Below are 72,089 nucleotides of genomic sequence, written 5' to 3' on the forward strand. Positions count from 1 at the left end.
GCGTGTTTGGTGGATCCAGCGGCGACCCCAGGAGCGGCTCTGATAACGGCGGCGTCTCTAGCGGTGTGTCCGGCTGTGCTTGGAGCAGCGTTTGCAGTGGCGGGTGCAGCCAGGGTGTCCTGTGCCATCTTGGGACACTCATGTGCTTCCTGCCGGGCACGGCCGCGGTGCCTTATGGGATTCGTTCACTTCGCAAACTGCCAATTATGTAAGTACATAGCCTCCCATTGCTTAGTGTTCTTGATTGTCTTTGTGGGCACACTCTCCTCCGTAGTGTAAAAACAAGGCAGCAGCGCAAGTGCGAATGCTCGCTGGGTTATGTCATCATCTTTGCCAGTGATGGTGCATCGGAGACCAGTGCTGTGGAGTCAAAGTCGGAGTCGTGGAGCCTAAGTCGGTGCCAATTTTGGTGGAGTCGGTATAAAAAGGACTGACTCAGACTCCAAAAATATATAATAAATTGGGTACGGTAGTGCAATGCAATATTTGCAAATTATTATGTTCTACATATCTTGATTATTATAGCAATGATTAAAAGGCTTATGTTCACATGATGCTACAATAAATGTATCACCTAAACATCAGCAATGTACGAAGGAGTCAGAGTCATGGAGTCGGAGTCAGGGAAATTGAGGAGTCAGTGGTTTGGCTTACCGACTCCACAGCCCTGGAGACAGCCAGGCAAGTGTCGCTGCTGCAGTTGTGTGTGCCTTTCCCAGAATTTCGCACAGTATCCTAGATGCCAAATTGCAGCATCTGTATCCAGGATCGTGCATCTACCTAATAATGCATGTTGCAGCAGCCTCCAAGATGCATTATCAGTAGGAATAGATATATTCAGATGCTGAATATGGACAAATATTTTCAATTAACACTACCCCACCACTATACTGGAGAAGCAAACAAAACCATCTCAAACTTTTATTTAAAACATTTTATTTACTGGAAAAAGTAATGAGGCAGAGGGCAAAAACATTTAATACAAAAAAAAATAAATTCATATATGTACTCTTAAAAACAAAGGAAAGAAATTCTGCATTAATGAGCCTTGTCATTTATTCATAACTCTGTCAATCTTGCACCAATGCCATCCAGACATGACATCCACATTTGGAAATCTCAATCCCCTTTTTTTGCCAAGAAACATCTAAAGGAGTTATTCAAGTCTCCAACGCTTGGTTACCTAAATAGAAAAAAAAAAATAATATAATATATATATATATTAGATGGTGGCCCGCTTCTAACGCATCGGGTATTCTAGAATATATATGTAGGCTGCTGGGGTGTATATAGAGGCTGCTGGAGTATATATAGAGGCGGCTGCTGCTAGGCTGTATATAGAGGCTGCTGGGGTGTACAGTCATGGCCAAAAGTTTTGAGAATGACACCAAAATTATATTTTCACATGATCTGCTGGCCTCTGGTTTTTATTAGTGTTTGTCTGATGTTTATATCACATACAGAAATATAATTGCAATCATATTATGAGTATCAATAGGTTATATTGACAGTTAGAATGAGTTAATGCAGCAAGTCAATATTTGCAGTGCTGCCCCTTCTTCTTCAAGACGTCTGTAATTCTCCCTGGCATGCTCTCAATCAACTTTTGGACCAAATCCTGACTGATAGCAGTCCATTCTTGCATAATCAATGCTTGCATTTTGCCAGAATTTGTTGGTTTTTGTTTGTCCACCCGTCTCTTGATGATTGACCACAAGTTCTCAATGGGATTAAGATCTGGGGAGTTTCCAGGCCATGGACCCAAAATCTCTATGTTTTGTTCCATGAGCCATTTAGTTATCACCTTTGCTTTATGGCAAGGTGCTCCGTCATGCTGCAAAAGGCATTGTTGGGCGCCAAACTGCTCTTGGACGGTTGGGAGAAGTTGCTCTTGGAGGACATTCTGGTACCATTCTTTAGTCATGGCTGTGTTTTTAGGCAAGACTGTGAGTGAGCCGATTCCCTTGGCTGAGAAGCAACCCCACACATGAATGGTTTCAGGATGCTTTACAGTTGGCATGAGACAAGACTGGTGGTAGCGCTCACCTCTTCTTCTCCGAATAAGCTGTTTTCTAGATGTCCCAAACAATCGAAAAGGGGATTCATCAGAGAAAATGACTTTGCCCCAGTCCTCAACAGTCCACTCCCTGTACCTTTTGCAGAATATCAGTCGGTCCCTGATGTTTTTTCTGGAGAGAAGTGGCTTCTTTGCTGCCCTCCTTGAAACCAGCCCTTGCTCAAAGAGTCTCCGCCTCACAGTGCGTGCAGAAGCACTCACACCAGCCTGCTGCCATTCCTGAGCAAGCTCGGCACTGCTGGTAGTCCGATCCCGCAGCTGAAACAGTTTTAAGATACGGTCCTGGCGCTTGCTGGTCTTTCTTGGGCGCCCTGGAGCCTTTTTGACAACAATGGAAGCTCTCTCCTTGAAGTTCTTGATGATGCGATAGATTGTTGACTGAGGTGCAATCTTTGTAGCTGCGATACTCTTCCCTGTTAGGCCATTTTTGTGCAGTGCAATGATGGCTGCACGTGTTTCTTTAGAGATAACCATGGTTAACTGAAGAGAAACAATGATACCAAGAACCAGCCTCCTTTTAAAGTGTCCAGTGATGTCATTCTTACTTAATCATGACTGATTGATCGCCAGCCCTGTCCTCATCAATACCCACACCTGTGTTAATGGATCAATCACTAAAACGTAGTTAGCTGCTCCTTTTAAGGCAGGACTGCAATGATGTTGAAATGTGTTTTGGGGGTTAAAGTTCATTTTCTGGGCAAATATTGACTTTGCAAGTACAGTAATTGCTGTTAAGCTGATCACTCTTTGACATTCAGGAGTATATGCAAATTGCCATTACAAAAAATGAAGCAGTAAACTTTGGAAAAATTACTATTTGTCTCATTCTCAATACTTTTGGCCATGACTGTATATAGCGGCTGCTGGGCTGTATATAGAGGCTGCTGCTGGGGTGTACTGACCAGAAAATGTGACTGCCTCAGCCAATCACAGGCCATAGTTAACCGGATTTACCCAAAGTCCATTTTCCCTAATATGGGTAAATCCAGTTAATTTGTAGCATATAGCACAGTGGGTAACCGAAGTCCATTTTTCCCTAATCTGGTGAACAACTGCAGTATATGATACTACTTAACCGTTTTTACTCAAAATGAATGGACTTTGTCGTTTTTTAGACCCTGGGTCACTGCCCCCCGTGCTGGATCTGCCCCCGTAGTGTTCGCTTTCTACCCTCCATCCCACGTGCTGGCTCTTATGCAGCGGGTGAGAGCGGGCAGAGTAGGCGTGAGTGGGTAGAGCAGAGTGAGGGTAGTAGCAGAGAGCGGGACAGCGGGGGGACAGTGGGAGACAGGAGAACAGAAAGGGGGACAGTAGAGCACAATGGGGTCAGTGGAACACAGCGGCGGAGAGCAAAGAAGGGGTCAGTGGAGCATAGCAAGCAAAGCAGGGTACAGCGGAGTACAGCAGGGGACATTAGAGCAGAGAAGGGGTCAGCGGAGCAGAGTGGGGGACAGCAAAACAGAGAAGGGTTCAGCAGAGCTCAGCGGGGGTTAGCAGAGAAGGGTCAGTGGAGCACAGCGGGGGACTGCAGAGCAGAGAAGGGGTAAGCAGAGCATAATGGGAGACAGCAGAGCACAGTGGGGGACAGCAGAGTAGAGAAGGGGTCAGTGGAGCACAGCGGGGAAAAAGCGGAGCAGAGAAGGGTCAGTGGAGCACAGCGGGGGACAGCGGAGCAGAAAAGGGGTCAGCGGAGCATAGCTGGGGACAGCGCAGCACAGTGGGGGATAGCGAAGCAGAGAAGGGTCAGTGGAGCACAGTAGGAACAGAGAAGGTCAGTAGAGCAGAGAAGGGGTGTGTGTGTGTGTGTGTATATACACATGCGGTGTGTGTATATGTGTTCCCTCGCCCGACATCGCCGCAGCGCTGCCTGCACCCACCTCCGTGTAGCCACAGCCTCTAGGAAAGACCGCGGCTTGCGGCCTGTGCACGGAGGTGGCTGCAGGCAGCGCAGTGGCGATGTCGGGCGAAGGGGAATGGGGGAAGGGTCCCAGCGACGGCGGGTCCAGGCGGCGGGTGGGTTCCACTTCCGGTGAGCGTGGTTCAATTCTCGCGGCAACTCGCGGCTGGACTGCGCCTGTCCCTGATTGGTTCTGGCCAGCCGGGATTGGTTCAGCAACGCGGGATTTCGGTTACGGAAGTGGAACCACAAGGCAATTATATAGTGAACACACATTTCACATACAGTGACAGAACTACCCAACTCTGAGACCTTATTGTTCCCACACAGCCTGTCCTTGGGTGGCTCCGTCTGAGATAAGGTGTTATATTCAGCTAGGATGCATTTTAAAAAGATTTCTCTCTCCAGTCAGGGTGATGAAGGACTGTATCCCTTATCTGCATTATACACCACAGGGAACCCTGGTTTTACAGATTTCTGCTGCCTTCACCATAGCCCATAGGAGACATAATATATTACCTTATTGTATGATTAGACACTAACATGTCCCTGTGGACATTACAGCTGTGTTAAAAAAACAAACAAAAAAATGAGATAAGGCGACACTCTCACCCTTCCTGGGGATGGATGGCACAGTGAGCACCATTTATGGCCTCCCTCCAGGCAGGAGCAGAACCTGCAGGGGGTGCGAGTATAGGAGCAGTGAAAAAAGAAAAAAAACATCACATGGACTGTGAATGCCAGTTTGAAAAAAGAAATATGAAGCATTTCCCACCTTTGGTCCCTAGAGGGAGGGCTTACAATGTTTCTAGTTTGAAAGAAAAAAAAATGTGATGCTTCTCCCCTTTTGGTCTTTAGAGGGGGGCTTGCAATGTTAAAAATTTATAGCACACCCCCTGTAACTGATGAACTATAAATTCAGTGGCCTGAACACAGAGCATTGTCAGAAGGTTCCGGTAAATCCAGGTAACTGCTAGCATAGTGCACAGCAAGGCAATCTGATAAACCACTATCCACTAGAGAATGAAATCCACCCAATGTACAGAGTCACTGCTGCCCCAAGAAAGATTGAAGAAAACAACCAGCGTCTATTTGTTGTTTTAGGAAATAGGCTGTGAGACTTTTTTTTTTTTTTTTTTTACAGGCTAGGTTTTATTTTTACATGGTGTTTTTTAATACAGATCCCATGGTGTTGTGGATCCGCCGGCTGCTGGGCGTAAGTATGTACCTTACCTACCAGTGTCTTACATCTGCCAATATGTATAACATTTTTTATTCACTTCTGGGTGTCTATGGGTAAATTACCTTACTTGATGCAATACGCAGTCACACTGTGACAGTGATACCACATGGAACGGTGTGAAGTCTACCATTTTGTCATGTCTGCAGCTTTTTGAGCGCTTTATGAATGTGTAAGGCCGTATTCCCTTTGACAGTAGTTGCACGGTGCCTCACCAGTCTTATACTGCTTTTTTTAGAACATATACCACGAGGACATACCTGACCTGCCCAGTTTGCTCTAAAGTATCAGAGCGACTGGACAAACATCTACACGGAGTGTGCATGACCCAGAATTCTGCCGAGGAGAGGAAAGCCGCTACTGCTGATGCAAGGGCCAGAGTTAGAAAATCACATCCAAAGGGACAAGCATAGACGAGGAGGACATTATGTCTCTTCAAACATTGGCCAACGTAATCCCTTTCCTTGAGGATAGAGGGTTCCTCATAGTCCGGAAGCCAACTGCGGCCAGGTAGGCTCCACTTTTTCCTATCAATCTTTTGGCTATATCACATGACTTTGTATGTTTAATATTATTAGTGTTGAATGATCTGATCGGCCCAACTTCAGGATGGATCAGGCGCTTTTTTGGCTGACTGGGTTTAAGGTTAGGGCCGATCACCGATTGTCGGTCAGATTGGGTCGATGCTTTTGACCCCATCTAACCCAGGATGGCTCATCACCATTTGATATGCATGTCCGTTAATCAGGTGGCTTTTTATAAATTTACAGTACTGTCCAATGTGAGGAGCAGACTGCAGGTGCACAGCAGCACTGCCCCTGCGGTGGAATATGAAGTGGTCCAGGAGAGCGAGATGTCCGAGAGTGTGTAAGTGTCTGCCAGTCAGCCAGTCTGTGTCAGTCAGTCTGCGTCAGTCAGTCTGTCTGTCTGTCTAACTCACACATAATGCTTTCTTTCCTCGCAGTGCCAGTGCCGTGCATCCCTCTGCTCAGTCAACTCAAGAATCTCCTTCAAGAGAAGAAGACTACCAGAGATCGCCTGTACAGTGAGTTTATTGCTTAGTCTTTTCATTAGGATACACCCAGCATTCAGTTATCCAGTGAACCACTGCACCATATGCTACTACTTAACCGGAATTACTCAAAATGAAGGGACTTTGTCGTTTTTTAGACCCAGGGTCACTCCCACTGTCAGAGGTGCGGGCATTCAGGTGTCTGATGCCCGTCCCAGCTGGCCAGGGGAGATACCACCACCAGCAGCCGCGTCCCAGCTGGCCAGGGGGGGGGACACCACCACCAGCAGCCGCGTCCCAGCTGGCCAGGGGAGATACCACCACCAGCAGCCGCGTCCCAGCTGGCCAGGGGGGACACCACCACCAGCAGCCGCGTCCCAGCTGGCCGGGGGGGAAACCACCACCAGCAGCCGCGTCCCAGTTGGCCATGGGGTGACACCACCACCAGCAGCCGCGTCCCAGCTGGCCAGGGGGGGGGGACACCACCACCAGCAGCCGAGTCCCAGCTGGCCAGTGGGGGACACCACCACCAGCAGCCACGTCCCAGCTGGCCAGGGGGGGACACCACCACCAGCAGCCGCGTCCCAGCTGGCCAGGGGGGGACACCACCACCAGCAGCCGCGTCCCAGCTGGCCAGGGGGGGGGACACCACCACCAGCAGCCGAGTCCCAGCTGGCCAGTGGGGGACACCACCACCAGCAGCCACGTCCCAGCTGGCCAGGGGGGACACCACCACCAGCAGCCGCGTCCCAGCTGGCCAGGGGGGGGGGAACCACCACCAGCAGCCGCATCCCAGCTGGCCAGGGGGGGAAACCACCACCAGCAGCCGCGTCCCAGCTGGCCAGGGGGGGGAAACCACCACCAGCAGCCGCATCCCAGCTTGCCAGGGGGGGACACCACCACCAGCAGCCGCATCCCAGCTGGCCAGGGGGGGGACACCACCACCAGCAGCCGCATCCCAGCTGGCCAGGGGGGGGGAAACCACCACCAGCAGCCGCGTCCCAGCTGGCCAGGGGGGGACACCACCACAAGCAGCCGCGTCCCAGCTGGCCAGGGGGGAGACGGCCTTTGCTGGCTCACGCCATACACACATATACATATATACTCAAACCAAGGAAGAAGAGGATAGCCGGGTTGCGTTATCATGGAGGCTGGAGAGCCGCGTCTCCACAATGCTTCATTATCTAACTGAAGAAAAAAAAAAAAGGGAAATTAATTTGCAATAATATAAATAAATATATAATATATTATGATACAATATATAATATATATATATAAGACCACCAGCAGCCGCGTCCCAGCTGGCCAGGGGGGACACCACCACCAGCAGCCGCGTCCCAGCTGGCCAGGGGGGGGGGGGGGGGGGACACCACCACCAGCAGCCGCGTCCCAGCTGGCCAGTTGGGACATACACATAAAGAAACACACATACACAGGGAGCAAGGCACACAGGAGGAAGACAGCACACAAGGGGGAAGAGCTCCTATCGGAACGTCACCCCCCTCCCGATGCGATAGCATCGGGCTTCCAACTAGTATAATATATATATATATATATAGAGGTTTTTAAATTTGGCGCCAATATAGCTGATTGGTCGCTGCCGACGGCCGCGGCGCTGCTTGTGCGGGTACTTCCGCTGCGAGCAGCTGGGAGATGACCGGCTGCTCGCAGCAGAAGCATCCCGAATGGTGGCGCCGCTGCCCGGTCCTCCCTTCACTCTTACAGTCGGGAGATCAGCAGTCCTAGCCGCTGATCTCCCAACGGCAGCCGCATGAAGGTCAGCGGCGCCGCCGGTCGGGGTAGTTCTGCTGCGATCAGCCGGTCATCTCCCGGCTGCATAGCCGCTGACCTCCGTGCGGCAGATGAGCCGCTAACGGCCGCCATCTTTTTTCTGAAATCCCGCGTCGCTTATTGGCTGCGGCCGGACCAATCAGCGACGCGGGATTTCCTGGACAGACAATTATATATATTAGATTTTATTTATGAAGATTTAGGAATAATGCAATACATGCGGGCGGGCGTGCGGCGGTGTAGGTGTGCAGTGGTGTGTATGAGCGGCGGCTGTGTGCCCCGATGGCTGTGTCACCCTGTGGCTGTGTCACCTTGTGGCTTTGTACTCCTGTAGCTATGTCCTTCTGTCTCTGGCTGTCTCCCCCGTGTGCGCTCTCTGTCTGTGCCTGTCTCTGGCTGTCCCCCATGTCCCCCTCTGTCTCTGGCTGTCCTCCATGTCCCCCTGTCTCTGGCTGTCCCCCATGTCCCCCTGTGTCTCTGGCTGTCCCCCATGTCCCCCTGTCTCTGGCTGTCCTCCATGTCCCCCTGTGTGTCCCCCTGTGGCTCTGCTGCAGGCACCACCCCCTGTCCTCTGCTCCTGTCCTGTGTGGCCCTGTGTCCCCCTGTTCTGGTCCTTTGCCCCAGTCCTGTTGGGACATAGGATCGTTGAGTGTACCTCAGTTAAGGATGACAGCAGCCGGCGGGCATCCTCTGCTCTTTGAAGAAAATGGCAGACACGGCACTAGAGACAGCCTCCGCCTCTCCGGGAAGAGAGAGTTCTGTTCTCCCGCGGAGGCTCTTGGGAGTTGTAGTTCTCCAGGCGCTCTCACTGCCTCTTCTGGCCTGGGCGTGGACTACATCTCCCAGCATGCTGTGCGGCTTCGGCCTCAGACAGACAGCTGGCTTCCCAGCAGCGTCACGTCCCCCCGCCCCCAGCCATTCACACAGGGACGGGGAAAGGAGGAAACAGAGCAGGCTGGAACATTGAGCCCGCGCCTCCCTCTCCCCCTCCCCCCACGGCCATTCTACATTGTGCTCCGGACGGGGCCACAAGCAGATCACCCTGTCCCTGCCTCTGATGCCACACTGTACACTGCCCCCCACATTGAGCCCGCAGCCCGTGCGCGTCCCCTACCGGCCGTTAACATTGTACATTGCACAATGAGTGACAAGCCAGCCGGCTCCGAGTCAAACACCCTGACTCCGCCCCCGCCGTGCAACATCCCCGTTTTACGCGATTTGAGGGTCTTTTGAAGTATTTTTTTTGCGGCGGCCATCATCCGGGGGAGGGGCTGATGATACCACACGCACTTAAAATTCAATCTGCAGCAAAAAAGTCACTGACCCCGTTTTTCACATGAAATTCCCAAAATAAAAATAAGCGTACGTGCGGACGCGCCTCCGTTCAGCGCAGCGTCCGTTATCACGCTCATCGCATGAATTACGGAAAAAAAATGTAAACTTTCTCTTTTTTTGGGCGCACTTTTTTTTCCACCCTATTGGGCTAGCTAAAGGCGAAACTGTCCATAGACAGCCCGCCACCTGCTGCTCGTTCACCGCATTGCATCTCCTAACCCAGATAATGGTGTTTGAGGGTTCCGTGGTCTGCTGCACCACCTGCCTGGGGTCGGCAGATCGCATGGCCCTAATCCGGTTAATTTGTGCACTTTGTGATTTTGGGGTGATCTTTTTCGTGCAAATAGGGCGTAGTCGCAGAGGCGCGGGAGAGGCGGCATATCGTTCGGCCGGTCTCGGCGGTGGGGCACGCACCAGTCTCGCGACCGCCGGGGCAACGGAACGGCCGCAGCGGCCCAAAGAAGCGCCACGGCGAGGGGGAAAAAAATTCCGCAAAAGCGGAGATGCTGCCCTCCGGGGCGTCGCCCCAGGGCCCGGCGTACCGATTTTCGAGGCGATCCGCCAAAATTTCCGTTTTTCCAGAGTCAGGCTGTAACCCTTCAGGTGGGAATGCTGCACTCGGAGAGGATCTCCTTTCATGTGCTATCCGGACTCTTTCACTCCCTTTTGCTAGGTCTTGCCTGGCTACAGAGACATGAACCCATCCTGAATTGGTGATCTGGTGAGGTGCTCCGTTGGGGGCAGGATTGTCATGAGACTTGCCTGGTTCCGGTTCGTCTGGCTCGACCTCCGTCTACTCCGGCTAATCTACTTGGTCTGCCGGCACACTACTGGTCCTATGCGGACGTCTTCGACAAGAAGGAAGCTGAGACACTACCACCTCATAGGCTGTATGATTGCCCTATCGACCTGGTACCCGTTGCTTCTCCTCCCCGCGGGCGTATCTACCCCTTGTCGCTGGCTGAGACCCGGGCCATGACTGAGTACATCGAGGAGAATCTTGCTAGGGGATTCATCCAGAAATCTACTTCCCCGGCTGGAGCAGGATTCTTCTTCATTAAAAAGAAAGACGGCTCGCTTCGGCCGTATATTGAATACAGGGGTCTTAACCAGATTAACATCAAGAATATGTACCCCCTGCCTCTAATCTCGGAGCTGTTCGAGTGCCTTAAAGGCGCAAGGGTCATCACCAGGCTCGATCTTCGTGGGGCATACAATTTGGTCCGGATCCGTCAGGAAGACGAGTGGAAGACGGCATTCAACACCCGGGACGGTCACTATGAATACCGCGTGATGCCCTTTGGTCTCTGTAATGCCCCAGCCGTCTTCCAGGAGCTGGTTAACGACATCTTCCGTGATCTCTTGTATTCTTGCGTAGTGGTGTACCTGGATGATATCTTGGTCTTCTCTCCGGATCTGCCCACACACCGGAGGAATGTTCGTCAGGTTCTGCTAAGGCTCCGGCAGAATCGTCTCTACGCAAGACTTGAGAAATGTCTCTTCGAACAGACTTCCCTTCCGTTCCTGGGATATATTATCTCCGAGACTGGTCTTCGGATGGACCCCGAGAAGTTTTCTGCCGTCTTAAAATGGCCCCGACCGGAGGCGTTGAAGGCGATTCAGCGATTCCTGGGCTTCGCAAATTATTACCGCCTCTTCATCCCTCATTTCTCCTTTCGGACTGCTCCCATCTCCACGCTCACCCGTAAGGGAGCAAATCCCAAGGAATGGACTTCCGAAGCGGAGGAGGCCTTCGTCTCCCTAAAACAAGCTTTCTCCTCCGCCCCTGTGCTGCACCGTCCGGATTGCAACAAGCAGTTCTTCCTGGAGGTTGATGGTTCCTCCTCCGGAGCCGGAGCGGTGCTCACCCAGAAATCGCCATCCGGGAGAATGGTAACCTGTGGCTTCTTCTCCAAGCTCTTCTCCTCATCGAGCGCAACTACTCCATAGGAGATCGTGAGCTGCTTGCCATCAAATTGGCGCTGGAGGAGTGGCGCTACCTGCTGGAAGGGGCTCTGCACCCGGTGATCATCTACACAGATCACAAAAACCTGGCCTCTTTACAAAACGCCCAGAGACTCAATCCGCGTCAGGCCCGGTGGTCTCTGTTCTTTGCCAGTAAGTGTAGGGATAGTCCAGGCGGAAAGGAAAATAAAGTGGCAAATCTACTGTATTACTGAAGCTAGAAACGGAGGGTGCTGTGCCTGATACTGCGTGTGCCAATCGGATGTCCTTGAACTGTCCAGTAAACTTTTGTTGGTTAAAATGAATTGGATGTGCACTGAGTTGTGTACGGCTGTTCCTAAATATGTATTTAGTGCCCCAAAGTCGTAGTCTATATGCCTTTAAGATGTAGCAGAGCCAGCAGCTGCCTGATTATGTTTGCACAATGTTAATATTTTAGTTTGCAGATAATGTACACGAGAATTCAGCACATACACACGTGGTCAAAATTGTTGATACTCCTCATTTAATGAAAGAAAAACCCACAATGGTCACAGAAATAACTTGAATCTGACAAAAATAATAATAAATTAAAAATCTATGAAAATGAACAAAATGAAAGTCAGTCATTGCTTTTTAACCCTGCTTCCACAGAATTTTAAAAAAAATGAAACTCATGAAATAGACCTGGACAGAAATGATGGTACCCCTGAAAATAATGTGACAAAAGGGACATGATAAATCAAGTTGTGTCCACTAATTAGCATCACATGTGTCTACAATCTTGTAATCAGTTAGTGGGCCTGTATATAGGGCTACAGATACTCACTGTGCTGTTTGGTGACATGGTGTGTACTACACTCAACATGGACCAGAGGAAACAAAGGAAAGAGTTGTCTCAGGAGATTAGAAACAAAATTAGAGACAAGCATGTTAAGGGTAAAGGTTATAAGACCATCTCCAAGCAGCTTGATGTTCCTGTGACTACAGTTGCACATATTATTCAGAAATGTAAGATCCATGGGAGTGTAGCCAACCTCCCTGGACATAGCCGCAGGAGGAAAATTGATGACAAATCAAAGAGACGGATAATACGAATGGTAACAAAAGAGCCCAGGATAACTTCTAAAGAGATTAAAGGTGAACTTCAAGCTCAAGGAACATCAGTGTCAGATCGCACCATCCGTCGTTGTTTGATCCAAAGTGGACTTCATGGGAGACGACCAAGGAGAACACCATTGTTGAAAAAAAGTCATAAAAAAGCCAGACTGGAATTTCCCAAACTACATGTTGTCAAGCCACAAAGCCTCTGGGAGAATGTCCTATGGAATGATGAGACAAAAATGGAAGTTTTTGGCAAGGCACATCAGCCATGTTCACAGACGGAAAAATGAAGCATATCAAGAAAAGAACACTGTCCCTACTGTGAAACATGGAGGAGGCTCTGTTATGTTCTGGGGATGGTTTGCTGCATTTGGCACAGGGTGTCTTGAATCTGTGCAGGGTACAATGAAATCTCAAGACTATCAAGAGATTCTAGAGAGAAATTTGCTGCTCAGTGTCAGAAAGCTTGGTCTCAGTCGCAGGTCATGGGTCTTACAACAGGATTATGACCCAAAACACACAGCTAAACACACCCAAGAATGGCTAAGAGGAAAACATTGGACTATTCTGAAGTGGCCTTCTATGAGCCCTGACCTAAATCCTATTGAGCATCTTTGGAAAGAGCTGAAACACGCCGTCTGGAAAAGGCAACCTTCAAACACGAGACAACTGGAGCAGTTTGCTCATGAGGAGTGGGCCAAAATACCTGTCGAGAGGTACAGAAGTCTCATTGACAGTTACAGGAATCGTTTGATTGCAGTGATTGCCTCAAAAGGTTGTTCAACAAAATATTAAGTTAAGAAGAACCATCATTTCTGTCCAGGCCGATTTCATGAGTTTATTTTTTTTTAAATTCTGTGGAAGCAGAGTTGGAAAGCAATGTCTGACTTTCATTTGTTCATTTCAAAGATTTTAGTTTATTATTACTAATAACTGACTAATTTCAATCTGTCTTGGAGTTTCCTATAGCTTGTAACATGTCATAGATATAATTACATATATCTTTTCCCCCATGCACTTGCACTTTAGTCTATTTACATGTACGCACGTTCCATATACTTGTTGTGTATTACAGTATTTGGCATTATATGGATATACTATGTATACTGTATATCCATTTGATGTATCGTCACTCATTTTATTATTCCTGCACTTTCTTTACTTTTCTATCATTAATAAATAGGTTTTCCTATAATTCAGTCTCACTCCTGTGCACTTATTTTTTATTATACTTTATTTTTTATTAATTATTTTTTCACTTTCAATATGGGACTTCTAGCACTTATATATCAATATGGTGATCTAATATTTTTATTTGTGTATTCTTCTGAGTGTACATCCTCCTTTTTCCCCTCATTAATAGTATAATTGCCAGACCTGAAATACCAAGCACTTTCCACCTATTGTGTCCCCCATTTCCTTGTAGATTGTAAGCTTGCGAGCAGGGACCTCACTCCTGATGTAACTGTTTAAACTGTCTTACCTTGTATTGAATTTATTGTTTGTATATGTCCCCGCTTAATTGTAAAGTGCTGCGGAATATGTTGGCGCTATATAAATAAAAATTATTATTATTATTATTATTATTATTATGTCCACTTTATCACTGGGGTTCTGTTTATATAATATAACTTCTATTTTTTTATCCCCAGTTGGTTATTAATTATCTAATGATTTGCACTGTTTTCATTCTCATACACCTTTCTATGATTATATCAAGGGACGACCATCATGACACTTCCTTGCTTCCTTTATGACTGAAGTATTGATTAATGGCTCTATGCTGGGGAGATCTTATGATGTGCTTATCCTTACTTGGATTTGGTGCATCTCTTTCCATACTGCGATAAGCTTTCCCGTGGTGTGCGCTTTCGGTTGCAGGCCGAATTAGGTTGCCGTGATGACGTGTCCTCCAACGTCACTTCTCCCCTCCTCCCGGGCTGACGCGTCGGCCGGTGGGCGGGGCCTGGTGACATGGTACGCTGCTGCTGCGGCTTCTGGAAGCGCCGATGCAGCCACACATGAGTACACTGAGCACGGCCCAATATAAGGGAGCTTCCCTGCCCCCTATGTATCCTTCCCCCCGAGGAAGCGGCACGTAAAACGCTCGTTGGGGTTGTCCTTTTTCTCACAGTCACCAGGTTGTATTGCTTCTTCCCTCCACTCCCTATATACCTGCCGTGTTATGATGTCTTATGTTTGCTTTATGCTGAATGGATCTCTCTTGACACTACAGTCTATATTGCATTTTAATCAGAACTCAGCTATATGTCTTCTCGTCATAACTCCTGGTCTTCCTAGGGTTTTTGTGGAAGTGTTACCATATTGAGTTTTAATTTTTTTTGCTTCAAGGTTATATACAGCACTATCTGTGGACTCTGTTTCCTCATATATATTGCATGCAACACTTTATAGCCTCTACTGATAGTTTATTCTCTTGACAGGTTTTCATACCGTTGAGTTTATTTGTGTGACTCTATACCTTGGGTCCTCACTATCACTAATTGCTATATTATTATTATTTTTTCTATTTCATGTGACACTTTACAGATTTTTTCTGATTGATTGGATAGGCCTTCTATGCCTTTATATTATCCTTGTATGTGCTGATACCTATTACCTCACTCATACTCTCGGTCATACTCCCAACCTACAGACTGTGGGATCCTTCTATTTACTTCTCCTTTTTTAGTACTGTGTTTTTTACTGACTGTTTTAATGAATTGAAATAAATATTGATTTTATTGGCATCTATTCTTCATTTATTTTGATTGGATTGCTTTAAGACTGAAGTATTGCATTTAATAGGCCCCTTTACGCCTTTGGATTAAAATGTGATATGTTGCAGTTGTGCAAAGTACTTATGCAAAAGACATGTAAATTATACTTGTGACGAATGCAAACAGTAAATTTAGCACCGTGAACCTTATTTACCATTTTATATAGAAAAACTGAACTTTTTATTTATTTATTTATTTATTTTTTTAAATATATTTACATACAGTTTGATGTGACTAGTAATAGTTTACAGTTATATAAAGATTATTTTTTATGTGCAAAGGTGCAATATGCATGAATATTGCAATAAGGTCATGTAACATTTTTTGATACAATAAAAATTAAGTTTTGATTTCATTTTTCATTTGTTTATGAACAACCATGTTCACATACAGTATAATAATGCAACAGGTATTCAAATAAAACACTTAAATTAGCTAAAAATCAAGACTTTAATATGTCCGGTCAAAAATGACCGGAACATTATAAGTGTATAGTAGACCCGAACAGAACAGCAGGGTTAAGTCAAAACAATTTGAGCAACTCGGAATTTGTTTTACATTTTTTAGACTTTTTAAGTTTGTGGAAGCAGTGGCACAGAGAACGCGGACTCAGTGGTACAATAAAACAAGTGGTTTATTAACTATTTACAAAATTATTAAATTATATATCAATGACAATACAGACAGTGTAGAGCGATCTCTGCGCTCTCTCTCTGTCTCTTGCTTGTGGTCACCGTCTGGCCCTGTTTCTGGGCCTGTTTATCTGAACGATGCCCTATAAAATATCAAACGTAGCGCTACAGCACTAACAAGTATGACACCAATAGCTTAGCTGTCGACTAGATATCCTTGATTTTCCCTGACACAGGTAACCACTGTCTGTTACGCTCACTAAACCTTGCGTGGCTCAGTTATACTCCTACTGAGCTTCACACCAAGAACATGTGCTGAGTACAATTACCACTGTAACATCAATATTCACATAAAGTATATGCAACATACATCGTTGTACAGGGTCGGACTGGGGTGTCTGGGGCCCACAGGGAGAACTGACTCTAGGGGCCCACCTACAGCCATATGCAAATATCTGTTATCCGCTATCCCTGTTATAGTGGAGCATTGACTGGCGGCTCCTGCACATCTACTGTGCGACACTAACTGGGATGTAGAATTACGGTAGTTTGCATTAAAGGGGTTCTTTGGTTAAAACAAGTTATCACCGATCCATGGGATCCACAGGATCGGTGATCACTTATTGATCGTTTGGGTCCGAACATTGAAAAACGCGCCTATCAGAAGAATGGGGAAGTTTCATCCCTGACAGGACACATCCCCATTTTAAAATGCAGCTTCCAAAAAAGAGCAGCGCTCACAGTCACTGAGGGAATGAATGGATCAGTGGTCACATCTCACCAGTGACATTATACACAGGAGCTCTGTATATAGTGCACAGGTAATACAGTGGTCACCAGTGACATTATACACAGGAGCTCTGTATATAGTGTACAGATAATACAGTGGTCACCAGTGACATTATACACAGGAGCTCTGTATATAGTGTACAGGTAATACAGTGGTCACCAGTGACAATATACACAGGAGCTCTGTATATAGTGTATAGTGTACAGGTAATACAGGGATCACCAGTGACATTATACACAGGAGCTCTGTATATAGTGTACAGTGTACAGGTAATACAGTGACCACCAGTGACATTATACACTGGAGCTCAGTATATAGTGTCAGTGTACAGGTAATACAGGGTTCACCAGTGACATTATACACAGGAGTTCCGTATATAGTGTCAGTGTACAGGTAATACAGTGATCACCAGTGACATTATACACTGGAGCTCTGTATTTAGTGTACAGGTATTACAGTGGTCACCAGTGACATTATACACAGGAGCTCTGTATATAGTGTACAAGTAATACAGTGGTCACCGGTGACATTATACACAGGAGCTCTGTATATAGTGTACAGGTAATACAGTGATCACCAGTGATATTATACACAGGAGCTCAGTATATAGTGTACAAGTAATACAGTGGTCACCAGTGACATTATACACATTAGCTCTGTATATAGTGTACAGGTAATACAGTGGTCACCAGTGACATTATACACAGGAGCTCTGTATATAGTGTACAGATAATACAGTGGTCACCAGTGACATTATACACAGGAGCTCTGTATATAGTGTACAGGTAATACAGTGGTCACCAGTGACATTATGCACAGGAGCTCTGTACATAGTGTATAGTGTACAGGTAATACAGTTGTCACCAGTGACATTATACACAGGAGCTCTGTATATAGTGTACAGGTAATACAGTGGTCACCAGTGACATTATACACAGGAGCTCTGTACATAGTGTATAGTGTAAGGTAATACAGTGATCACCAGTGACATTATACACAGGAGCTCTGTATATAGTGCACAGGTAATACAGTGGTCACCAGTGACATTATACACATAAGCTCTGTATATAGTGTACAGATAATACAGTGGTCACCAGTGACATTATACTGTCACGCTGTCTCTGTATACTGGAGGTAGGGGGCCTAAGCTGACCCTAAGCTGGGGCCCTGACTAATCCCTCAACCTGGAGGTACTGTTAAAGGTACAGAGGTCCAGGCCGCCAGCGTAACCCCTACCTCCTGAGGATCCCTGCACCTAAGTAATCTAGTCCTGAGAAGGACCCCGATCACAACAAAAGAGGACAAGTAATAATATGCCCACACACAGTACTTAGACGAACGAGACAGTACAAGGGAAAAACCAAAACCACCTTGCATACAAAAACTACACAACTACAACAGAGGGAACACCAACGGGAAAGGAGATAAATGATAAAGCGAGGAAGGGAAAAAACACTCCAAATACACTTATCTCAGAAACTCCAAATACCACGATCCGCTCTGTTAGTCTGTATGAAATGCTTTCACCGACACTTCCCAAACAGACCAGCAGGCATTTGAAGGAGTCTCACTACAGCAGCATTGATTGCAGCTGGGCGAGGCTGGACCTCGTCTAGCACAGAGAGAGAGAGAATTAACTCCCTCACTGCCGAAAACACAAAGCACCAAAAAGTCAGCTGCGAGAAGTCAGGCTGTGTAATCGTGACGATCTTCGTGGCGACACACCCGTGACAGTACCCCCCCTTCTACGAGGGGCCTCCAGACCCTCAGGGCCAGGTTTATCCGGGTGAGTCGTGTGGAAGGCCCGAACTAATCGGTCTGCGTTAATATCCGACGCAGGAACCCACATCCTCTCCTCAGGACCATACCCTTTCCAATGAACCAGGTACTGAAGGGACCGGCGATTAAAACGTGAATCGATGACCCTTGATACCTGGAACTCCAAGTTACCATTGACCACCACTGGAGGGGGAGGTAAAGGTGACGGTACCACCGGCGCCACATACCTCTTAAGCAACGATCTGTGGAACACGTTGTGAATTTTAAACGTAGGGGGGAGGTCAAGACGGAATGCCACCGGATTAATTATAGAACTGATCCTGTATGGCCCGATGAACCTGGGACCCAGTTTCCAGGAGGGAACCTTAAGTTTAATATTCCTGGTAGACAACCATACCCGATCGTTCACACTTAGGTCCGGACCAGACACTCTCCTCCTATCAGCCATATGTTTGTATCGGTTCCCCATAGTATTCAGATTCTTCAGCACCCCTCTCCATACTGAAGCGAGTGATGAGGAAAATCGTTCCTCCTCAGGAACCCCCGAAGAGCCCCCCCTACTGAAAGTACAAAACTGGGGGTGAAAACCATATGCCCCAAAAAACGGGGACTTACCAGTGGACTCGCTCCGCCTATTATTAAGAGCAAACTCTGCCAGAGGTAAGAAAGAAGCCCAGTCCTCCTGGTTCTCTGACACAAAACACCGGAGATATGTCTCCAAGCTCTGGTTCATACGTTCCGTCTGACCATTGGTCTGAGGGTGAAAAGCCGATGAGAATGACAAATGCATCCCCCGCCGTGCACAAAACGCCTTCCAGAACTTGGACACAAACTGAGACCCCCGATCAGACACCACATCGGAGGGTACCCCGTGAAGCCTCACAATCTCCCCAATGAACACCTGCGCAAGAGTTTTAGCATTAGGGAGAGCCGGAAGAGCGATAAAATGTGCCATCTTGCTGAACCTGTCCACTACAACGAGTATGACCGTTTTACCCGAAGACGGAGGGAGGTCCGTAATAAAGTCCATAGACAGATGAGTCCGAGGACGCTCCGGGATCTTCAAAGGTAAGAGGGCCCCAGACGGACGGGTATGTGAGGTCTTAGAGCGCGCACAAACCCCACAGGACGCGACAAAAGTTACCACCTCCTTATGTAAGTTAGGCCACCAAAACCGACGCGAGAGGAGATCCACAGTTGCTTTACTCCCCGGGTGTCCTGCCAAAACTGAGTTATGGTGTGCCTCGATCACCTTTTGTCGCAACTGATCTGGAACAAACAGTCTCCCCGGAGGTCCAACAGGGGCGTCCCCCTGAGCCTCCAATACCTCCTCCTCCAGCTCAGAGCATACTGCCGAAACCACCACCCCCTCCTGAAGGATAGGAATCGGGTCGTCCGTATTCCCGGCCCCAGGGAAACTACGAGATAAGGCATCCGCCTTTAAATTTTTTGACCCAGGACGATATGTAACGACAAAATTAAACCTGGTAAAAAACAATGACCACCTAGCTTGTCTGGGATTCAGACGTTTCGCGGACTCCAGATATAGCAGGTTCTTGTGATCGGTGATGACGGTGACCGGATGGACTGCCCCCTCCAAAAAATGGCGCCACTCCTCAAAAGCTAACTTAATGGCCAAGAGTTCCCTATTGCCGACATCGTAATTCCTCTCAGCGGACGACAATTTTTTAGAGAAAAAGGCGCACGGATGCCACTTACCAGGGGACGAACCCTGTGACAATACTGCTCCCACCCCTACCTCGGAAGCGTCTACCTCTACAATGAATGGCTGTGACGCATCAGGTTGAATGAGTATGGGTGCCGAGGCAAAACATTTTTTCAAGGAGGAGAATGCTTGACAAGCCTTGTCAGACCACCTAGAAAAATCCGTCCCCTTTTTAGTCATGTCTGTGAGAGGCTTAACCATGGACGAGAAATTACGAATGAACTTCCGGTAATAATTAGCAAACCCCAGGAAACGTTGTAGTGCCTTAAGATTCTCTGGCCGATCCCACTCAAGAACTGCCCGCACTTTCCCAGGGTCCATACGAAAACCGGACGCTGAAACCAGGAAGCCTAAAAACTGGAGTTCCTGTACGGCGAACACACACTTTTCCCATTTGGCATACAGTTTATTATCCCGCAAGATCTGTAACACCTGCCTAACGTGCTCCTGATGAGACACCAGATCCGGCGAGTAAATTAAGATATCATCCAGATATATGACAACAAACTGTCCCACCAGGCGGCGAAAAATGTCATTAACAAAGTGTTATAACACCGCCGGGGCATTAGTCAGACCGAATGGCATGACAAGGTTCTCATAATGCCCCTCCGGAGTGTTAAACGCCGTCTTCCACTCATCCCCCTCCTTCATCCTAATCAGATTGTACGCCCCCCTGAGATCCAATTTAGAGAACCATTTGGCGCCCACGATCTGATTAAAGAGATCGGGAATAAGTGGGAGTGGATACGGATCTCGGACCGTAATCCGATTAAGTTCACGGAAATCCAGGCAAGGGCGTAGGCCTCCATCTTTCTTCTTAACAAAGAAGAACCCCGCAGCCACCGGTGAAGATGAAGGTCTAATATGCTCCTTAGCCAGACTTTCTGAAATATAATCCTTCATGGCCTGCCTCTCAGGACCAGAAAGGTTATACAACCTAGCTTTAGGTAACTTGGCCTCAGGGAGCAGTTTTACAGAACAGTCATACTCGCGATGAGGAGGTAGTTCCTGACACCCTTTCTCCGAGAATACATCCTCAAAGTCCGCCAGAAATGGAGGTAAGACCCAAGGAGTAACCGCACCGATGACCGTGTTCATGCAGTTTTTATTACAGAATTTACTCCATTGGCTTATCTCTCTGGTTTGCCAATTAATAACCGGGTTATGCTTAGTTAACCAAGGAAGGCCCAACACTATAGGAGTGGGAAGACCCTCCAACACGTAGCAAGACAACAGTTCTTTATGTATCGCCCCCACTTGAAGTTTTACGTCATGCACAGCTTGCAAAAAACTTCCCTGACCGAGAGGCCTGGCATCGATCGAGAATATGGGGATGGGTTTAGCCAACTCACTCAATCGCATACCCGGGCAAACCGAGCATCAACCAGATTAGCCCCGGCCCCACTATCCAGAAGAACAGATATCCTCTCAGTTCTCGTACCCACCACCACCTCCGCCGGTACGAGAAACTGAGACGAACCTAGGGACGAAATACCTACTCCCAGATTGCCGTCCACCACACAACCTGGGATCAACAGTTTTCCGACGACTCTTCACTCTGCAAGGGACGGGATGGACACCCCCCAATAAAATGTCCCTTTCTCCCGCAGAAGAAACACCTTCCTGCCTTATGGCGCACCACCGGTCCCCTCCCCCGAAATGATGTCCCTCCTAATTGCATAGGCTCCTCTGGACTGACCAGGGGAACCACCATATGAGGGGACCTTGTAGGAGGTGGAGTCATCACAGGGGGTCGAGTTATCCCGCACCTCTCCTGAAGCCGTCTGTCAACGCGAGTAGCCAGGGCCATAGCGGCTTCCAGTGACGCGGGAGAGTCATACTGTGCCAACACATCCTGTAATTTGTCGGATAAACCTTGACAAAACTGGCTCCTAAGAGCCGGGTCATTCCACTGGGTGTCCGTGGCCCACCTACGGAACTCCGAACAGAATTCCTCCGCCGGACGATCTCCCTGCTGGATCCTACGTAACTTAGACTCAGCAAGGGAGATCCGATCTGGGTCATCATATACGAGTCCCAGAGCAGCGAAAAACCTATCCACTGACTGGAGAGCCGGGGAGCCCGGGGGAAGAGAGAACGCCCAAGATTGTGGGTCCCCTTGTAGGAGCGAGATGACAATTCCCACCCTTTGTTCTTCACTCCCCGATGACCGAGGCCGCAGCCGAAAGTACAATTTGCATGCCTCCCGGAAAACAAAAAACTTGTCCCGCCCCCCAGTGAACCTGTCAGGGAGAGCTACTTTAGGTTCTGGTCCGGCTTGCTCCTGAGGATGCAAAACCTTGGACCTAACGTCCGCCAGCTCCATGGACAAACTCTGCAACTACCGAGCTAGACCGGCTACTGGATCCATGGTAGCTGGAGAAAAACTAAGTGGGTCGGTGAAAATGTCACGCTGTCTCTGTATACTGGAGGTAGGGGGCCTAAGCTGACCCTAAGCTGGGGCCCTGACTAATCCCTCAACCTGGAGGTACTGTTAAAGGTACAGAGGTCCAGGCCGCCAGCGTAACCCCTACCTCCTGAGGATCCCTGCACCTAAGTAATCTAGTCCTGAGAAGGACCCCGATCACAGCAAAAGAGGACAAGTAATAATATGCCCACACACAGTACTTAGACGAACGAGACAGTACAAGGGAAAAACCAAAACCACCTTGCATACAAAAACTACACAACTACAACAGAGGGAACACCAACGGGAAAGGAGATAAATGATAAAGGGAGGAAGGGAAAAAACACTCCAAATACACTTATCTCAGAAACTCCAAATACCACGATCCGCTCTGTTAGTCTGTATGAAATGCTTTCACCGACACTTCCCAAACAGACCAGCAGGCATTTGAAGGAGTCTCACTACAGCAGCATTGTTTGCAGCTGGGCGAGGCTGGACCTCGTCTAGCACAGAGAGAGAGAGAATTAACTCCCTCACTGCCGAAAACACAAAGCACCAAAAAGTCAGCTGCGAGAAGTCAGGCTGTGTAATCGTGACGATCTTTGTGGCGACACACCCGTGACATATACACAGGAGCTCTGTATATAGTGTACAGATAATACAGTGGTCACCAGTGACATTATACACAGGAGCTCTGTATATAGTGTACAGGTAATACAGTGGTCACCAGTGACATTATGCACAGGAGCTCTGTACATAGTGTATAGTGTACAGGTAATACAGTTGTCACCAGTGACATTATACACAGGAGCTCTGTATATAGTGTACAGGTAATACAGTGGTCACCAGTGACATTATACACAGGAGCTCTGTACATAGTGTATAGTGTAAGGTAATACAGTGATCACCAGTGACATTATACACAGGAGCTCTGTATATAGTGCACAGGTAATACAGTGGTCACCAGTGACATTATACACAGGAGCTCTGTATATAGTGTACAGATAATACAGTGGTCACCAGTGACATTATACACAGGAGCTCTGTATATAGTGTACAGGTAATACAGTGGTCACCAGTGACATTATACACAGGAGCTCTGTATATAGTGTATAGTGTACAGGTAATACAGGGATCACCAGTGACATTATACACAGGAGCTCTGTATATAGTGTCAGTGTACAGGTAATACAGTGGTCACCAGTGACATACACAGAAGCTCTGTATATTGTGTATACATAATACAGTGATCACCAGTGACATACACAGGAGTTCTGTATATACTATACACACACGTGGTCAGAATTGTTGGTACCCCTCATTTAATGAAAGAAAAACCCACAATGGTCACAGAAATAACTTGAATCTGACAAAAGTAATAATAAATTAAAAACCTATGAAAATGAACAAATGAAAGTCAGACATTGCTTTTCTGCTTCCACTGAAGTTTAAAAAAAATTAAACTCATGAAATAGGCCTGGACAGAAATGATGGTACCCCTGAAAATAATGTGACAAAAGGGACATGTTAAATCAAGTTGTGTCCACTAATTAGCATCACAGGTGTCTACAATCTTGTAATCGGTCAGTGGGCTTGTATCTAGGGCTACAGATACTCACTGTGTTGTTTGGTGACATGGTGTGTACCACACTCAACATGGACCAGAGGAAGCAAAGGAAAGAGTTGTTTCAGGAGATTAGAAAGAAAATTATAGAAAAACACGTTAAAAGGTAAAGGTTATAAGACCATCTCCAAGCAGCTTGATGTTCCTGTGACTACAGGTGCACATATTATTCAGAAATTTAAGATCCATGGGACTGTAGCCAACCTCCCTGGACGGGGCCGCAGGAGGAAAATTGATGACAAATCAAAGAGACGGATAATATGAATGGTAACAAAAGAGTCCAGGAAAACTTCTAAGGAGATTAAAGGTGAACTTCAAGCTCAAGGAACATCAGTGTCAGATCGTACTATCCACCGTTGTTTGATCCAAAGTGAACTTCATGTAAGACGACCAAGGAGAACACCATTGTTGAAAAAAAAAATAATAAAAAAGCCAGACTGGAATTTGCCAAACTACATGTTGACAAGCCACAAAGCTTCTGGGAGAATGTACTATGGACAGATGAGACAAAAATTGAAGTTTTTGGCAAGGCACATCAGCTCTATGTTCACAGATGGAAAAATGAAGCATATCAAGAAAAGAACACTGTCCCTACTGTGAAACATGGGGGAGGCTGTTATGTTCTGGGGCTGCTTTGCTGTATCTGGCACTATCAAAGGGATTCTAGAGAGAAATGTGCTGCCCAGTGTCAGAAAGCTTGGTCTCAGTCGCAGGTCATGGGTCTTGCAACAGGATAATGACCCAAAACACACAGCTAAAAACACCCAAGAATGGCTAAGAGGAAAACATTGGACTATTCTGAAGTGGCCTTCTATGAGCCCTGACCTAAATCCTATGGAGCATCTTTGGAAAGAGCTGAAACATGCCGTCTGGAGAAGGCAACCTTCACACACAAGACAACTGGAGCAGTTTGCTCATGAGGAGTGGGCCAAAATAGCTGTCGAGAGGTGCAGAAGTCTCATTGACAGTTACAGGAATGGTTTGATTGCAGTGATTGCCTCAAAAGGTTGTTCAACAAAATATTAAGTTAAGAAGAACCATCATTTCTGTCCAGGCCTATTTCATGAGGTTAATTTTTTTTAAAATTCTGTGGAAGCAGAAAAGCAATGTCTGACTTTGATTTGTTCATTTTCAAAAATTAGTAATTTATCAGATTCAAGTTATTTCTGTGACCATTGTGGGTTTTTCTTTCATTAAACGAGGGGTACCAACAATTTTGACCACGTGTGTAGTGTAAGTGTACATGTAATACACTGACTCACCAGTGATGTCTCTAGGTGAAGTCCTTCATCTTCGCTTTTCTTCTTCATCTGGCACAGACAGCCATCACTTCTTCCAGCCAGGAATCATCTCTGCAGAAAATAACACAGTTATCAATAACTGATCTCTTCTAGAGAATATTCCCACTTTTTCCCCCGACTTCTACACTACACCAGTTGAAGAAAAAAAGCAACATAGTGCCGTCCTGCACAGTAACAGGACCCCTCTTTTGTCCCATCCCATGGAAAACAATTTCCTAAAAAGTAAATTATATTACAGAAGTAATAATGTAATAATAATAATTGGAATCTAAAGTAATAATGTTCCCCACTGGTCACCATAAACTAATAAAGTATGTTCCTCAATCTGGCTCCCAAACAGTAATTAAGTCCCTTGTCTAGCCAGGCACCCCCATATGTCCCTTCTGGCCACCATTTGTCTAGTGTGACCCCTCCATATATTTATCCTAGCACACGTGTATCGAGCCTGCCCCCTCCTATATACCCATCCTAGCCCCCCCATGTGGCCAGTCTGCCCTCCCCACATATCCATCCTTGCCTCCATGTTTCCAGCCTGCGCCCCCATATATCCCACCCATATATCCTCCATGTGTCCAGCCTGCCCTCTACATACACATCCTGGCCTCCATGTGTCCAGCCTCCCCCCCTCATAAATCCATACTGCCCTTACCCCCTGCATATATCCATCCTGACACCCCCCATATATCCAGCGTGCCCCTCCATATATTTATGCTAGCCCATGTGTATCGAGCCCGCCCCCCCCACGTATTCATCCTAGCCCCCCATGTGTCCAGTCTGCCCCCCCCATATATCCATCCTGGCCTCCATGTTTTCAGCCTGCCCCCCCATATATCCATCCTGGCCTCCATGAGTCCAGCCCCCCCCCATATATCCTTCCTGGCCTCCATGAGTCCAGCCTGCCCCCCCATATATCCATCCTGCCCCCCATATATCCATCCTGGCCTCCATGTGTCCAGCCTGCCCACCCCCCTTTGCCTGGGTCCAGCCAGGGTTCCCCCTTGTGTGTCCAGCCAGGGCCCCCCCTTGTGTGTCCAGCCAGGGCTCCCCCTTGTGTGTCCAGCCAGGGCTCCCCCTTGTGTGTCCATCCAGGGCTCCCCCCCTTGTGAGTCCAGCCAGGGCTCCCCCCCTTGTGTGTCCAGCCGGGCCCCCCCTTGCATGTCCAGCCAGGGTTCCCACTTGTGTGTCCAGCCAGGGACCCCGTTGCGTATCCAGCCAGGGCTCCCCCCTCCTGTGTCCAGCTTGGCCCCCCCCTCATGTGTCCAGCTTGGCCCCCCTCGTGTGTCCAGCCAGGGTTCCCCCTTGTGTGTCCAGCCAAGGCCCCCCCTCGTGTGTCCAGCCAGTGTTCCCCCCTCTTGTGTCCCGCCAGGGTTCCCCCCTTGTGTGTCCCGCCAGGGTTCCCCCTTGTGTGTCCAGCCAGGGTTCCCCCCTTGTGTGTCCAGTCAGCTACCCCCTTGTGTGTCCAGCCAGGCTACCCCCTTGTGTGTCCAGCCAGGGTTCCCCCCTTGTGTGTCCATCCAGGACCACCGCTTTTGTGTCCAGTTGGCTCCCCCCTTGTGTGTCCAGGCAGCCTACCCCCTTGTATGTCCAGCTGGGCTCGCCTTGTGTGTCCAGCCAGGGTTGCCCCTTGTGTGTCCAGGGAGGGTTCCCCCCCTGTGTGTCTAGCCAGGCTACCCCCTTGTGTGTCTGTCCAGCTGGGCCCCCCCTTGTGTGTCTGTCCAGCTGGGCCCCCCCTTGTGTGTCTGTCCAGCTGGGCCCCCCCTTGTGTGTCCAGCTGGGCCCCCCCTTGTGTGTCCAGCTGGCCCCCGCCTTGTGTGTCCAGCCAGTGGGTCCAGACCATTACACACACACACACACACACACCTCTTACCTTCCTGAGCTCCCGTGCGGTGTCCTCCTTCTCCTGAGTTGCGCGCCTCCTTCACAGCAGGCGCATGACGATGACGTCATACACCTACCGGCGAAGGGAGACACGCAGCTTCAGCTGCTTCACTGGGACGTGCGCCGCGGTGGTTCAGGTAATGAACGCTGCGTGCGCGCATCCCTGCATACACTGTGCCTGCGCTTTTAAAGGGCCCGTGCCCCTTAAAACCGCAGGATTTTTTTTTGTTCTCTTCTCCCCCCTCTACTCTGCAGCAGGGGGCGGGGCCCACCGGGAAATTTCCCGGTATCCCGCCAGCCCAGACCGACCCTGTCGTTGTATGAATATTGGTATAAATGCACACTAATCTATAATAGTTAAAGATAGACTGGACTGTCAGCCAATGGTGTCTGGGTCGAATCAGTATGGGCCTCCGTCAACCTGCTCTATTTTCCCATGGCAGTCGCCGCCCCAGACCCTAACAGGAGCCCACACTACACTTTCCTGCAAGGATGAAAGTCTCACACTGTGGGCCATAGTCAATTTCTTCTACCACAGACCTTCTGTCCTTGCCTCCAATTTCCAGAGAGAGACAACTCATGCTCCCTTCTGCTCACATAACCGAATTTCTGTCCTTCCAATTGGGTCTACGCTCACACGACCGAATTTCCATTTCTGCAATCGGGTCTGTGCTATCTGCTATCTTTAGCCTCGACAATCAGGATCTCCTAGCCTCTGTAAGTGACTTGCCCAGGGTGATGGGGATGACTCGGTACCCGGGCCTTTCGCCTGACCTTCGGGATGTCACGGTGGTCGGCTCCCGGGCCCGTACTCTGTGGTCAGCTTTTAAAAAGGGATTGGTTTGTTTATTAGTTTTATTAAAGTTCGTGACGCCACCTGTGGTTTCTGGTGAGATTCACCAGCGCTGCGGCAGTCCACTGAGGCCGGTGATAAGGCAGCTTAGATGGTATCGCTTCCCACAGGTGGAGCAGGGCCTCAGGGCAGCGTAGGAGGGGGGATGCAGGGCAGGCGAGACAAATCCAGGTCAGAGCAAGAACAGGGACGGACACGATAGTCACTTCAGTACCTTTTACTGGTGGAAATTCAGACACATCCCAGAGCACTGTAGGGTGAAGGGTGCATATCAGAATCCTCCCCAATGAGCGGGTGTAGGGCCTCCTGTTTCTTGCCTCTGCGTAGTAAGTTTCTGACCTGCCTGGAGCTAGGCCTAACTTTGTCTCTGTCCTGCGCTGGCTGACCTTGTGGTAGGGCCTTTTCTTGGAATACACGCTCCCAGCTTACGGGGCCTATGTGTCTCCTGGCTCTGTTACGTATCAGCACTTTAGCGATCCTGGGACCTGTAGTTCTCCAGGGATTCCGGTTATACCTTACTGGGTCATAGAGATCCCGGTAAGCTCGGATCCGGTGTCCGGTAATGCTTCGGGGTGAGCTAGTTAAGCTCCTTTGCCCCCTATGTACTAACTTCTCCACTCGCCTTCGGCCTTCTCGGGCCCTCACTAGGCTATACACACTAACGGCAGCTTGCCACGCTTCACCGATCTTATGGCGCCGGCACACCTAAGCTCACTATTCAGAGCTACAACTGAGTCTGGACTGTGCTCCACTGCAGGAACTCTCTCAACAGACTTGACTAGGCTGAGCTCAACTCTGTATTCAGGTCTGTGCTTGCTGAACTCTCCAGAGGAACTGAACTGCCTGGCTCCACCTTCCCTTTTTATATCCGTAACGGGCTCCCTCTGCTGGTCTGAGGTGGAAGGTGGAGATGTGTGAATGTTTATGGGGGCCTCTTGTGGAGGATTCCATCAATGCACTCTTCCAGGATCTGTGATACCAAGCGCAGCTGGGCGTCACATTCCCCCCTAGCAAAGCTTAGCACTCCCAGTACATTTTATAACAATAAGAAACATTAACAATCTTCCCTTTATGGGAGGCACCAAGCTTAAACGTTGCATAATAATATCAACAAATACAAAGTGTCCTCAGAATTCAAGTCTCTTGTGGTGAGGTTCCCAAACAGGATGTCCATCTCACAGAGTAGAGTACTTGGTGGTTTGAGGGACCTGTCCCAAACCCTCAACGTAGGCCCTGGGGTGGCTGCAGGGCATGGAGATCCCGAGTTGGACCTCCAATAGAGCCACTCCAGACAGGTTTTCCTTCGGTGGTCACCTAAAGGGGCACTCCTGGGAGCGCAATTATATACAATAAATAGTTTTTGGGCTGCACACAGTCCTCAGCCACGAAGTTCTTTATGCAAACAATAAAGGAATTAATCAGGTAAAGTGTCCATGTCACTTGAACTGTTCAATAATAAAGCAAAGCACAAAATAATATACATTAGTACAGTACATTACAATTTAATACCCCAGGGGTAACTATCTACATTTGTCAGAGGTTAGCTATCTTACTGCTTGTACCTGAGAGGGGGTTTACCTCGCGTGCTACGTGTTGATCTGCGTAGTGCGGTGGTCTGTGAGGTATCAATGTCTGTACTATCAATTACCCTACCAGTTCTACGTGTGACTATGTTGTAAAACTGCCTTAACCTCTCTCTGGAACTGGTAAGTCTACCATTGGCTGGGCCTTCTTGCTCTACTCCTGCCGGGGATCCTTCGTCCGGGGATTCTTCTTGAGCTGGCTCTTCTGCGGCACTAGGCTCTTCTGCAGCACTTACAGGTTCAACTTGCTGTGGAGGGTCTTCTGGTTGTTGAAAGAATTGGAGTATTGGAAAGATTACTGCTCCTCCTAGTTGGGGCCAATCTGCTGGGAAGTCTCCTAAGTCAGTATGGATTACTGCTTCTTTAGGCTCCTCCTGGATAATGAAAGGCACTTCTTCTTGGGGTTTCAGTAGATTTGGACATAACTTTAGATGGTCCCTGGATACTGTGGCAGTTGTCCTTCCTCCATCTCGACTAATTATGCAGGTCTTCTTATTATCAAATCTTGACTTCAGCACAGTGTAGGGTTCTTTCTCTCACTGGTCATCAAGTTTGTGGTTCCTTCTTTTCCTTTTCAATACTATTTCACCAGGTGTGAAAGGCTCTGCGGGTGCACGTTTATTGTAGTGGGCCTCTTGCTTATCCCTCACCCAGGTGAGACTGTCCTCGACACAGGCTTGTACCCTTCTGTACTGCTCTTGTCTGGTCATGTCCCAGTCCTCAGTGGTCACATCCGCTTCTGGTTCTACTACACCAAGCTCCAGATCCATAGGCAACTTCCCAGGTCTTGCACGCATAAGATATGCCGGAGTACAATTGGTGGAACTCACGGGTATGTGGTTGTACAGATCCACTAGGTCAGGTAGTAGGTCTGGCCACTGATTTCTCTCCTCAAGTGGTATGATCTTCAGCAGGTCGATGATGATGTTGTTCATCTTTTCACAGAAACCGTTGGTTTGTGGGTGGTACGGTGTAGTTCTTATCTTTTTACACCCGTACAGATGGCACAACTCCTTAAACAATTCAGCCTCAAAGGCCGGGCCTTGGTCCATCAGCACCGGCTCAGGGTATCCATGGAGTCCGCAGAAACACGCCTGGAAGGTCTTTGCTGCTGTCTCCGCCGTCAGGTCCTTGACGGGGGCGACCACCAGGAACCTAGAGTAGTGATCCACCATGGTCAGGGCGTAGGAGTACCCTGACCTGCTGGGTGACAACTTGACATGGTCCAGGGCCACGATCTCCAGGGGTCGAATCGTCTTGATGGGTTGCAGGGGTGCCTTCTGGCTGCTGTAGTCTTTTCTTCTGAGGCCACAGGGTCCACAGTCTTGGCACCACCGCTCAATGGAGCTGCGCATTACTACCCAGTAGAATCGACACTTCAGCAGGGTCTCTAGCTTTTTCCAGCCAAAGTGTCCCGCCTAATCGTGGTAGGCCTCCAACACCATTTCTTGCGGCCCGCCCGGTATTTAATTGTAAATTGGTAATTTGGCAGCTGAGCCATCCATCGTTGTTCCAGTGCTCCTAGCTTGGCTGTTTCAAGATGGGTCAAAGGGTTGTTATCAGTGAAGGCAGTGAACTTGCTGGAGGCCAGGTAGTGCTTAAATCTTTCAGTGATGGCCCAGACCAAGGCCAGGAACTCCAAATTGAAGCTGCTATAGTTCTCTGGGTTCCTCTCGGTCGGGCGGAGCTTCCTGCTTGCGTATGCGATTAACTTCTCCTGGCCATTCTGCTTCTGACTTAAGACAGCTCCCAGCCCTTCGTTGCTGGCATCTGTATACAGCAGGAACGGTTGGCTGTAGTCAGGGTAGGCTAGGATCTCATCGCCTGTCAGGATCTCCTTCATCTCCTGAAATGACTCGACTTGCTCCTTACCCCAGTGGAATGGGGGATTTCTGCCTTTGGGGGACTGCCCTACCAGGAGGTCTTGCAGAGGGGCTGCTTTCTTAGTATAGTCTTTTACAAACCTCTGGTAGTATCCTACTAGTCCCAGGAACTGATGCACCTCCTTGAGGTTCTTCGGCTCCGGCCACTTCTGGATGGCAGCGATCTTCTCCGGGTCTGGTGCTACCCCTTCCGGACTGACAATGTGCCCCAGGTACTGTACCTTTCTCTTGAGCAGGTGGCACTTTGAGGGCTTCAGCTTCATCCCATACCGGGACAGTGAATCAAATACCTCTGCCAGGTGTTTCAAGTGGTCCTCGTACGTTCTGGAGTACACTATCACGTCATCCAGGTATAGTAACACAGTCTCGAAGTTGCAGTGTCCCAGGCAGCACTCCATCAATCTCTGGAACGTTCCAGGGGCATTGCAGAATCCAAACGGCATACTGTTGAACTCGCAGAGTCCCATCGGGGTTGTAAAGGCCGTCTTCTCCCGATCCTCCTCAGCCACAGCTACTTGCCAGTACCCACTAGTGAGGTCAAGGGTGGAAAAGTAATTTGCAGACTTTAAGGCAGCTAGGGACTCCTCTATGTGTGGTAAAGGGTATGCATCTTTATGTGTAATGCGATTTACTTGTCGGTAATCTACACACATTCTCATGCTCCCATCCTTTTGACGCGCCCCCTGGGCCAGTGCTGTAGTGCGGCGCACGTGTGCGCGGGGGGGGAATACCCGGAGCCGGATCCGATGGGGGTAGTAGTCTCCGAGTGGCGGGGACCCGGTCCGTGCCCAGGGTGGTCAAACTAAGTGTGTGGCAGTCTTTGTAGATGTTGTTTAAGTGTCGACTACGCCACCCGTTGATTTGCGGCTATGAGGCCGCCGCTGCAGGGCAGACCGCTGAGGCCGGTGATAGGATTGCAGCAATGGTGGTATAACCCCCAACGGGAGAGGTATGGCCTCAGGGCAGCTGGTGCGGGTGAAGGAAGTGATAGAAAGGGCGTCCCGGTACCTTTAGTGCTGGTAGTACGATGGAACACAGAGACTGATGGCAGTTTTCAATGCTTTACTCACAGATGTTATCAGTGTCAGTCCTGCAGGTGATGACGACCCGAGCCGTGCTGCGTCCACCAGGTACGGGGCTAGACCAACCCCCAGGCAGTTCCAGAGTGTGACCTTGAACTCCTTTCTCCGTTCCTTTCTCTGGCCATCCCCACTAGGGACCCACCCATGTCCAGCTTCCTCGGGCCTTCTGGTGGCGAAACCTATCTCCGGTTTCCCTGACCCTATGTGGCGTGCCTTCGTGGTGAGTGTAGTGAGTGGTCGCGCCAAGACGTGGCCACGACCTCCGGTTCCTGGCTGAGGATAAGTGGCCTCCACCAGTTCGGGATCCGGTACCCTGATCTGCCAACCCTTCACCCGTTTTAGCTCACTCGTGGGATCTCAGGGTTCCCTCTTCCTTCATGTCTCTGGGCCTTTCTCCAGGTTCCATTCCTTCCTTGTTCCTTGTTCCTTTCCTCTTGTCTTTCTCTCTCTTGCTCCCTTCAGGAGCAGCACCCAGACAAGGCTGCTGCTCCCTGTCACTACTCTTCTCCTCTTCTTCTGTCTAACTCCTCTACCCCTAAGATGGTGCCCACCTTTTTATACTCCCTCTGACACCCGAGCCCAGGTGACTAGCCACCAATGGGCTCCTTCCTATGCCCAGAGTCCCTCCCCTCTCTGCTCCTGCACCACTGGGCTATTCCTCCCCCCCTCCCACTCCAGCCAGGGACAGCTGTCGTACCTGCACATTCACCTAGTGGGAGTACCATTGATCTGTCCCCCGGAAATGGGATGTATGTGGTGCATGCAGCTGACAGAGTTCCAGTCCACACTCCATCCTTACCCGGGAGTGGAATACCACACCTCTGGTTCGAGGTGCAATACCCCTGTAGCAGCCGAGCCCTCGGGGTGCTACATTCCCCCCCGGTAAACCACAGCACGTCCTCGGGCTGAAATAGAGTAAAACAATTTTTAAAGTGTACGTACACATAAAACACATCAACTTTCATCCATCCCTTTATGGGAGGTTTTCTCAACAGCTGGCTAATGCCCCCGGAACTCTTTTACAAAAACACTATGTAAAACTTTGGCATCATATCAAATTTCACATTAAGGCATTCTCAAATAAAACATTCTTGAATTCTCGGGTTCTTGGGATCTTGGGATCTGGCCGCTCTCAGTCCTCGGTCAGGTTAGGGATTAGGGCATAAATAGGCAACAGTTCTCTTTCTGTCCCAACGGGGACCACACTCTTAGTGGAAACAGTCCCACAACAGTCCTTATACCCGATCGGGTAACTATTTACATCTCCTCTTTTACCGTTTACGATTAACGGTGTGCTCCACACGCTCCTTTCTCTTCCTCAGGTTCAGACCCCTCCACTGTGCACCTCCGGTAGGTGGGACTCTACGTCGCTCCTGTTTACAAACACCTGGCCTATGGTCTTCGGGTCTTGAAGGATGCCCCAGCCACATGCCATGTGAAACTTAACAACAGTCCCGGTGACTCGGGGACCGTGAGCTGTACGGGGGGGGGTCCTGGCGGGCCCTTGTCTTTTGCTCCACGTTTTTAATGTGGAGCCACTCCTACGGGGTGACTCTTCCTGGAGCGGGGGTTGGTGTACCCAGGCGGCCAGACGAATGGTGTCCCATCCGGGCAGGTGTGCTGCTCATACAGGTCTTTCCCCAATGGCGGCACGACTGGGGGCCCCGGCTGGGGTGCAGCGCCCGCGGGCACTCGGCCTTTTAACCAGGCCGGTGACTTTCTGATCGTGCCTGGTGTTGGGGAGCCCGGTTCAGGGCGAGGCTCCGCTGCAGAGCTTGCTGCTGGAGGGCTGACTGCTGGTGATGGAGGCACGGCGGGCGGCGCGGCACCCAGAGCTTCGGGTTCCGCGGCGGGAGGTAGGGGCAGGTCCGCGGCCTCAGGGCCCGGAGTAACGGCGTTCCCCTTACTTGTCGTTGCGGCCTCCCCCGCGGCGTCGTCCTTGGCCTCCGATCCGCTTCTGCTGCCTCTCGGGATGTACGCGGTGCTGGATGGTGGCTGCGGCAGTGAAGCTCTCCTCCGTATCCGACATCCTCCTCCCCCCTAGTGGACCGTGGCCTACCTTGCGATGATCCTCTTCCGTAGGCCGCGGCTCCGCAGTGGATCGTCAGGGTTGAGGACCTTCCGTCGCGCTCCTGTGACGTCGGCGTCGCTGGGCTCCCTCCAGGACCTGACGCAACGTCCGGACGTGAGGCGGGGCTTCAATTCTCGCGGGCTTTCGGAGTCCACGCCCCTCTTCTTCCCGCGCGGCGTCCTCAAGATGGTTTCCAATGGCGGGAAAGCTCCACGGATGGCGGGAAGAAGGCAGAAGATGGCGTCGGATGGCGGGAATCGGCTCCAGATGGCGGGAAACGACTTCGGACGGCGGGAAACTTCACCACAGGTAAGTATAAAAGTCTCTTTTTTCAGGCACGCAGTACCCGGTGGTTGCGGGCACGTAATCCTGCCGACTACGCCAAAGTGACGCGCCCCCTGGGCCAGTGCTGTAGTGCGGCGCACGTGTGCGCGGGGGGGGAATACCCGGAGCCGGATCCGATGGGGGTAGTAGTCTCCGAGTGGCGGGGACCCGGTCCGTGCCCAGGGTGGTCAAACTAAGTGTGTGGCAGTAGATGTTGTTTAAGTGTCGACTACGCCACCCGTTGATTTGCGGCTATGAGGCCGCCGCTGCAGGGCAGACCGCTGAGGCCGGTGATAAGATTGCAGCAATGGTGGTATAACCCCCAACGGGAGAGGTATGGCCTCAGGGCAGCTGGTGCGGGTGAAGGAAGTGATAGAAAGGGCGTCCCGGTACCTTTAGTGCTAGTAGTACGATGGAACACAGAGACTGATGGCAGTTTTCAATGCTTTACTCACAGATGTTATCAGTGTCAGTCCTGCAGGTGATGACGACCCGAGCCGTGCTGCGTCCACCAGGTACGGGGCTCGACCAACCCCCAGGCAGTTCCAGAGTGTGACCTTGAACTCCTTTCTCCGTTCCTTTCTCTGGCCATCCCCACTAGGGACCCACCCATGTCCAGCTTCCTCGGGCCTTCTGGTGGCGAAACCTATCTCCGGTTTCCCTGACCCTATGTGGCGTGCCTTCGTGGTGAGTGTAGTGAGTGGTCGCGCCAAGACGTGGCCACGACCTCCGGTTCCTGGCTGAGGATAAGTGGCCTCCACCAGTTCGGGATCCGGTACCCTGATCTGCCAACCCTTCACCCATTTTAGCTCACTCGTGGGATCTCAGGGTTCCCTCTTCCTTCATGTCTCTAGGCCTTTCTCCAGGTTCCATTCCTTCCTTGTTCCTTGTTCCTTTCCTCTTGTCTTTCTCTCTCTTGCTCCCTTCAGGAGCAGCACCCAGACAGGGCTGCTGCTCCCTGTCACTACTCTTCTCCTCTTCTTCTGTCTAACTCCTCTCCCCCTAAGATGGTGCCCACCTTTTTATACTCCCTCTGACACCCGAGCCCAGGTGACTAGCCACCAATGGGCTCCTTCCTATGCCCAGAGTCCCTCCCCTCTCTGCTCCTGCACCACTGGGCTATTCCTCCCCCCCCTCCCACTCCAGCCAGGGACAAACGCTGTCGTACCTGCACATTCACCTAGTGGGAGTACCATTGATCTGTCCCCCGGAAATGGGATGTATGTGGTGCATGCAGCTGACAGAGTTCCAGTCCACACTCCATCCTTACCCGGGAGTGGAATACCACACCTCTGGTTCGAGGTGCAATACCCCTGTAGCAGCCGAGCCCTCGGGGTGCTACACTTTTTCCTAACTAGCACTAGGGGAGCTGCCCAGGGACTACAACTATCCCTTATTACCCCCGCCTTTCTCATGTCGTGCCACATTTCCTTAGCCTTCTGGTAGTGAGCTGGTGATATAGGCCTGTAACGTTCATTGATTGGGGCATGGTCGCCTGTGGGGATATGATGTTGAACCCCCTTAATCCTCCCGAAGTCAAGTGGATGTTTACTGAACACCTGCGAGTATTCTTGAACCACCCGGTGTACACCCTGTTTTTGATGGGCAGAAGTGGTGTCTGTCCCAACATGGAGCTGTTGACACCAATCCTCCACCTGGGTTGCAGGGTCATTATCCTCCACTTCATCTGGTGAGGCTAAGGACTCCGCCTTGTGAATACAATTGTTATTTACAGCATGTAATTTGGCAACAGTGGCATAACGTGGCAATCTGACCTCATCTTCCCCACAGTTGAGAAGACGGACGGGCACCCTCCCATTGCGTACATCTACCACTCCTCTGGTGGTTAAGAGCGTGGGTCTGTGCTCGGAGCAAAGGGGTTCTACTACCGCCTGGTAGCTTTGTCCTCTAAGACCTATAGCAGCTCTACACCAGATGAGCATTTCACTCATTGGGGGGACGACAATGGGTGTGGGGTCCGTTACACGCACATTACCAATTTCACCTTCCGCTAACCTTACTTGCTGTTGGTACATCAGGACTCGGATCTCCTTCTGCAGCGCCCTCCTCTGTCCCGGTCTGGCAGTGTCAGCTATCTGTTGGAGCAAGAACACAACCTCTCCCAAACAGTTACCAACAATGTTTGCTTCGGGGTGAGCTAGTTAAGCTCCTCTGCCCCCTATGTACTAACTTCTCCACTCGCCTTCTGCCTTCTCGGGCCCTCACTAGGCTATACACACTAACGGCAGCTTGCCGCGCTTCACCGATCTTATGGCGCCGGCACACCTAAGCTCACTATTCAGAGCTACAACTGAGTCTGGACTGTGCTCCACTGCAGGAACTCTCTCAACAGACTTGACTAGGCTGAGCTCAACTCTGTATTCAGGTCTGTACTTGCTGAACTCTCCAGAGGAACTGAACTGCCTGGCTCCACCTTCCCTTTTTATATCCCTAACGGGCTCCCTCTGCTGGTCTGAGGTGGAAGGTGGAGATGTGTGAATGTTTATGGGGGCCTCTTGTGGAGGATTCCATCAATGCACTCTTCCAGGATCTGTGATACCAAGCGCAGCTGGGCGTCACATAAGGACTCTGCACCCCTTGCTTAATCCACATCCAATATTGATCTTGTGTTTCTGGACACACTCATCACCTACGTCAGGCCTAGCTACCACAGGTGACTTGTTACAAGTCGGGGCGACGACTGACTTCCTGGCCTGACCCCTGTGGCTTTTGTATTTTTCTGCTGCAGATCACATGTCCCCTGTGTACCTAGCTCTGCTTTCCTCTCATTCAGCCTGCCTTCTGTCCTTTGGTTCCAATACCCTTTCAGGGTCCTACACCTATATTCCTGATCACTACATGGCAGCATCTGCCCACAAATACCTTACAGCTCATTTCTATTATATGAATCACTCACTCTCCTTACATTCCTCCTCTCTTTAAGCTCATCAGTACTTGGATGAGAAAGGTTACTTATGCTCTAGATGCTCCTTGGCGGTGGTCTCAGAGTCACCAATATCCAAACACACTCCTGTGTCTGCTGTATTACATACTGCCATATGAAATCATCTTCCGCATACCTCCTGGGTGAAACACCAGTGTTGGTACATTCAGATCTGTGAGGTCCCTCCTGACCTGTCTCTTCTGGGACACTGAGGCCCTGAAACACTCTTCCTGTGATTTTGACCTCTACCCTACCCTCTAAGCTAGCCCCGGTCATTCTCTCTTCATCAGACACACATATCGGTAGCATGTAAGGGTGCCGCACTCTCTCTGGTGCGACGTCTTCTCCTTTCGGGGTGTACTCTCCTTGTCACTCGATGAGGAACAGCCTCCGATGCGTAGTCCAATTTTCCCCAAGGGTGCTTCACTTGAACCAAAACTCGATTCCCCAGCTGTAATGGTGCCTCCTGCACAGGAGTTACTACAGGATGCCTTTTCCCCTGGGGCTTCTGTACAATCTTAAGTCTCAGTGTTTCTAACCGATGTTGGTGTTCCCACACCAAAGTTGTGGTGTTTATCTACGTACTATCTTCCTCTGGATCAAGCTCTAGCTCAGTAACCTTACGGCTGTTACGTCCAAACAGCAACGTGTAAGGCGTGTACCCTGTCGTAGCATGAACCCGGTTACTGTACACCCAGACCAGTTCTGGTACAAATTCAGGCCATTTCATTTTCCTGTGTCACGGTGTAGGGGAATGCTGGTGAGGAAATAGCAGATACGGGCTGGGTGAGCAGGGAAAACTAATCTGTCCCTAGACTGGGAACCCTGAATAGCCCTGACCCCAAAAGTATCTCTGATGGTGAGAAGGTTCGGGTCTCCACCCTAAGCCCTAACTCCTCCACAAGCCCTGCGCTAATTCCCCAAACCTCCCTCCGCAGAACAAAGGTACAGCAATCTCAAAGGAAAGGACTTCAGCAGCACAAACGAACAGCACTGCACAGCACGGCTTCCAGGTATAGAGTGAAACTCTATCAGCTGCACCACCTGGTGGAAGGCGAGGCTACTTAAAGGCTAAGGGGAGGAGACACACAGAAACTCACATCCACCAGGACATGGCAATAGAATTGGCATGAACCCATGCAGTACAAGAGGGAATTTCACAGTTTAAGTTACAGCGGCATCTAGAATAGACCGCAGACACACAGCGCTAGACAGCGTGTGACATCCTGTCATCTTCCTGTTGTCCTCCACAATTCTCAGAATGTAGATAAAGTTCTGTTGAAACGTTCACAGTCCCCATTTCTCTATGGGTGGTAGGGTGTAGTTCTGGAATTCTCAATGTTGTACAGTTGGTGCAATTCATCCATGACTTTTCCATGAAAACAGGCTCCCATCTCAGAGTGAATTCTTTTTGGACATCCGTATACGCAGATGAAGTCATGACAGATGGCACAGGCTGCTGACTCGGCTTTTTGATTCCCGGTGGGAGTCATGACTGCTAACTTATTAAAATGATCCATCATCACCAGACAGTACAGACAACCATTATCGGAGTGGCTGATCTTGAGATAGTCCACCATCAGCACTTCCAAAGGGAAAGAAAACCTCTTCACCTATATAGATGCTCTGTGTTTAGGGGGTTTAGTCATCTCACCCTGATGGGATTTCCGGTAATCTTCTTTCACCACTCGATTTACTTGTGGCCAATACAGAAGCCGTTGTAGCCAGTGGAAAGTTCTCTGATTAAAGAGATCGGGAATAAGTGGGAGTGGATACGGATCTCGGACCGTAATCCGATTAAGTTCACGGAAATCCAGGCAAGGGCGTAGGCCTCCATCTTTCTTCTTAACAAAGAAGAACCCCGCAGCCACCGGTGAAGATGAAGGTCTAATATGCCCCTTAGCCAGACTTTCTGAAATATAATCCTTCATGGCCTGCCTCTCAGGACCAGAAAGGTTATACAACCTAGCTTTAGGTAACTTGGCCTCAGGGAGCAGTTTTACAGAACAGTCATACTCGCGATGAGGAGGTAGTTCCTGACACCCTTTCTCCGAGAATACATCCTCAAAGTCCGCCAGAAATGGAGGTAAGACCCAAGGAGTAACCGCACCGATGACCGTGTTCATGCAGTTTTTATTACAGAATTTACTCCATTGGCTTATCTCTCTGGTTTGCCAATTAATAACCGGGTTATGCTTAGTTAACCAAGGAAGGCCCAACACTATAGGAGTGGGAAGACCCTCCAACACGTAGCAAGACAACAGTTCTTTATGTATCGCCCCCACTTGAAGTTTTACGTCATGCACAGCTTGCAAAAAACTTCCCTGACCGAGAGGCCTGGCATCGATCGAGAATATGGGGATGGGTTTAGCCAACTCACTCAATCGCATACCTTGAACCCGGGCAAACCGAGCATCAACCAGATTAGCCCCGGCCCCACTATCCAGAAGAACAGATATCCTCTCAGTTCTCGTACCCACCACCACCTCCGCCGGTACGAGAAACTGAGACGAACCTAGGGACGAAATACCTACTCCCAGATTGCCATCCACCACACAACCTGGGATCAACAGTTTTCCGACGACTCTTCACTCTGCAAGGGACGGGATGGACACCCCCCAATAAAATGTCCCTTTCTCCCGCAGAAGAAACACCTTCCTGCCTTATGGCGCACCACCGGTCCCCTCCCCCGAAATGATGTCCCTCCTAATTGCATAGGCTCCTCTGGACTGACCAGGGGAACCACCATATGAGGGGACCTTGTAGGAGGTGGAGTCATCACAGGGGGTCGAGTTATCCCGCACCTCTCCTGAAGCCGTCTGTCAACGCGAATAGCCAGGGCCATAGCGGCTTCCAGTGACGCGGGAGAGTCATACTGTGCCAACACATCCTGTAATTTGTCGGATAAACCTTGACAAAACTGGCTCCTAAGAGCCGGGTCATTCCACTGGGTGTCCGTGGCCCACCTACGGAACTCCGAACAGAATTCCTCCGCCGGACGATCTCCCTGCTGGATCCTACGTAACTTAGACTCAGCAAGGGAGATCCGATCTGGGTCATCATATACGAGTCCCAGAGCAGCGAAAAACCTATCCACTGACTGGAGAGCCGGGGAGCCCGGGGGAAGAGAGAACGCCCAAGATTGTGGGTCCCCTTGTAGGAGCGAGATGACAATTCCCACCCTTTGTTCTTCACTCCCCGATGACCGAGGCCGCAGCCGAAAGTACAATTTGCATGCCTCCCGGAAAACAAAAAACTTGTCCCGCCCCCCAGTGAACCTGTCAGGGAGAGCTACTTTAGGTTCTGGTCCGGCTTGCTACTGAGGATGCAAAACCTTGGACCTAACGTCCGCCAGCTCCATGGACAAACTCTGCAACTACCGAGCTAGACCGGCTACTGGATCCATGGTAGCTGGAGAAAAACTAAGTGGGTCGGTGAAAATGTCACGCTGTCTCTGTATACTGGAGGTAGGGGGCCTAAGCTGACCCTAAGCTGGGGCCCTGACTAATCCCTCAACCTGGAGGTACTGTTAAAGGTACAGAGGTCCAGGCCGCCAGCGTAACCCCTACCTCCTGAGGATCCCTGCACCTAAGTAATCTAGTCCTGAGAAGGACCCCGATCACAACAAAAGAGGACAAGTAATAATATGCCCACACACAGTACTTAGACGAACGAGACAGTACAAGGGAAAAACCAAAACCACCTTGCATACAAAAACTACACAACTACAACAGAGGGAACACCAACGGGAAAGGAGATAAATGATAAAGGGAGGAAGGGAAAAAACACTCCAAATACACTTATCTCAGAAACTCCAAATACCACGATCCGCTCTGTTAGTCTGTATGAAATGCTTTCACCGACACTTCCCAAACAGACCAGCAGGCATTTGAAGGAGTCTCACTACAGCAGCATTGATTGCAGCTGGGCGAGGCTGGACCTCGTCTAGCACAGAGAGAGAGAGAATTAACTCCCTCACTGCCGAAAACACAAAGCACCAAAAAGTCAGCTGCGAGAAGTCAGGCTGTGTAATCGTGACGATCTTCGTGGCGACACACCCGTGACATATACACAGGAGCTCTGTATATAGTGTACAGGTAATACAGTGGTCACCAGTGACATTATACACAGGAGCTCTGTATATAGTGTATAGTGTACAGGTAATATAGGGATCACCAGTGACATTATACACAGGAGCTCTGTATATAGTGTCAGTGTACAGGTAATACAGTGGTCACCAGTGACATACACAGAAGCTCTGTATATTGTGTATACATAATACAGTGATCACCAGTGACATACACAGGAGTTCTGTATATACTATACACACACGTGGTCAGAATTGTTGGTACCCCTCATTTAATGAAAGAAAAACCCACAATGGTCACAGAAATAACTTGAATCTGACAAAAGTAATAATAAATTAAAAATCTATGAAAATGAACAAATGAAAGTCAGACATTGCTTTTCTGCTTCCACTGAATTTTAAAAAAAATTAAACTCATGAAATAGGCCTGGACAGAAATGATGGTACCCCTGAAAATAATGTGACAAAAGGGACATGTTAAATCAAGTTGTGTCCACTAATTAGCATCACAGGTGTCTACAATCTTGTAATCAGTCAGTGGGCTTGTATATAGGGCTACAGATACTCACTGTGTTGTTTGGTGACATGGTGTGTACCACACTCAACATGGACCAGAGGAAGCAAAGGAAAGAGTTGTTTCAGGAGATTAGAAAGAAAATTATAGAAAAGCACGTTAAAAGGTAAAGGTTATAAGACCATCTCCAAGCAGCTTGATGTTCCTGTGACTACAGGTGCACATATTATTCAGAAATTTAAGATCCATGGGACTGTAGCCAACCTCCCTGGACGTGGCCGCAGGAGGAAAATTGATGACAAATCAAAGAGACGGATAATATGAATGGTAACAAAAGAGTCCAGGAAAACTTCTAAAGAGATTAAAGGTGAACTTCAAGCTCAAGGAACATCAGTGTCAGATCGTACTATCCACCGTTGTTTGATCCAAAGTGAACTTCATGTAAGACGACCAAGGAGAACACCATTGTTGAAAAAAAAAATAATAAAAAAGCCAGACTGGAATTTGCCAAACTACATGTTGACAAGCCACAAAGCTTCTGGGAGAATGTACTATGGACAGATGAGACAAAAATGGAAGTTTTTGGCAAGGCACATCAGCTCTATGTTCACAGATGGAAAAATGAAGCATATCAAGAAAAGAACACTGTCCCTACTGTGAAACATGGGGGAGGCTGTTATGTTCTGGGGCTGCTTTGCTGCATCTGGCACTATCAAAGGGATTCTAGAGAGAAATGTGCTGCCCAGTGTCAGAAAGCTTGGTCTCAGTCGCAGGTCATGGGTCTTGCAACAGGATAATGACCCAAAACACACAGCTAAAAACACCCAAGAATGGCTAAGAGGAAAACATTGGACTATTCTGAAGTGGCCTTCTATGAGCCCTGACCTAAATCCTATGGAGCATCTTTGGAAAGAGCTGAAACATGCCGTCTGGAGAAGGCAACCTTCACACACAAGACAACTGGAGCAGTTTGCTCATGAGGAGTGGGCCAAAATAGCTGTCGAGAGGTGCAGAAGTCTCATTGACAGTTACAGGAATGGTTTGATTGCAGTGATTGCCTCAAAAGGTTGTTCAACAAAATATTAAGTTAAGAAGAACCATCATTTCTGTCCAGGCCTATTTCATGAGGTTAATTTTTTTTAAAATTCTGTGGAAGCAGAAAAGCAATGTCTGACTTTGATTTGTTCATTTTCAAAAATTAGTAATTTATCAGATTCAAGTTATTTCTGTGACCATTGTGGGTTTTTCTTTCATTAAACGAGGGGTACCAACAATTTTGACCACGTGTGTAGTGTAAGTGTACATGTAATACACTGACTCACCAGTGATGTCTCTAGGTGAAGTCCTTCATCTTCGCTTTTCTTCTTCATCTGGCACAGACAACCATCACTTCTTCCAGCCAGGAATCATCTCTGCAGAAAATAACACACAGTTATCAATAACTGATCTCTTCTAGAGAATATTCCCACTTTTCCCCCCGACTTCTACACTACACCAGTTGAAGAAAAAAAGCAACATAGTGCCGTCCTGCACAGTAACAGGACCCCTCTTTTGTCCCATCCCATGGAAAACAATTTCCTAAAAAGTAAATTATATTACAGAAGTAATAATGTAATAATAATAATTGGAATCTAAAGTAATAATGTTCCCCACTGGTCACCATAAACTAATAAAGTATGTTCCTCAATCTGGCTCCCAAACAGTAATTAAGTCCCTTGTCTAGCCAGGCACCCCCATATGTCCCTTCTGGCCACCATTTGTCTAGTGTGACCCCTCCATATATTTATCCTAGCACACGTGTATTGAGCCTGCCCCCTCCTATATACCCATCCTAGCCCCCCCATGTGGCCAGTCTGCCCTCCCCACATATCCATCCTTGCCTCCATGTTTCCAGCCTGCGCCCCCATATATCCCACCCATATATCCTCCATGTGTCCAGCCTGCCCTCTACATACACATCCTGGCCTCCATGTGTCCAGCCTCCCCCCCTCATAAATCCATACTGCCCTTACCCCCTGCATATATCCATCCTGACACCCCCCATATATCCAGCGTGCCCCTCCATAAATTTATGCTAGCCCATGTGTATCGAGCCCACCCCCCCCACGTATTCATCCTAGCCCCCCATGTGTCCAGTCTGTCCCCCCCCATATATCCATCCTGGCCTCCATGTTTTCAGCCTGCCCCCCCATATATCCATCCTGGCCTCCATGAGTCCAGCCTGCCCCCCCCATATATCCTTCCTGGCCTCCATGAGTCCAGCCTGCCCCCCCATATATCCATCCTGCCCCCCATATATCCATCCTGGCCTGCATGTGTCCAACCTGCCCACCCCCCTTTGCCTGGGTCCAGCCAGGGTTCCCCCTTGTGTGTCCAGCCAGGGCCCCCCCTTGTGTGTCCAGCCAGGGCTCCCCCTTGTGTGTCCAGCAAGGGCTCCCCCTTGTGTGTCCAGCCAGGGCTCCCCCCCTTGTGAGTCCAGCCAGGGCTCCCCCCCTTGTGTGTCCATCCGGGCCCCCCCTTGCGTGTCCAGCCAGGGTTCCCCCTTGTGTGTCCAGCCAGGGACCCCGTTGCGTATCCAGCCAGGGCTCCCCCCTCCTGTGTCCAGCTTGGCCCCCCCTCATGTGTCCAGCTTGGCCCCCCCTCGTGTGTCCAGCCAGGGTTCCCCCTTGTGTGTCCAGCCAAGGCCCCCCCTCGTGTGTCCAGCCAGGGTTCCCCCCTCTTGTGTCCCGCCAGGGTTCCCCCCTTGTGTGTCCCGCCAGGGTTCCCCCCTTGTGTGTCCCGCCAGGGTTCCCCCTTGTGTGTCCAGCCAGGGTTCCCCCCTTGTGTGTCCAGTCAGCTGCCCCCTTGTGTGTCCAGCCAGGCTACCCCCTTGTGTGTCCAGCCAGGGTTCCCCCCTTGTGTGTCCATCCAGGACCACCGCTTTTGTGTCCAGTTGGCTCCCCCCTTGTGTGTCCAGCCAGCCTACCCCCTTGTATGTCCAGCTGGGCTCGCCTTGTGTGTCCAGCCAGGGTTGCCCCTTGTGTGTCCAGAGAGGGTTCCCCCCCTGTGTGTCCAGCCAGGCTACCCCCTTGTGTGTCTGTCCAGCTGGGCCCCCCCTTGTGTGTCTGTCCAGCTGGGCCCCCCCTTGTGTGTCTGTCCAGCTGGGCCCCCCCTTGTGTGTCCAGCTGGGCCCCCCCTTGTGTGTCCAGCTGGCCCCCGCCTTGTGTGTCCAGCCAGTGGGTCCAGACCATTACACACACACACACACACACACACCTCTTACCTTCCTGAGCTCCCGTGCGGTGTCCTCCTTCTCCTGAGTTGCGCGCCTCCTTCACAGCAGGCGCATGACGATGACGTCATACACCTACCAGCGAAGGGAGACACGCAGCTTCAGCTGCTTTACTGGGACGTGCGCCGCGGTGGTTCAGGTAATGAACGCTGCGTGCGCGCGTCCCTGCATACACTGTGCCTGCGCTTTTAAAGGGCCCGTGCCCCTTAAAACCGCAGGATTTTTTTTTGTTCTCTTCTCCCCCCTCTACTCTGCAGCAGGGGGCGGGGCCCACTGGGAAATTTCCCGGTATCCCGCCAGCCCAGGCCGACCCTGTCGTTGTATGAATATTGGTATAAATGCACACTAATCTATAATAGTTAAAGATAGACTGGACTGTCAGCCAATGGTGTCTGGGTCGAATCAGTATGGGCCTCCGTCAACCTGCTCTATTTTCCCATGGCAGTCGCCGCCCCAGACCCTAACAGGAGCCCACACTACACTTTCCTGCAAGGATGAAAGTCTCACACTGTGGGCCATAGTCAATTTCTTCTACCACAGACCTTCTGTCCTTGCCTCCAATTTCCAGAGAGAGACAACTCCTGCTCCCTTCTGCTCACATAACCGAATTTCTGTCCTTCCAATTGGGTCTACGCTCACACGACCGAATTTCCATTTCTGCAATCGGGTCTGTGCTTTCTGCTATCTTTAGCCTCGACAATCAGGATCTCCTAGCCTCTGTAAGTGACTCGCCCAGGGTGATGGGGATGACTCGGTACCCGGGCCTTTCGCCTGACCTTCGGGATGTCACGGTGGTCGGCTCCCGGGCCCGTACTCTGGGGTCAGCTTTTAAAAAGGGATTGGTTTGTTTATTAGTTTTATTAAAGTTCGTGACGCCACCTGTGGTTTCTGGTGAGATTCACCAGCGCTGCGGCAGTCCACTGAGGCCGGTGATAAGGCAGCTTAGATGGTATCGCTTCCCACAGGTGGAGCAGGGCCTCAGGGCAGCGTAGGAGGGGGGATGCAGGGCAGGCGAGACAAATCCAGGTCAGAGCAAGAACAGGGACGGACACGATAGTTACTTCAGTACCTTTTACTGGTGGAAATTCAGACACATCCCAGAGCACTGTAGGGTGAAGGGTGCATATCAGAATCCTCCCCAATGAGCGGGTGTAGGGCCTCCTGTTTCTTGCCTCTGCGTAGTAAGTTTCTGACCTGCCTGGAGCTAGGCCTAACTTTGTCTCTGTCCTGCGCTGGCTGACCTTGTGGTAGGGCCTTTTCTTGGAATACACGCTCCCAGCTTACGGGGCCTATGTGTCTCCTGGCTCTGTTACGTATCAGCACTTTAGCGATCCTGGGACCTGTAGTTCTCCAGGGATTCCGGTTATACCTTACTGGGTCATAGAGATCCCGGTAAGCTCGGATCCGGTGTCCGGTAATGCTTCGGGGTGAGCTAGTTAAGCTCCTTTGCCCCCTATGTACTAACTTCTCCACTTGCCTTCGGCCTTCTCGGGCCCTCACTAGGCTATACACACTAACGGCAGCTTGCCACGCTTCACCGATCTTATGGCGCCGGCACACCTAAGCTCACTATTCAGAGCTACAACTGAGTCTGGACTGTGCTCCACTGCAGGAACTCTCTCAACAGACTTGACTAGGCTGAGCTCAACTCTGTATTCAGGTCTGTGCTTGCTGAACTCTCCAGAGGAACTGAACTGCCTGGCTCCACCTTCCCTTTTTATATCCGTAACGGGCTCCCTCTGCTGGTCTGAGGTGGAAGGTGGAGATGTGTGAATGTTTATGGGGGCCTCTTGTGGAGGATTCCATCAATGCACTCTTCCAGGATCTGTGATACCAAGCGCAGCTGGGCGTCACATTCCCCCCTAGCAAAGCTTAGCACTCCCGGTACATTTTATAACAATAAGAAACATTAACAATCTTCCCTTTATGGGAGGCACCAAGCTTAAACGTTGCATAATAATATCAACAAATACAAAGTGTCCTCAGAATTCAAGTCTCTTGTGGTGAGGTTCCCAAACAGGATGTCCATCTCACAGAGTAGAGTACTTGGTGGTTTGAGGGACCTGTCCCAAACCCTCAACGTAGGCCCTGGGGTGGCTGCAGGGCATGGAGATCCCGCGTTGGACCTCCAATAGAGCCACTCCAGACAGGTTTTCCTTCGGTGGTCACCTAAAGGGGCACTCCTGGGAGCGCAATTATATACAATAAATAGTTTTTGGGCTGCACACAGTCCTCAGCCACGAAGTTCTTTATGCAAACAATAAAGGAATTAATCAGGTAAAGTGTCCATGTCACTTGAACTGTTCAATAATAAAGCAAAGCACAAAATAATATACATTAGTACAGTACATTACAATTTAATACCCCAGGGGTAACTATCTACATTTGTCAGAGGTTAGCTATCTTACTGCTTGTACCTGAGAGGGGGTTTACCTCGCGTGCTACGTGTTGATCTGCGTAGTGCGGTGGTCTGTGAGGTATCAATATCTGTACTATCAATTACCCTACCAGTTCTACGTGTGACTATGTTGTAAAACTGCCTTAACCTCTCTCTGGAACTGGTAAGTCTACCATTGGCTGGGCCTTCTTGCTCTACTCCTGCCGGGGATCCTTCGTCCGGGGATTCTTCTTGAGCTGGCTCTTCTGCGGCACTAGGCTCTTCTGCAGCACTTACAGGTTCAACTTGCTGTGGAGGGTCTTCTGATTGTTGAAAGAATTAGAGTATTGGAAAGATTACTGCTCCTCCTAGTTGGGGCCAATCTGCTGGGAAGTCTCCTAAGTCAGTATGGATTACTGCTTCTTTAGGCTCCTCCTGGATAATGAAAGGCACTTCTTCTTGGGGTTTCAGTAGATTTGGACATAACTTTAGATGGTCCCTGGATACTGTGGCAGTTGTCCTTCCTCCATCTCGACTAATTATGCAGGTCTTCTTATTATCAAATCTTGACTTCAGCACAGTGTAGGGTTCTTTCTCTCACTGGTCATCAAGTTTGTGGTTCCTTCTTTTCCTTTTCAATACTATTTCACCAGGTGTGAAAGGCTCTGCGGGTGCACGTTTATTGTAGTGGGCCTCTTGCTTATCCCTCACCCAGGTGAGACTGTCCTCGACACAGGCTTGTACCCTTCTGTACTGCTCTTGTCTGGTCATGTCCCAGTCCTCAGTGGTCACATCCGCTTCTGGTTCTACTACACCAAGCTCCAGATCCATAGGCAACTTCCCAGGTCTTGCACGCATAAGATATGCCGGAGTACAATTGGTGGAACTCACGGGTATGTGGTTGTACAGATCCACTAGGTCAGGTAGTAGGTCTGGCCACTGATTTCTCTCCTCAAGTGGTATGATCTTCAGCAGGTCGATGATGATGTTGTTCATCTTTTCACAGAAACCGTTGGTTTGTGGGTGGTACGGTGTAGTTCTTATCTTTTTACACCCGTACAGATGGCACAACTCCTTAAACAATTCAGCCTCAAAGGCCGGGCCTTGGTCCATCAGCACCTGCTCAGGGTATCCATGGAGTCCGCAGAAACACGCCTGGAAGGTCTTTGCTGCTGTCTCCGCCGTCAGGTCCTTGACGGGGGCGACCACCAGGAACCTAGAGTAGTGATGCACCATGGTCAGGGCGTAGGAGTACCCTGACCTGCTGGGTGACAACTTGACATGGTCCAGGGCCACGATCTCCAGGGGTCGAATCGTCTTGATGGGTTGCAGGGGTGCCTTCTGGCTGCTGTAGTCTTTTCTTCTGAGGCCACAGGGTCCACAGTCTTGGCACCACCGCTCAATGGAGCTGCGCATTACTACCCAGTAGAATCGACACTTCAGCAGGGTCTCTAGCTTTTTTCAGCCAAAGTGTCCCGCCTAATCGTGGTAGGCCTCCAACACCATTTCTTGCGGCCCGCCCAGTATTTAATTGTAAATTGGTAATTTGGCAGCTGAGCCATCCATCGTTGTTCCAGTGCTCCTAGCTTGGCTGTTTCAAGATGGGTCAAAGGGTTGTTATCAGTGAAGGCAGTGAACTTGCTGGAGGCCAGGTAGTGCTTAAATCTTTCAGTGATGGCCCAGACCAAGGCCAGGAACTACAAATTGAAGCTGCTATAGTTCTCTGGGTTCCTCTCCGTCGGGCGGAGCTTCTTGCTTGCGTATGCGATTAACTTCTCCTGGCCATTCTGCTTCTGACTTAAGACAGCTCCCAGCCCTTCGTTGCTGGCATCTGTATACAGCAGGAACGGTTGGCTGTAGTCAGGGTAGGCTAGGATCTCATCGCCTGTCAGGATCTCCTTCATCTCCTGAAATGACTCGACTTGCTCCTTACCCCAGTGGAATGGGGGATTTCTGCCTTTGGGGGACTGCCCTACCAGGAGGTCTTGCAGAGGGGCTGCTTTCTTAGTATAGTCTTTTACAAACCTCTGGTAGTATCCTACTAGTCCCAGGAACTGATGCACCTCCTTGAGGTTCTTCGGCTCCGGCCACTTCTGGATGGCAGCGATCTTCTCCAGGTCTGGTGCTACCCCTTCCGGACTGACAATGTGCCCCAGGTACTGTACCTTTCTCTTGAGCAGGTGGCACTTTGAGGGCTTCAGCTTCATCCCATACCGGGACAGTGAATCAAATACCTCTGCCAGGTGTTTCAAGTGGTCCTCGTACGTTCTGGAGTACACTATCACGTTATCCAGGTATAGTAACACAGTCTCGAAGTTGCGGTGTCCCAGGCAGCACTCCATCAATCTCTGGAACGTTCCAGGGGCATTGCAGAATCCAAACGGCATACTGTTGAACTCGCAGAGTCCCATCGGGGTTGTAAAGGCCGTCTTCTCCCGATCCTCCTCAGCCACAGCTACTTGCCAGTACCCACTAGTGAGGTCAAGGGTGGAAAAGTAATTTGCAGACTTTAAGGCAGCTAGGGACTCCTCTATGTGTGGTAAAGGGTATGCATCTTTATGTGTAATGCGATTTACTTGTCGGTAATCTACACACATTCTCATGCTCCCATCCTTTTTCCTAACTAGCACTAGGGGAGCTGCCCAGGGACTACAACTATCCCTTATTACCCCCGCCTTTCTCATGTCGTGCCACATTTCCTTAGCCTTCTGGTAGTGAGCTGGTGGTATAGGCCTGTAACGTTCATTGATTGGGACATGGTCGCCTGTGGGGATATGATGTTGAACCCCCTTAATCCTCCCGAAGTCAAGTGGATGTTTACTGAACACCTGCGAGTATTCTTGAACCACCCGGTGTACACCCTGTTTTTGATGGGCAGAAGTGGTGTCTGTCCCAACATGGAGCTGTTGACACCAATCCTCCACCTGGGTTGCAGGGTCATTATCCTCCACTTCATCTGGTGAGGCTAAGGACTCCGCCTTGTGAATACAATTGTTATTTACAGCATGTAATTTGGCAACAGTGGCATAACGTGGCAATCTGACCTCATCTTCCCCACAGTTGAGAAGACGGACGGGCACCCTCCCATTGCGTACATCTACCACTCCTCTGGTGGTTAAGAGCGTGGGTCTGTGCTCGGAGCAAAGGGGTTCTACTACCGCCTGGTAGCTCTGTCCTCTAAGACCTATAGCAGCTCTACACCAGATGAGCATTTCACTCATTGGGGGGACGACAATGGGTGTGGGGTCCGTTACACGCACATTACCAATTTCACCTTCCGCTAACCTTACTTGCTGTTGGTACATCAGGACTCGGATCTCCTTCTGCAGCGCCCTCCTCTGTCCTGGTCTGGCAGTGTCAGCTATCTGTTGGAGCAAGAACACAACCTCTCCCAAACAGTTACCAACAATGTTTGCTTCGGGGTGAGCTAGTTAAGCTCCTCTGCCCCCTATGTACTAACTTCTCCACTCGCCTTCTGCCTTCTCGGGCCCTCACTAGGCTATACACACTAACGGCAGCTTGCCGCGCTTCACCGATCTTATGGCGCCGGCACACCTAAGCTCACTATTCAGAGCTACAACTGAGTCTGGACTGTGCTCCACTGCAGGAACTCTCTCAACAGACTTGACTAGGCTGAGCTCAACTCTGTATTCAGGTCTGTACTTGCTGAACTCTCCAGAGGAACTGAACTGCCTGGCTCCACCTTCCCTTTTTATATCCCTAATGGGCTCCCTCTGCTGGTCTGAGGTGGAAGGTGGAGATGTGTGAATGTTTATGGGGGCCTCTTGTGGAGGATTCCATCAATGCACTCTTCCAGGATCTGTGATACCAAGCGCAGCTGGGCGTCACATAAGGACTCTGCACCCCTTGCTTAATCCACATCCAATATTGATCTTGTGTTTCTGGACACACTCATCACCTACGTCAGGCCTAGCTACCACAGGTGACTTGTTACAAGTCGGGGCGACGACTGACTTCCTGGCCTGACCCCTGTGGCTTTTGTATTTTTCTGCTGCAGATCACATGTCCCCTGTGTACCTAGCTCTGCTTTCCTCTCATTCAGCCTGCCTTCTGTCCTTTGGTTCCAATACCCTTTCAGGGTCCTACACCTATATTCCTGATCACTACATGGCAGCATCTGCCCACAAATACCTTACAGCTCATTTCTATTATATGAATCACTCACTCTCCTTACATTCCTCCTCTTTTAAGCTCATCAGTACTTGGATGAGAAAGGTTACTTATGCTCTAGATGCTCCTTGGCGGTGGTCTCAGAGTCACCAATATCCAAACACACTCCTGTGTCTGCTGTATTACATACTGCCATATGAAATCATCTTCCGCATACCTCCTGGGTGAAACACCAGTGTTGGTACATTCAGATCTGTGAGGTCCCTCCTGACCTGTCTCTTCTGGGACACTGAGGCCCTGAAACACTCTTCCTGTGATTTTGACCTCTACCCTACCCTCTAAGCTAGCCCCGGTCATTCTCTCTTCATCAGACACACATATCGGTAGCATGTAAGGGTGCCGCACTCTCTCTGGTGCGACGTCTTCTCCTTTCGGGGTGTACTCTCCTTGTCACTCGATGAGGAACAGCCTCCGATGCGTAGTCCAATTTTCCCCAAGGGTGCTTCACTTGAACCAAAACTCGATTCCCCAGCTGTAATGGTGCCTCCTGCACAGGAGTTACTACAGGATGCCTTTTCCCCTGGGGCTTCTGTACAATCTTAAGTCTCAGTGTTTCTAACCGATGTTGGTGTTCCCACACCAAAGTTGTGGTGTTTATCTACGTACTATCTTCCTCTGGATCAAGCTCTAGCTCAGTAACCTTACGGCTGTTACGTCCAAACAGCAACGTGTAAGGCGTGTACCCTGTCGTAGCATGAACCCGGTTACTGTACACCCAGACCAGTTCTGGTACAAATTCAGGCCATTTCATTTTCCTGTGTCACGGTGTAGGGGAATGCTGGTGAGGAAATAGCAGATACGGGCTGGGTGAGCAGGGAAAACTAATCTGTCCCTAGACTGGGAACCCTGAATAGCCCTGACCCCAAAAGTATCTCTGATGGTGAGAAGGTTCGGGTCTCCACCCTAAGCCCTAACTCCTCCACAAGCCCTGCGCTAATTCCCCAAACCTCCCTCCGCAGAACAAAGGTACAGCAATCTCAAAGGAAAGGACTTCAGCAGCACAAACGAACAGCACTGCACAGCACGGCTTCCAGGTATAGAGTGAAACTCTATCAGCTGCACCACCTGGTGGAAGGCGAGGCTACTTAAAGGCTAAGGGGAGGAGACACACAGAAACTCACATCCACCAGGACATGGCAATAGAATTGGCATGAACCCATGCAGTACAAGAGGGAATTTCACAGTTTAAGTTACAGCGGCATCTAGAATAGACCGCAGACACACAGCGCTAGACAGCGTGTGACATCCTGTCATCTTCCTGTTGTCCTCCACAATTCTCAGAATGTAGATAAAGTTCTGTTGAAACGTTCACAGTCCCCATTTCTCTATGGGTGGTAGGGTGTAGTTCTGGAATTCTCAATGTTGTACAGTTGGTGCAATTCATCCATGACTTTTCCATGAAAACAGGCTCCCATCTCAGAGTGAATTCTTTTTGGACACCCGTATACGCAGATGAAGTCATGACAGATGGCACAGGCTGCTGACTCGGCTTTTTGATTCCCGGTGGGAGTCATGACTGCTAACTTATTAAAATGATCCATCATCACCAGACAGTACAGACAACCATTATCGGAGTGGCTGATCTTGAGATAGTCCACCATCAGCACTTCCAAAGGGAAAGAAAACCTCTTCACCTATATAGATGCTCTGTGTTTAGGGGGTTTAGTCATCTCACCCTGATGGGATTTCCGGTAATCTTCTTTCACCACTCGATTTACTTGTGGCCAATACAGAAGCCGTTGTAGCCAGTGGAAAGTTCTCTCTGTTCTGAAATGGGTATCACTCTCATGGACTTCCTTCTTCACTATGGGCTTAATTCCTTGTGAAATCATTAGCAGATTACAATGAGGCAATCTGGGCTACCGCCTAGGGCCAAAGGCACCGGGGGTCCTTTGGCCATATTGTCCTCATTATAATGGTTTTTTTCACCACTGTCGGCAGTGGACATCTCCGGAGAGGGAGCTTTCCTAAAGCTCAGCTGCCAGCAACTCACAATGGTTTGCTGGCATCTACAAGGCTATGTGTGTATGTGATCTTAGGAATAACAGAAGCTTTGGTCCTCTCCTCCACTTTTGGCTGAGATTTAGAGGATTAATCGGAGACATAGAACCGCTGTTCTCCACTTTGGAATCCAACCCTTCAGATATATGGTATATGATGTATAGTATTGATATACCAAAAATATCAGTAATAATCAATTAAATTCTAAAAGACATTAATCAATTTAAAATTTGTATTTATTTAGTTTAATTAAATCTGGCATGGAAGGATGAAGACGTGTTCTTGGAGAAGCCTTCAACTTTAGCAGGTGTTTCTTGCTGGTCAGGAGGCCACGAGTAGATGGTTCAAATCCTTCCATACGGGTACAGCATTGATGGTGGACATGCTGTAGTTTCTTCAGGGCGCTAGATGTGGGGGTTTTCTGTCCTCGAGATGTCTAAGGTGCCCTGGTGACAGCAGGCAAAAATGCAGCTTCCTCTGACAGTGCGAGCAGCCCTGGATAATCCATGCCGGCAGAATGATATCATCCGGCGGAAGATGGAACCTATGAGAAAAGATGTAAAACTAATGTAAGTAATGGGACTCCATATTAGAGGGTACTACTGTGGTGTCACTGTGGGAGAACATTAGAGGAATCTCATCACACAGAGGGCAGGGATCATTGTCAGTCATCATACATGTGACAATCCCACCACTGACAGATAACATCTGCTCCACATGACTTCTTCTCACTGACATCATACAATAGGGAGATTATTGTCACACTTACCTCGCCTACTTTCCCCCTCTTCTACTTTCTCTGTTTTTTCTTGTCTTCTCAGTTTTAGAAAATATTTTCTTTTCTTCTGAACTGGAGATTCTAATCAAAAAGTCAGAAAAAAATATTAATTATAAACTTCTAAAATATTTTCTTTCTATCTATATAGAGTTATGCAATTGATTAATATGCACCTGTAGCATTTCTGTGTGCCGCCATGTGGTGACTCCCCAAGGAAATATGTCCCCTTATTATCATGACAAACTTGCAGCAAGCCACTGTGTTATCATATAATCAGTTAGATTAAACTTCAGTGTAACTTTCAAGAGCACCATCACCAGATCAAAAGTTTCTGAGATTCACTCTTATCTTATGTCTGCTGCTCCCCTGAGTATTCTGATATTTGTTTTGCTAAAATCCACCCTATGGTTTTTTCCATGAGGGTGTGGCTCACAATTTTATATTGCAGAGCAACCTAAAGACACGCCCCAGAGGATCCTGTGAGCACCGCCCTCTTGGAAAAGACCATAAACATTAGCACTAAATAAGACCCATAACTCAAAAAACTGAATACTCAGGGGCGCAACGGGAATAAAGTAAGTAATTTTTGAAGCCTTCATGTGCTGATTCACATTATAATTTTGGATTATAGGCTATAGTTGGATGGCCTATAAACCTGTACATACCTGACAATGAGGACGAGGATGACTCGTTGTTTTTAGCAGTGAAACACTGATTGTCTCCATTAGTTTTGGAAGAGGAAGACTCTTTCTGCCTGTTTGGTAGAAGAAAGACCAGTAAATTAAAAGTAAAAACAATAGAAAAAATGAAGAACACCTGTTTGTGAGGCCAATTAGGACAACATAGAGGGGATACCCTGCCCACGGCCTCAACTAGTAATATTGGCCTGTCATGAGCTGGAAATGAATGGCTGGTCACAATGATCAGCTGTTATTGCAGTGTTATCACAAGCCAGACGCACAGAGATCAGCAATCATGGGGTGGTGGATGCTGGATTTAGATTTGTGTTACTCGTGTCTTGTATTTGGTTCTGAACATACATCAAAACTAAATCTCATAATAATAATAATAATCTACTCACATGTCTGAGTGTTTTTCACTGTTCTCTTGGGAACACTGTGGAGGTGACATAGGCTCTACATTGGTCATCATCCCGGTATTGGTGATATTTAGCTAAAACACACAGAGAAAAATAAATTGATTTATTTTTAAGCATTTTTGTAATTATAGGTTTTAGACATACTATTAGCCACATACTTACTTTACAAAACCTTTGATAAGATGATACAAAGTTTTTTATTTCTGGCCAGTCATTGTCCTCTCTTGTGTCCGCCTCATCTGAATTCATGTGTCTGCTACAACGAGCTACAAAGTACAAGTGTTATCAGAGATAATTAGTATAAGACCCGGTCAGACATTCACCCTGTTATCACTAATAATGATGAGAACTTATCTTCACATAAAATGAAAGACAAGACACACAGCAGTTTTCTGCAGATGACGTCTCATTTTACTTACTGATAAAGTAGCGGGTGTCCTCATCTGACTTTAGCTCAGGAACGAACAGGGGCTTCTGACTTAGAAGGTTGTCAAAGTCTAAGTGATGCAGAAATGGATGCATTTTGATCTCATTTGCTCCTCCTGGAAAAGGAAGACAAGAAAGAATGTGATAGAGTCATTTTTAGAGAAACTGCTCCATATCGGTACAGTTTATGTTAACCTGAACTGAAGATGTAACAGCAGACATGAAGGAAATGTACTGAAAGTCACAGCATGAAAAATGGGGAATGAATAAGTAGGTAGATTACTGAACCTCATGGACACAACCATTTGTCTGGTCACAGACGTGTAATAAGTCATAATACTATTATAATATTACCTGTCCCAAGTCTATCTGCTGGATCTTTTCTGAGCAGCTGAGTGATGATGTCCCGAGCATCAGGTGGAGTAGAGTATTTATGATATGTCAAAATTAATTTATCTGTTATATAGAAAAAATATTACAGGAAATGAAACATTTTCATTTATTTTTATAAAAAATGTCCTTAATAAGGCTAGAAATTAAACCAGAAAACCATTGAAACCAAATAACAGTGACATCACAAGCATTCAGATTATTTTACTTACCCTCAAGGACACTGCGTAAAATATCTCTTTTTAAAGCCCCTTTAAATGGTGTACATCCATAAAGAAATTTATGTAGAGTGATCCCTACTGACCACCAATCAACGGGCCTTCCATAGCCTTTCCTTTGGATAATTTCTGGGGCCATGTAACTAGGGGTGCCAAAAGTCTGGAAACCAACAGAAGAATGAGATGATAATCAATAAATATAATTGCGTCAAATAACATCAGTGCAAACGTTTTATAGAGAAATTGTCAGAGAAAGAGAAAGAGATGAAATCTGTAAAGTACAAGACCTTGTAAGTAAAGCCTACCTCTTCATCAAGGAACTCGCTGGTGATGTCCTCAGTTGAAGCCTTGTAGATATCTGAGCTTGGTCTCATGAGGCCGAGTTTTGAAACCCCAAAATCGGTGACCTTAATATGTCCTGTTGATGATATCAGGAGGCTGTGAAAGAAAGAAATGGTGTCAGACCCAAGTAATTACCCATAGACTGTATAAAAACTATAATTTTTTTTCCCCTTTATTATACTACTGGGGTCACTTACTTGCCAGGCTTCAGGTCTCTGTGCACCACACCATAACTGTGCAGGTATTCCACAGCAAGTACCGTTTCCGCAATGTACATACGGGCCAGGGGGACTGGTAAAGGACCCCTGCGCTTTATAAGACTGGCACAGTCTCCTCCTATCGGAGAAAGCAAATATGAGAGGTGAGGGTTTGTTTCAATGTAAATTACACATGATGAGGGTGAATATGAAATAAGTGGAAATATTGGGACAAGATGGCCTATATAGAGATATACTGTGTAATGTAGAGCGTATACTGTATACTATATGTTGCCATCCATGTGGGCACATTATGGTCATATATAGGTGCTAGGACAAAACAGACGTGGGCTGGATATAGATAAAATGGATGTGTCCTACCTGGTACATACTCCATGACCATACACAGATGAAGTTTAGTAGGGAAAGAGCAGAACATGGAGGCCACAAAGGGACAATCAGCGAATGCTGAGATGTCCCTCTCCAGAAAGGCCAATTCAAGTCTCTTTGGCTTTTTCAGGTTCTCCTTGTCCATTGTCTTCATAGCACAAATCTGGTTTGTGTCTTTATGGCGCACTAAGTGGACGGCCCTGGAGAGGAAGAAAATCCATGATTTATTACAAATTCTTATTAACAGTCCATCTATAGACCTCATCAAATGATCTCCTGTACTAATGGTTAATACTAGATGTGAGGCCATCACTATAAATCCATGTCTAGAAATGCATAAAATAATACTCCATAAATGATTATCAATGGAGGGTCCACATCCACGTCACATCCTAACTGACCTGACAGATAGATGTGGACAGTGATGTGGTCTCCTAATTTCTCTATGGGAATATTACATGGGCAGGACACCGAGGCATCATCATAAGGAGCCCTGGGAAATAAATATTATACCAAAGTAAAGCTCACCCAAAGGCTCCACTGCTGATCAGTTTGATCTGTTTATAGTCGCTCTTACAAGGATTTCTCTCTGGGTTCAATGATCCGATCAAGGCCTAAAAAGGAATAAGAAATGACATTAAGACAGAAAATGCAGGAGAATAAAAGCTCAAGATGCAGGAACGTCTCCCTTCTATATTATGTCCCCACTGATTACACTGTAGAGAACGTAATACAAGCCGGACCCACCACAGACCCCATTATATTATAAAGGGAAATCCCCCATACACATAAATCAATACTGCAGGGAAGGATAAGGGACATCACACAGAGGGGGCAGGAAGAATAACGCCATTATCACACATAATATGTCTGATCTACATGACGAACAGTGATATCCCATTGTCATATGGGATATAATATGGGATGTATAATTCACACCCGTCATCTGATGATATACAGACGTCCCTCTGATACTTACACTGGCAGATTCCTGGATGATTTCTGGTGTCTCACATATTCCACCATCAGTATTTGCCGGCACAGTTATTCCTAAAATAATGAAGAAACGTTATTTATTAAATGTCTATATCAGCACTTAATAACCAAAAGAAAAGGAAGTAAAAAAGTCAAATATCAAAAAACATAACAAATTTTATTGATTAATCAGAACAATTCATGATAAAAAAAATAATAAGAGAATGTGAGACACAGAGAACGCTCTCTCTTTCAAACCAAGAACAACTGATCAAAATCACTTCAAAACCTATTCATAATGGTATTCATACAAGTTTGTGTCTGTTTAGAATGTAGAAGATATAGGAACAATCTGTAGTCCTCAAAATTAATAAGACAAATAAAAAAGAGAAACCTGCACAGTCTGGGAGGGTGGGAAGCAAGACCCCGACAAGTGTTTCGCATAGGCTTCTTCCAAGGGGTATTGAAGAAGTTTTGCGTAGGCTTCTTCCAGCGGGTGTGTAAGAAGCCTACATGAAACGCGCATCAGGGGCTCACTCCCCACCCTCCCAGACCATGCAGGTTTCTCCTATTTATTTGTTTATTTATTTATTTATACAGAGGATGAAGAATAAATCAACATATTCTTTGCCGTTCTCAATAACGAAATATTTGAATGTAAAATATTAGATGATCGTTTTACCTTCTATCAGATTGGAGTTTGGCCCTGGCTGACTATTATCAGGGTCAGCAACATTTAGGTTTTGCCCCTCTGCGGAGTCGCCTTTTGATGTTTCCTGATGGATATAAGATATACAATTAATATAACATTTCTCAAACACTAGATTATCATATATATAAAGCAGGAAGGATTAAACCTGGACTTACTTGACAAGTTCAGTATTGGACGGACAATTCACGGCCGCTCTATCAAGTAAATTTACATTAATATTTAAGCGACTTGTATCTACAACTGTTCTCTAATAACTTCTATCAGAACTGCAGCATTTACAAGGAGGAAGATTGTGATGATCGAGTGAGACAGAGGTAGAAATACAAGCTCCGCACCGCTGAGTACAGACTGTCACCACAGAGGATGGAGCCGCAGAGACAGGCTGCCATAAAATATCCTGTGTCTGCCTGGAGCGGAGAGAGGAAGGCCTCTACCATCATAAATCTGACCTTCTGCTATATGACTGGTAATCTGGAGAAGATCAGACAACAAGGACATGAGATGTAGAAGATGATGGATCCTTACCAGACGCTCCAGTGAGTAGGCCGGATACTCCAGTACAAGCAGGACATTTTGGGCCAGCTGTTTGAAAAAGGCCAATTCTCCACTTTGGGATTTTTCTTCAGCCTATAAAGATGAAAATAAACAAGAAATGAAAATAATCAATAAAATTCATAAACATATATGGTATTGCCACGTTTGTTAAAGTCTGATCTGTTAAGATAGGTGTTTATTAATTGTGTTAATTAATTCCCTAACATCGAGAAAAAAAATCAAAACGCTAGATTTACAGGTTTTTTTGCTCACCTCACTTCACTAAAAAAATGTAATAATAAGTAATTAAAGCACCGTATGTACACAAAAATGATATCAATAAAAACCTGAGTTCACTGCGCAAAAAAAGGCTTTACTTAGTTATATCAACAGAAAAATTACAATGTTATGGGTCTCTGAATATAGTGACACAAAGAACCATTTCATCTCAATTGGAATTTTTTTCACCTTGTTTCAATACAATGTATGGTAAATAGGATGGAGCCATTGAAAGCTGCAATTCATCTAAAAAAAACAAGCCCTCACATGTCTATGCCAATGGAGAAATAACAAAGTTATGGCTCTTGAAAGAAAGTGAGGAAAAAATGAGAGCAGAAAAATGAAAAATTCTGTGGTCCATAAAGGGTTAACCAATCCTATTCCCTCCTCCCCCCGCATCCAGGACCTTCCCACCCCTAATTCAACTAACCCTTTAGATCCCACCCTCTCCTTTGTCATGTAGCCTGATTGCCCTGTTTTGACTCCAGGCTATTCTTATCTGGGTATTTGGCACAGGTTAAACTTAAACTTGTATTCCATTATTATTTTCCATTATTATTATATATAATTTGTGCAGATTGTCTGCTACTTACCTGGTGTACTAATGTCCAGATGTTCTGCTGTAAATGCTCAAGATATTCTGAGCTTATACAACCTTGGTGGTATTTGGTCAGGCAATCTCTCACAAGCTCCATAACCAGCCGGTAAGTGAAGCTGAGGACGCCATCGGGTAGTGGTAGCACAAAGTCAGGGTCATAGGTGGTAAGAATCCCCTGGAGTAGTGCTAACACCTGAAGTCTGTCTGGAGGAATTCCAGACATTTCAAGTAATCCAAGCGCGGTTAGTATATGACTAGCTATATGGCTTATCACACCAACAGCAATGACACCGGAATGTCAAAGTGACAACAGGAGTGTAAACACTTGTAGAAGTAGTGATGGTTAATTGTGATGTCATAATGGAATCTTGTGTTCTAATCTTAAAGGGGCATCTTACCTTATAAGGAAGTTGCCTTGCAACCCCTAAGTAGGGAAAAATATAGGCTCAGCATCAGTATCTGTTATACACAATAAAAATTATAGCGTTTTGTATCAATAAGAAATTCCGATTCCAGCGCTAACAGAAATATCTTTCTGTGGGAACAGGGCATGTGGGGCTGGGGCTGCATCCAACCCTGGCATATGAAGCACGCTGGCCCATGTTGCTCTGCCACAACCACTTCCAAAGATGGGGGTCTTTATTACAAATATGACCCTGCCTACCAATGGAGAAAATCAACATTTACTACTCCCAATAATTCCAGTTTTTAACCCCTTAATAACATCTGACGTACTAATACGCGTCTGTGCCCTGGGACTTAAGAGCCAGACCCGTATTAGTACGTCATGGCGATCGCGCGCGCACACAGGCTGTGCGGGCGCGATCGCCGCCGGGTGTCAGCTGATTGTCACAGCTGACACCCGGTACTATGTGCAGGGAGCGGTCACGCACCGCTCCCAGCACATTAACCCCCGCGATGCTGCGATCGAAGTCGATCGAAGTCGATCGCGGCATTGCGGGGGCAAGGGGAGGTGATCGCCGATACTCACCTCCTCTTCCGGCTTCCAGCGCAGTCTGCAAAGGCTTCCCGGGTGTTGCCATGACGACCCGATGTCGTCATGACAACATCCGGGTCACCAGAGAGCAGGAAGATTGCTTGGACATGCGCAGTGCATCTCCAAGCAATCTTCACACTGTGCACTTCTGACAGCCTTCATGGCATAGGGATGGTGCTCCATTCCTGTGCCATGCAGGCGATCAGAAAAAAAAAAGTGAAAGTCCCAGAGTGGGACAAAGTAATAAAGTGTATAAACTGTGTGAAAGTGGAAAAAAAAAAAAAAAAAAAAATGTGCAAAAATATTATAAAAAAATAAAAAAAATAATACACCAAAAATAAAAATATAATGTACCCATCAATAAATATTATTATAAAAAAAATAAAAAAAAAACAATAAAAGTACACATATTTGGTATCGCCGCGTCCGGAACAACCTGACCTATAAAACTGTCCCACTAGTTAACCCCTTCAGTGAACACGGTAAAAAAAAAAAAAAAAAAACCAAGCAAAAAACAATGCTTTATCACCATACCGCCAAACAAAAAGTGGAATAACACGCGATCAAAAAGACGCATATAAATAAAAATGATACCGCTGAAAACGTCATCTCGTCCCGCAAAAAACAAGCCGCCATATAGCTCCATCAGCCGAAAAATAAAAAAGTTATAGCTCTCAGAATAAAGCGATACTAAAAAATATTTTTTTCTATAAAATAGCTTTTATTGTGTATAAGCGCCAAAACATAGAAAAATTATACAAATGTGGTACCGCTGTAAACGTACTGACCCGAAGAGTAAAGCTGCCTCATCAATTTTACCACACGCGGAACAGAATAAAAAAAAAAAAAAAAAACAATTCCTGAATTGTTGGTTTTTGTTTATTCTGCCTCCCAAAAATCGGAATAGAAAGCGATCAAAAAATGTCACGTGCCTGAAAATGGCACCAATAACAACGTCAAGTCATCCCGCAAAAAACGAGCCGTCACATGACTGTCTGCCAAAATTTGGAAAAATTATAGCTCTCAAAATATGGCGATGCAAAAACTAGATTTTACAAAAAATGCGTCTTTTAGTGTGTGACAGCTGTCAGTCATAAAAACCCCATATGATTCTGGCATTGCTGTAATCACACCGACCCGAAGAATAAAGTCGTCTAATCACTTATACCGCACAAGGAACGGCGTCAAAAATAAACTCTTGAGTTAGGATTGGGCTAGGGTTAGGGCTGGGTTTGGGGCTAGGGTTGTGCTGGGGCTAGGGTTGTGCTGGGGCTAGGGTTGTGCTGGGGCTAGGGTTGTGCTGGGGCTAGGGTTGTGCTAGGGTTAGGGCTGGGGTTGGGATTTTTTTCAAAAGTAAGAAAAAAAGATGACGATATGGCGACTAGTGTTGAGAGCAAGTGCTCGCTACTTGAGTTTGCATCGGGTGCTCTGGTATGCATTTAGTATCGTGGGTATTTGAGTGACATGCTCGAGTCTCTGCCCCATATGCTTCGCGGCCAAAAAACTTTACGGGGATTGCCTGCCATGCACGAGCGATCCCCGCATGTTTTTTTTTGGATGTCTAATAACCGTGAAACATGCGGAGCAGGGACTCGAGCATGTCACTCGAGCACACGCTGTACATGGTGCATACCTGAGTACCCGATGCAAACTCAAGTAGCGAGCACTTGCGCTCAAGAATAATGAAAACTTATTCAATATGATGACCTAATGTAAACAAATAATGTGCCGTACCTCTGGGTTCAAAATGTTCACTATACACCTTAATAAAATCTTTGAGGGGTATAGTTTCCAAAATGGGGACACTTGTGGGGGAGCTCCACTGTTTAGGCACATCACGGGCTCTCCAAACGCGACATGGTGTCCGCTAACAAATTGAATGGAAAATCGGCTCAAATTGTTAGCGGACGCCATGTTGCGTTTGGAGAGCCCCTGTGTGTCCAAACATTGGAGCTCCCCCACAAGTGACCCCATTTTGGAAACTAGACCCCCCAAGGCACCTATCTAGATGCATAGTGAGCACTTAGAACCCCCAGGTGCTTCACAAATTGATTCGTAAAAATGAAAAAGTGAAAATAAAACACTTTTTCATTTTTATGAATCAATTTGTGAAGCACCTGGGGTTCCAAGTGCTCACTATGAATCTAGATAGGTGCCTTGGGGGGTCTAGTTTCCAAAATGGGGTCACTTGTGGGGGAGCTCCAATGTTTGGGCACACAGGGACTCTCTAAATGCAACATGGTATCCGCTAACAAATTGAATGGAAAAATCGGCTCAAATTGTTAGCGGACACCACATTGCGTTTGGAGAGCCCCTCTGTGCCCAAACTTTGGAGCTCCCCCACAAGTGACCCCATTTTGGAAACTAGACCCCCCAAGGCACCTTTCTAGATGCATAGTGAGCACTTGGAACCCCCAGGTGCTTCACAAATTGATTCGTAAAAATGAAAAAGTGAAAAAAAAAACACTTTTTCATTTTTATGAATCAATTTGTGAAGCACCTGGGGTTCCAAGTGCTCACTATGAATCTAGATAGGTGCCTTGGGGGGTCTAGTTTCCAAAATGGGGTCACTTGTGGGGGGAGCTCCAATGTTTGAGCACACAGGGACTCTCCAAATGCAACATGATATCCGCTAACAAATTGTCGGCTCAAATTGTTAGCGGATATCATGTTGCATTTGGAGAGTCCCTGTGTGCCCAAACATTGGAGCTCCTCCACAAGTGACCCCATTTTGGAAACTAGACCCCCCAAGGCACCTATCTAGATGCATAGTGAGCACTTGGAACCCCTAGGTGCTTCACAAATTAATTCGTAAAAATGAAAAAGTGTTTTTTTTTTCACTTTTTCATTATTACGAATCAATTTGTGAAGCACCTGGGGGTTCCAAGTGCTCACTATGCATCTAGAAAGGTGCCTTGGGGGGTCTAGTTTCCAAAATGGGGTCACTTGTGGGGGAGCTCCAAAGTTTGGGCACAGAGAAGCTCTCCAAACGCAATGTGGTGTCCGCTAACAATTTGAGCCGATTTTCCATTCAATTTGTTAGCGGATACCATGTTGCATTTAGAGAGTCCCTGTGTGCCCAAACATTGGAGCTCTCCCACAAGTGACCCCATTTTGGAAACTAGACCCCCCAAGGCACCTATCTAGATGCATAGTGAGCAGTTGGAACCCCCAGGTGCTTCACAAATTGATTCATAAAAATGAAAAAGTGTTTTTTTTTTCACTTTTTCATTGTTACGAATCAATTTGTGAAGCACCTGGGGGTTCCAAGTGCTCACTATGCATCTAGATAGGTGCCTTGGGGGGTCTAGTTTCCAAAATGGGGTCACTTGTGGGGGAGCTCCAATGTTTGGGCACACAGCAGCTCTCCAAACGCAACATGGTGTCGCTAACAATTTGAGCCAATTTTGCGTTAAATTTGTTAGCGGACACCATGTTGCATTTAGAGAGCCGCTGTGTGCCCAAATATTGGAGCTCCCCCACAAGTGACCCCATTTTGGAAACTAGACCACCCAAGGCACCTATCTAGATGCATAGTGAGCACTTGGAACCCTCAGGTGCTTCACAAATTGATTCATACAAATGAAAAAGTGTTTTTTTTTTCACTTTTTCATTGTTACGAATCAATTTGTGAAGCACCTGGGGGTTCCAAGTGCTCACTATGCATCTAGATAGGTGCCTTGGGGGGTCTAGTTTCCAAAATGGGGTCACTTGTGGGGGAGCTCCAATGTTTGGGCACACAGGGACTCTCTAAATGCAACATGGTGTCCTCTAACAAATTTAACGGAAAATCGGCTCAAATTGTTAGCGACACCATGTTGCGTTTGGAGAGCCGCTGTGTGCCCAAACATTGGAGCTCCCCCACAAGTGACCCCATTTTGGAAACTAGACCCCCCAAGGCACCTATCTAGATGCATTGTGAGCACTTGGAACACTCAGGTGCTTCACAAATTGATTCATAAAAATGAAAAAGTGTTTTTTTTTTTCACTTTTTCATTGTTACGAATCAATTTGTGAAGCACCTGGGGGTTCCAAGTGCTCACTATGCATCTAGATAGGTGCCTTGGGGGGTCTAGTTTCCAAAATGGGGTCACTTGTGGGGGAGCTCCAATGTTTGGGCACACAGCAGCTCTCCAAACGCAACATGGTGTCGCTAACAATTTGAGCCAATTTTGCGTTAAATTTGTTAGCGGACACCATGTTGCATTTAGAGAGCCGCTGTGTGCCCAAATATTGGAGCTCCCCCACAAGTGACCCCATTTTGGAAACTAGACCACCCAAGGCACCTATCTAGATGCATAGTGAGCACTTGGAACCCTCAGGTGCTTCACAAATTGATTCATACAAATGAAAAAGTGTTTTTTTTTTCACTTTTTCATTGTTACGAATCAATTTGTGAAGCACCTGGGGGTTCCAAGTGCTCACTATGCATCTAGATAGGTGCCTTGGGGGGTCTAGTTTCCAAAATGGGGTCACTTGTGGGGGAGCTCCAATGTTTGGGCACACAGGGACTCTCTAAATGCAACATGGTGTCCTCTAACAAATTTAACGGAAAATCGGCTCAAATTGTTAGCGACACCATGTTGCGTTTGGAGAGCCGCTGTGTGCCCAAACATTGGAGCTCCCCCACAAGTGACCCCATTTTGGAAACTAGACCCCCCAAGGCACCTATCTAGATGCATTGTGAGCACTTGGAACACTCAGGTGCTTCACAAATTGATTCATAAAAATGAAAAAGTGTTTTTTTTTTTCACTTTTTCATTGTTACGAATCAATTTGTGAAGCACCTGGGGGTTCCAAGTGCTCACTATGCATCTAGAAAGGTGCCTTGGGGGGTCTAGTTTCCAAAATGGGGTCACTTGTGGGGGAGCTCCAAAGTTTGGGCACACATGGGCTCTCCAAACACAACATGGCGTCCGCTAATTATTCAAGCAAATTTTACAATCAAAAAGTCAAATAGCGCTCCTTCCCTTCCGAGCCCTGCCGTGCGCCCAAACAGTATTTTTTCCCCAAATATTGGGTATCTGCGTGCCCAGGGGAAATTGCACAACAAATTTTGGGGTCCATTTTTTCTTGTTACCCCTGTGAAAATAAAAAAAATTGGGTCTAAATTAACATTTTTGTGAAAAAAGTTAAATGTTAATTTTTTTCTTCCACATTCAAAAAATTCCTGTGAAGCACCTGAAGGGTTAATAAAGTTCTTGAATGTGGTTTTGAGCACCTTGAGGGGTGCAGTTTTTAGAATGGTGTCACTTTTGGGTATTTTCTGTCATAAAGACCTCTCAAAGTGACTTCAAATGTGATGTGGTCCCTAAAAAAATGGTTTTGTAAATTTTGTTGGAAAAATGAGAAATCGCTGGTCAACTTTTAACCCTTATAGCTCCCTAACAAAAAAAAATTTTGGTTCCAAAATTGTGCTGATGTAAAGTAGACATGTGGGAAATGTTATTTATTAACTCTTTTGTGTGACATATCGCTCTGATTTCAGGGCTTAAAAATTCAAATTTTGAAAATTGCAAAATTTTCAAAATTTTCGCCAAATTTCCGTTTTTTTCACAAATAAACGCAAGTGATATCGAAGAAATTTTTCCACAATCATGAAGTACAATATGTCACGAAAAAACAATCTCAGAATCAGGGGGATCCGTTGAAGCGTTCGAGAGTAATTACCTCATAAAGTGACAGTGGTCAGAATTGTAAAAATTGGCCCGGTCATTAACGTGCAAACCACCCGCGGGGCTTAAGGGGTTAAAGTTGGCAAAATAGGTCTCTTTATAATATTAATAGTAACCTCTTGACCCTCCTTATAATAATAATAGCGCCCATCTGGTTCTCCTGATAATATTAAAGGGAATCTGACAGTGGCATCAACCCTCATAAGCCATCTATATGGGCATTTAGGTCATAGAACGTTGAAGAAACCGATACCTTGATATCTGCCATCTGATGTCTTATTCCACAGAAATCCACATTTTCTTTTATATGTAAATGAGCTGTTAAGATCTATGGGCCGGACATAGATCTCCCTGAGAATCTGCATCCAGAGATTATTTTCAATGGAACAGGTAGTTATCAGTGGGAGACATGTACATCAGGAGAGTAGACGGTCAGTCATTACATGTGTCACACTGGAAATGACTCTTTTCATTTATAATAAGCCCTGGATGCAGATTCTCAGGGAGATCTATGTCCGGCCCATAGATCTTAACAGCTCATTTACATATTAAGAAAAAAAGTAAATTTCTCTGGATTAAGACATTCATCAAATAGTGGCTATCAAGGCATCACTCTATTCAACTTTCTCTGACCTGCATCTTTATGTAGACGGCTTATGAGGGTTGATCTTACTGACAGTTTCCCTTTAATAGTGTGGCTCGGACCTCCTTATAATAATAGTGCCCCTTATGGGCCTCCTTATAATAATGATAATAATGGTGACTACCTGTTCTTTTTTATTAAATTAAAAATAATAATGCTCCGTCAGGCCTCTTTATAATAGTAATATTAATGATAAAAATATTAGATGACCCCACACGGTTTAGGGAAAGTGTCACTGCATGCAGAAGCCGGGTCTAAGCTTCTAATAAACACTACCCACCTCCTGCCCTGCTGTGTTATCACAGGCTTTATTCCCCTTCAAGCCTAAGCAGCAGAATTCCGGTATCTCCTCTTACTGCTCCATTTCACCTGCTGTCAGTAATGCAAAGTGCCTGGGCCCTGTTTTAAAGCCTCTTGCTAACCCCCTCCCACCATGTATCTATAGCATCGGCGTCTCTGCCCCCTGCTGGCATAGCGCACATGTACATACCGTATCATACGTGTACGTTACGGTAAGCTCGGACCAATGAGAGGAAGCATCCGGCTCTCAATCAGAGGAAGTATCCGGCACCCAATCAGAGGGACAGCTGTAACATCACGTGCCAACGTTAGCTGCTGGTCTGAGATTGGCTGGCGGCTGCTTCCTGTGATTGGGCGGAGCTTACAGTAATGTACGGGACGCTACATGTAGGGTACAGCAGCGGAGAGAGACCGGCGGTCGGGCGGAATCCAGCGTGGAGCCACAGAGCACCGATGAGTGTGTGTGTTCTGGCGGGTCTGGCAGTGGCATGGGGTTATTTGGTGGTGGCAGCGTGTTTGGTGGATCCAGCGGCGACCCCAGGAGCGGCTCTGACAATGGCGGCGTCTCTGGCGGTGTGTCCGGCTGTGCTTGGAGCAGCGTTTGCAGTGGCGGGTGCAGCCAGGGTGTCCTGTGCCATCTTGGGACACTCATGTGCTTCCTGCCGGGCACGGCCGCGGTGCCTTATGGGATTCGTTCACTTCGCAAACTGCCAATTATGTAAGTACATAGCCTCCCATTGCTTAGTGTTCTTGACTGTCTTTGTGGGCACACTCTCCTCCGTAGTGTAAAAACAAGGCAGCAGCGCAAGTGCGAATGCTCGCTGGGTTATGTCATCATCTTTGCCAGTGATGGTGCATCGGAGACCAGAGCTGTGGAGTCAAAGTCGGAGTCGTGGAGCCTGAGTCGGTGCCAATTTTGGTGGAGTCGGTATAAAAAGGACTGACTCAGACTCCAAAAATATATAATAAATTGGGTACGGTAGTGCAATGCAATATTTGCAAATTATTATGTTCTACATATCTTGATTATTATAGCAATGATTAAAAGGCTTATGTTCACATGATGCTACAATAAATGTATCACCTAAACATCAGCAATGTACGAAGGAGTCAGAGTCATGGAAATTGAGGAGTCAGTGGTTTGGCTTACCGACTCCACAGCCCTGGAGACAGCCAGGCAAGTGTCGCTGCTGCAGTTGTGTGTGCCTTTCCCAGAATTTCGCGCAGTATCCTAGATGCCAAATTGCAGCATCTGTATCCAGGATCGTGCATCTACCTAATAATGCATGTTGCAGCAGCCTCCAAGATGCATTATCAGTAGGAATAGATATATTCAGATGCTGAATATGGACAAATATTTTCAATTAACACTACCCCACCACTATACTAGAGAAGCAAACAAAACCATCTCAAACTTTTATTTAAAACATTTTATTTACTGGAAAAAGTAATGAGGCAGAGGGCAAAAACATTTAATACAAAAAAAAATAAATTCATATATGTACTCTTTTAAAAACAAAGGAAAGAAATTCTGCATTAATGAGCCTTGTCATTTATTCATAACTCTGTCAATCTTGCACCAATGCCATCCAGACATGACATCCACATTTGGAAATCTCAATCCCCTTTTTTTGCCAAGAAACATCTAAAGGAGTTATTCAAGTCTCCAACGCTTGGTTACCTAAATAGAAAAAAATAAATAATATAATATATATATATATATTAGATGGTGGCCCGCTTCTAACGCATCGGGTATTCTAGAATATATATGTAGGCTGCTGGGGTGTATATAGAGGCTGCTGGAGTATATATAGAGGCTGCTGCTGCTGGGCTGTATATAGAGGCTGCTGGGGTGTATATAGCGGCTGCTGGGCTGTATATAGAGGCTGCTGCTGCTGGGGTGTACTGACCAGAAAATGTGACTGCCTCAGCCAATCACAGACCATAGTTAACCGGATTTACCCAAAGTCCATTTTCCCTAATATGGGTAAATCCAGTTAATTTGTAGCATATAGCACAGTGGGTAACCGAAGTCCATTTTTCCCTAATCTGGTGAACAACTGCAGTATATGATACTACTTAACCGTTTTTACTCAAAATGAAGGGACTTTGTCGTTTTTTAGACCCTGGGTCACTGCCCCCCCGTGCTGGATCTGCCCCCGCAGTGTTCGCTTTCTACCCTCCATCCCACGTGCTGGCTCTTATGCAGCGGGTGAGAGCGGGCAGAGTAGGCGTGAGTGGGTAGAGCAGAGTGAGGGTAGTAGCAGAGAGCGGGACAGCGGGGGGACAGTGGGAGACAGGAGAACACAAAGGGAGACAGTAGAGCACAATGGGGTCAGTGGAACACAGCGGCGGAGAGCAGAGAAGGGGTCAGTGGAGCATAGCAAGCAAAGCAGGGTACAGCGGAGTACAGCAGGGGACATTAGAGCAGAGAAGGGGTCAGCGGAGCAGAGTGGGGGACAGCAAAACAGAGAAGGGTTCAGCAGAGCTCAGCGGGGGTTAGCAGAGAAGGGTCAGTGGAGCACAGCGGGGGACTGCAGAGCAGAGAAGGGGTAAGCAGAGCATAATGGGAGACAGCAGAGCACAGTGGGGGACAGCAGAGTAGAGAAGGGGTCAGTGGAGCACAGCGGGGAAAAAGCGGAGCAGAGAAGGGTCAGTGGAGCACAGCGGGGGACACCAGAGGAGGGGTTAGCAGACCACAGAGGGGGACAGCGGAGCAGAAAAGGGGTCAGCGGAGCATAGCTGGGGACAGCGCAGCACAGTGGGGGATAGCGAAGCAGAGAAGGGTCAGTGGAGCACAGTAGGAACAGAGAAGGTCAGTAGAGCAGAGAAGGGGTGTGTGTGTGTGTATATACACATGCGGTGTGTGTATATGTGTTCCCTCACCCGACATCGCCGCAGCGCTGCCTGCACCCACCTCCGTGTAGCCACAGCCTCTAGGAAAGACCGCGGCTTGCGGCCTGTGCACGGAGGTGGCTGCAGGCAGCGCAGTGACGATGTCGGGCGAAGGGGAATGGGGGAAGGGTCCCAGCGACGGC

This window comes from Phyllobates terribilis, unplaced genomic scaffold (assembly GCF_046119375.1).
Source record: "Phyllobates terribilis strain yellow unplaced genomic scaffold, ASM4611937v1 Scaffold_3__8_contigs__length_932513732, whole genome shotgun sequence".
NCBI classification, from domain to species: Eukaryota; Metazoa; Chordata; class Amphibia; order Anura; family Dendrobatidae; genus Phyllobates; species Phyllobates terribilis.